The following is a 72,089-nucleotide window of genomic DNA, read 5'->3' on the forward strand; positions in this document are numbered from 1 at the left end:
TTTATTCATAATTTTTTTGAAACCAAAGGTAACCACCCTGTTTCACATCATGTCATTGGCTTACAGTTTATGAGTGTGAAGTCTGTCAACTCATCCAGCTCTCACTGAGAAGTATCTCCATGAGTACCAGAAGGCAACAAAGCATCCAGTCCAACACAATGATTAAAGATACAGAGTTTGGGCAAAATTGTAGTTGAGAGAAATCACAACGTGACTGCCAAAGCTTGTCGAACCAACCACAGCACCAGGGGAGGCATTACGGTGTCTTGGCAGGAAGAAACAATGGAGGGAAATTCAACAGAAAATGAGGCATTTAGTTACTGCCCCTGTTAGCCTAGCTGGAAGAAGTCCAGAAATAAATGCCACCATATTACTCTTTGCTTGCTTCCTGACTCCACTGTCAAGGTCATAGTTGACTTGACCCAAAAATCACCTAGAAGGAAGGGGAGTTTATTGGAGAATTTCATCTAAGACATGGGGAGAGGAGAAACACAGTGGCAGAAAGTTGATCTGAAAAGGTACAAGCAAACATCCCACCTCGTCTCTGTTGTTTGCAAGACCTGTGACCTTCCATGCACATTTCTGTCGCTAATTGGTCACAGTCTGCAGCTGACCTGCTTTGACTTGTAACACAGTTGTATGCTTCTAAAACATTCTCTAGGTTCTTAATCAATAACCCGGAGCTGCACACTTCTTCATGCTCACTTTACAAATGTAATTTTAAAATAAGAAAATTAATTTGTGTGAAAAATATCCAGATTCTTTTACTGAACTGGGGATGGTGGTGCAAGCCTGTAATCCTAGTTCTTGGGAGGCAGAGGCATGAAGATCAAGAATTCAAAGTCAGTCTCATCACACAGTGAATTTGAGACCAGCCTAGCATACAGAGGGCCTTATTTCCTAAAAAATAAAAATGAAAACATCCATCCTTCGGAAGCTTAACATTTTCTGTAAGTTCTTCTGGGCAGCATCATTCCCAAACCCTGGAACGTCCAAGTTCACATCACTGTCTCCGGAGGTATCATGCTGCTACTCTCTCTGTCGTAATACACTTCCTCTGAACTCTGTAAAATGCCTCAAGAACTTTTCTGTCCATTTAACCAAGACCATCTCAACAAAATCCTAAGCCTCCTACCTTCTAGCAAAAAAAAATGTTCTATTTAAAATTAGCTCTTAAACGTTGCATAAAATTTCTACAGTCACAATCAGACGTTGACATCCTAGACCAGCTCACTTCATTTGAAATGAAGTGTTCCATGGCCTGAGAGAGGAAGAAAGTTAAGCCATAAATAAAAGCAGACAGTTTGAGACATAGAACCTATGGTAGCCGCTGTTATGCTAAGAAACTGACACACACACACACACACACACACACACACACACACACACATATTCCAGGAAGGGACATAAATCTGCATCCGCTCTCATAATAAGAAGAATTGATTTGTGTGACCCTCTTAAAGCACTCTGCAGCTTTAAGAATCTTCTAATGAACCTCTCAAATGGAAAAGACGAACTCATTCATCCAGGAAAGAATGAAATTTTCCTGTGCGTAACGCATGGTGACCCAATCAGATATGAAAGGGGAAAGGAATGACTCTTCAAAATATTTTCCCTTTCTTAGGAAAACGAACTTTTCTTCAATGTCTTTTTCAGAGCAACTTTGACATCCTTATTCCTCAAGCTATAGATTAATGGATTGAGCATGGGTACCACTATGGTGTAAAACAAGGAGGACACTTTCCCCTGGTTCATAGGCAAAAGGGAAGAAGGTTTGAGATACATGAATGCTCCTGACCCAAAAAAAAGAGAAACTGCAATGATGTGGGAGCTGCAGGTGCTGAAGGCTTTAGACCTGCCCTCTGTGGAGCTGATGCGGAGGATACTAGAGAGGATGAGGGCATACGAAATGAAGATGGTGATTGTGGGTACCCCAATATCAATGCCCACAACAATGAAAACTACTAGCTCATTCACATAGGTGCTGGTGCAAGAGCGTTCCAGAAGAGGAAGGATGTCACACATGTAGTGGTTGATAAGGCTGTCAGCACAGAAGGTCAGTCTCACCATGAATGCTGTGTGGGCCATGGCTCCAGAAAATCCCATCACATATACACCTAGCAAAAGGAGTAAGCACACTGGGGGAGACATGGTCACGGTGTACATCAGAGGATTACAGATGGCGACATACCTGTCATATGCCATGGCTGACAGGATGAAGGACTCCGAGACAACAAAGAAAAGAAAGAAAAAGAGCTGAGTCATACACCCAGGGTAGGAGATGATGTTTTTCTTCGAGACAAAACTCACCAGCATTTTGGGGGTGATAACAGTGGAATAGCAGAAATCTATGAAAGACAAGTTGAAGAGGAAAAAGTACATCGGGGTGTGTAAATGAGAGTTCAGCCCTATCAGAGTGATCAAGCCCAGGTTCCCCACTACGGTGACCATGTAGAAACCTAGAAACAGGAAGAAGAGGGGCAGGCGGAGTCCTGGCTGATCTGTCAGGCCTGCAAGGATGAACTCTGGCAAGGAGGCATTCTCAGTTGCCATCCTCAAGACCTCCTGCTGAGACAGAAACAAGAGAAAGGGGTCATTGTAGGGGGAGACAGAGAACACTGCTGCCCTCCCTGTCACCTCCTGGGGTCTAGAGAATTACATAAGCACAGATTCTGAACTTCTGCAGAGTCTGGTTTCTGGTCCCTGTGCAGTAGCAGTCCCACACTACGGTGCCTCAAGAAAAACACAAGGGCCGGTGAGGCTAGAAAGGACCCCAGAGTACCGGTACAGGGGACTCTCTGGTCTTTAACTCGGTGGTGCTGTTGTGCCCCCTCTAAGTCCAGCTTCTTCTGTTCAAGTTTAGAAAGGTGTGCCAGTCTCTGGGAAGAGCTCTCAGAGGCTGAAGCCAGCCTTTTTCCGAGGTATCCAGCCAATGGTTCTCCTGGCCAGAGCAGAGGGGCGATGGAGTTTTTCTCAGTTTTAGAAATCATTCAAAGCTTCACTCAGATCCAATCACTCACCCTCCTTCAGCTCCAGTGAAGCTGGACCGTGCCTTTTGCTAGCTAGCTCTTTTCCTCCTGGCTCAGGGAGGCTGCAGGGCTAACTCAAAGACAGGCTAAAAACAGACACCTCCACTTCCTCTGCAAGTGGGCATGCCAGAACTCACTGTTTGGGAACAACATCTGCAAAGAGCTCTTCCCTAAGGTTCTTCTTAGGCTTTCATGGAAGCGGAGCCGTTGTATTCTGGGTTTGGAGACCTGGGACCTGATTAATGCAGGGAGCCTGAGATTCCCTGGGGATTCACAGCACAACACTGGATATTAACTTTTGTGGGGGGGTGGGTTCTGATGGATATTAACTTTTTAAAAAGAAGAACAATTTGCTTATACTTTTGATAATAATTGAATGCACTTTTGGTAACAAAAATATTTGTTGAAGAACTGAGAATTCAACTTAGTTGATAAGTGTTTGCCTCACATACACAAAGCCCTCTGGATTTAATACCCAGTTCAACAAAAACCAGGCTTATTGTGCTTGTCTGTAATCCTACAGCTGGGAAGTATGAGGCAGGATGAAGGGGGGGAGTGGGAAAGGGAATCCAATGTTTTGCCCATCAACCTAGTGAGTTTGAAGCCAGTATGGAAGAAGACCCTTTGTCAAATTATGTGTGTTTGTGTGCGGGGTGCAGGGGAGTGTTCATTTAACATCTATTCATTACTATGTAAAGGACAGAAAAAAGTTCACTACACACTATTTAGAGCATATTAAAAACCCGTTTTAATCAGCATTTTATTCTAACCCATCATGATAGAATCTAATACCATTGGGGGGGGGGTGCGTGCCTGTGTCTGCAAACACGTGTGCACACACACAGTGGTGCATTTTTCTTCACCCTTGAATCATATGAGCTGCATTTATCAACCTGACTTTAGATATAAACTAATTTTCCAGATATTAAGCTATGGGAACCACATTAAACCTAGGTCCACCTTTCTCTAAGTGTAGTGTCAAAATTACTTTTCATATCTCCCAATGGGAAATAATGAACTATACGAAGTAAAATCCTTTATTTCAAAATCTGACATATCTTGGCCATTATGATTTGATATCTGATTAGATATATGATAAGGTTCAGAAAGGGTTAAAATATAGAGCTGTGCTGGTTCAGATGACGGTGTTCAACAGACTGCTTACTTTTCAGTTCCTCAAGGGAGCTGGAGAACACCAAGCCATGGCAGAAGCCAGCTTGCATCTTTCAGAATTGAGCTTGGTATTAGTGAGTATCGCCATTAGTTATTAAGAGTTTTGCCAAAATTGCTTACCTCGCCAGAGAGAGTGCTGTGGCTTGGCTCCCTCCCCTCTGTCAGACATTCACTGTCCTGGCTCTCTTCCTTTGCTCTTTCCCTAATTTCTCTCCTATGACAGAATTTACCTCCTCAGTGCCCAAGGCTCTCTGAGCCTCGTTTGAGTTTAATAGCAGTCCAATCTCACTCTTACGACCTCATCAATTTAAAGCAGCATTTTAAAATATCATTTTACCCTAGCTGCACAATTAGACAATTACATTTTTCATTTAAAATGTGTATCCTGTTCCTCCAGTGCAAACATAATAACTGAGAATCTTCAGGGGTGAGAGTTTGTAATCAACATTTCTCTTCGAATTCTCCACTTGTTGGCTGTTAGTCTGGGCAGTTAGCCAGGGATCCCTAACCGAATTCTATATTTTCAGAAAAAAATTAAAATATGGATCTCTAACCTCTGCAGTTCCATGGACTTAGAAGTCTAAATGACCTTTAAAGTTAGGCACAGAGTTAGGCATCAGACTTGAAATAGCATCCCAGGGTCATGCAGGGGAGATACTTGAATACCACAATAACAATAGAGAAGGTGTGACTCCATGGACCATACTGAGCAATGGAGTGAGCTTGTTAGATTATGCTGAGGGAGATCAGTTAATTTAATTGTGTATTCAATATCCGTGATTTGATGGAAAGCACTTCAGGTGTTTGTAACTTTTAATTCATATATAATTTATTAATTGAGTAACCCAGCAATAAGATAAGAAATTTGGAACTTTTAGAACAAGTTCTTGGTAAGTGAAACAGAATATGTTTCTATACATTTTTTGGAATATTATAATTTTATGATGTTGACCCTGCCTAATAGCTGTGGTCCCTCTACCCTCTACTTTGAACATTGTACCAAGTCCTGGGTTCAGGCCCCATCACACATTGCTCTGCACTGGACCTATGTGTTCCCCCCTCTCCTCTTACTCAACCTATCATTTTTGGTTGAGTGGTTTATAATTGCTATGGCAACAACTATGTCCAGGTATTAACAAAGAACATTGTTTCTTGACTGTACCACTTTCTGCCATGGGTCTCGGTAGCTACAAAATGAAATGTATATAATAACACATCAGTCATTCAGATGTTTATGCAAACATGGCCTTGTAGTTATTGCCAAATACCAAGGAAAGTTAAATGTCCTTCTGTTTTCCTAATGATCCACACATTTTTTAGTATCTCAAAGATTCCCATTAAGGTAACAAAGACCATATATTTGCATTGACTTTCCCTCCTCTCCCCTTTCACTCATTTTACCCCGGATCTTTTCGAAAAAATAAACTACCTACACCATACCTTTCTGTCTCCAGCATATATTTTTGTGGAAACCCCAGCTAAGATGTTCTTACAATGGTATGGAAGCCATTCTCAACAAAGTATTAGATTCCATATCTGAGTTGGAAAACTACTACCTCACCCAGAGCAGTTTGATCCCATGACACAAAATCAAATAGGAGCAGCTGCATTTATCAGAATTTCATATTCTAGAAACTGTATCTTGAGCATAACCTCTCAAACATCAGAGTGCTGCAGGAACTCATCAAATCGTTATCAGTTTGCTAATGGAGACTAACTCAGAAAGTTCTATGCACTTAATCACCAAGCATCCAACCCCTCCGCTCATGATTATTACTGTCGTTGAGTCATTCTGTTCATTGTAATAGCGTATCCCTCCATGAACTGATGGAAGTCAAGTAAACTCGTTAATTTTTACCATTAGGAATAAATGTAAAATATGACTCGCTGGTACAGATGTTCCATAATGATGTAATGACTGATTTTCAATCTCCCCATCTGCAAAATGGGATAAAGGTGATAACTGTAGGTGTTGTGAGAGCCAAATTAGATCAAGAAAATGGAAGAGCTCAGCATAGTGGCTGGTGCATGGATAAATGTTCCTGCTAAATGTTCTAAATATATGCAGAAACAAAAATAAAATGTATATAATTTAGGGGTGGAATGAGAGAGAATAAGTCTTGCTGAAAGTTATGTGGCTTGAAAGAGGTAATCGGGAGCTGAGGAGAAAAAAGGAAAAATGAGGGATATCTGAGGAGCTTTGAAGCAGTGTTTGTTTCTTCAATGCTTTATCCAGTAAATAACCTTCCACTCATTCAAGCAACCATAATTCAACTCAATGGGTCAATACAAGGACATCAAATTAGGATGCGGGTTTCTGGGAAGAAGAAACGTTTCAGCAGAGAAGAGGGATGAGGGAAGGAGTAAAAGCTCAGGATATACTTATGAAATTATCAAAGAATGAAAAAAGGATGAAAAGAAAAAATCTTCAGCTAAACTCATCTCTCCCATATAGCTGAATCCTCAGACAGTATCATGGTCCTTCACTGTTTTATCTTCTCCTTGTTTCCTACCCCACCATCAGGACCATATTTCCCAAAACTCCATGTTCAACCATACCACAAATCCTAAATCATGAAATCAAGTAAGATCTCCCTTCTAGCCTCACGACTTCTTTTTCATGTATCTACTTCTAGGTTCAACAAAAGTTCTTCAAGCCCTCACAGGTTAAGTGTGTGCTCTGCCTTCCACCCTCTGTCCATATCCGTTCTCTAAAAGGTTCTCACAAACCTATCAACACATTCTTACTTGACCTGGACCAGCAGGTCATCCGTCACTGATACGTTCCTGAGAGGGAAACATAGGGAACAAGATTTAAAGAGAAGAATAAGACAGGAAAATTTGAGATCGGGAAGTTTTGTACGAGCTGATGCAGCCACATTTAATAAGAAGTACAGTATCTTATATGCAGTTTGCAGGGGGAAATGTTGCACACAGAGAACACAGGATATCACACATGCACTACCGACCAGGTGCACAACAACCTTAGGACTGATAACCTGCAAAGGGCTAAGGAAAGTCAAGCTCCCATGATCCAAAACCTCAGTTTCCCAAAGGCCCTGGCCTTAGGCCATTACCAGGTTTTCCAAACATGTTTCTAATTTTAGACAGGAAACTAAGTTCTTTCTCCATACATTTAGGCCTCAGAAAAACACCTAGGTCAGCCTGGCTCCCAGTAATCTTAAGGCTTGTTGGAAGTCATTCGCATTCCACACCCTGTTCTAGTCATTTTTGCCTAGTACAGGTGCTTGTACTCCATTTACCAAGCTAGTTGAAACTCTTGTTTCAGTCATGGGTGTTAGGTATGAGTGATGGATGATGTTTGTATGTATATCATTGCTCACTGTGATATACATTCAGGACAGATTGGAGAGATGCTTCAGTGGTTAAGAGTACTGACTGCCCTGACAAAAGCCTGGAGTTCGATTTCCAGCACACACATAATAGCTCACAAGCATATGTCACTATAGTCCCAAGGAATTTAATACTCTCTTCTTATCTCCATCAGCACCAGGCATGTCCATGGTGCACATGCATACATGCAGGAAAAACAAATACTTTTAAATTGTTTCAATGAAATTTCTTTCAGTAAGCTCTTAGTAACAAGAGACCTGGAGTGTAAACCTTACACTTAGAAATATGTCACTGCCCTGGTAATTGCAATAAATCCCAATTCTGCTCTCAGTCTCATTGTTGTTAACTCACAATTAAAGAAAATAAACTATTATTATGAGTCAGAAATGAGCCCCATAGGAAAGGATTCCTTGGAGTACAGACAACCCACTCAGACTTCATTAAAAGTTGACATTTCTTCTGGTACCGCAGAGGATTCTTCTTGGGATGACAGAACCAGCAAGCAAAGTGCTTCTGGATTTATGTCACTTTGAAGTCTGTTGCCATGGGAACTATGTCTCCAAATCCGCTCAACAGGGGACTCACTAAAGTCATATTCCCTAAGGAGCAGATGAAGCCCAAGCAGAAAGCAGTGTAGGAAGAACTATTCTTAACCATCCCTTTTGTTGCAGATCGCTCTTCTTTCAAGAACAGAGATTACTGTACAATGCATCCTTATTTACTTCTATTTTTCTATTACATTCTGTTTTGTCATTATCTATATGATGCATGGAAAGGTAACCCAACATCTCTGAAGCATATGCATTAACTTCTAGTCTAAGGAAGTCACCTCAAGAATATAAATCCCCACACAACAAGGGTGATCACAGAAGGTTTCCTAAGCCACTGAACTTCCCAGAGTGTAAAGATAGCAAGAAGTCTGCTTTGGCTCCAGATAAAAAATTATGAGAAACTGTATGTCAGTTACTGTTGCTTTCCCAGATTCTGTTTACTTTTGTTGTCTTCCACTCCTTAAAGCACCAGTCTATGCATCATAGTTGTGATGCATGTATAAAATAAAAAGATAAAATTATCTGATGGATTCAAGAACACTAACAATAGAATTCATTTATTTTATAAGCTGACTGTGTGTTGGGTGGGAACTATAGTGAGTCCTTTACATATATTACTTCAGAGAGTTTGTTATAATAATATTATGTAGATTCGATTGTTGCCCTGCTCGGCACAAGAACAGGTCTGTGAGCCAAAGATGCCCAGCTTTTTGGTTTAGAATGCCATTTGTTGTGGTGGAGAAGCCATGGTATTTGCTGCAATCACGGTCATGAGAGAAGAATAAAGCTAGAGCAGAAATGTTAACTGTTAGAATTGACTAAATCCTCAATTCCAGAAGCTACAATAAATGCAGTCACAAAGAGAGAGAAAACGGAACTTAGACTCAACTCCCAGGTATTCAAAGTAAATCCATGAGCATATAAAAAAAATCCAATATACACAAAGACCCAACACACAAACGATGGTGTTAGAAAAAATTAAAAGGCCAACCATGTTGATTTGATCATTACCAATCAAATATATAAATTAAGTTATAATATTATAATTATTAATTATATATAATAATAAATATATAATGTTACATTTAATATAACCTCAAAAATTATAAATACCACATATTAAATTTTTAATTTGAACAGTGAAATTTTAAAAGGCTCTTAGTAAAGGCGTTTGGGAGAAAATATTAAGACATATATTAGAAGGGATTACAGAAACCACAGGCTGAACTAAGTGTGGGGAAAAGAAACACACATTACACAGACAGAAACTATGGCTTTAATGGATAGTTCATACTGTGGTCACACAACATCCCTGGTTAAAATCACTGGACCAAAAAACAAAACAAGAAGACATGCACATGGGAAGGGGACAGGTAGGCCGGGGAGAGTTGTCTGCATGGGGAAGAGAAAGGGGTGAGAGAGGAGAGTAATTAGAAGTTTATATACATGTATAAAACTCTCAAAGACTATGGAGTTTTCATGTGAATGGAAGGATCTAGGGAAAAGCATTCTGAATAAGGGAAACCAGACCCTAAATACAAACACCACATGTTCTCTCTCAAATGTGAATCATGCTTTGAATCTTTAGATGTGTGTGATTAACTTGAAGCACTTGTAAAAGTCAGAAAACTAGGAAAGGGCCATGAGGAAATTTTAAGAGAGAAAAGACGGAATAAAAGAAAAAATGGGATAATGGGAGTGCGGTAATGGAAAGGTGTCTAGGAGAACAGAACAGAAAAGGGAGCAGGAAAGGAATAGAAAAAAACAAGGATGTCTGAAAAATTGATGTGGAAACTTACTATTTTAGAAGCTTCCTTAAATAAATGTGTGTGTGTGTGTGTGATGTGTTTAAATGGAGTTACCTCATATAGAGGAACAATGCTTCTCTCTGACATCACATCAGATAAAATGTCCAGTGTAGGATACTAGCCTCCAAGATATCAGAGGGTGTCCCATAGACTACCCCAAAACAAAACAGGCTACTATTGACATTGTTGTTGTTTATCCCCCATAACTTGATGGTTATTTGTTAATACTGAAAATGTCACATACTTGTGTCATAGAGGACATGAAGAAATCAGGCTGGCAGCTTTCTCCCTAGCAGCTAAGTTTTAAAGTGCCAGAAGATGCTGTACAAGCTACTGATAAGTGAAAATCATCAGCAGTCCCACCCACCTCTAAATCCTACATGCTACAAATAATAACCAATCTGAAAAGATACGCCTATTGACGCAATGGGACATGAATGTTACGAGATAACCAAACTCTTTCTGGTTCGGTTTGCAACCTACTACACAGGCTGGAACTCAGTCCTGACAGTATAAACCTGGCCAAGACCCCATACTGGGAAGTTTATTGGCACTAAGGGGGACTCTCCTGCTACCATTTTAATAAAGGGACATAGTATCAAGCTGCCTTCAAACTGGTCAGCTCTATTAGAGCAGTCCTCATATCTCATGAAAGAAACTTCTTTGTACAGTAGATGGTGATTACAGTACATGGTGATTACAGTGACTCATAGCTGGTCAGACTACAGGGAATGTACAAATATAAACTACCCATCCCTAAATGAGACATCTGTACCCTGATGTGAGATATTCCTCTGTATGTTTTGAATATGTTTTATTGCCATTGGCTAATAAAGAAGATGCTTGGGGCCTATGGCTGGGCAGAATAGAGCAAGGCAGGAATTCCAAGCAGTGATAGAGAAGAAAAGAAGGCAGAGTCAGAGAGATACTATGTAGCTTTTCCAGATCCTTACCAGTAAGCCACAGCCTCATGGTGACACATAAGTTAATAGAAATGGATTCATTTAAGATGTAAGAGTTAGTTAATAAGAAAGCTGTGCTAATAAGCTACACAGTGCTGTAATGAATATAGTTTCTTTGTGATTTCCTAAGTGACTTGGGCAGCCAGGAAATGAACAAGCAGTATCCCCTTACAATAACTCTCCCTTTATGGCTCAGAAAACATTGTAGGTAAGGAAGTACAAAGATTGTAAGAGACAAGGATAGGGGAGGATTGCTGCTAAACAATGTTTTCTGGTCGTATTAGGGTTGTTGTATGCATAGACTCTCAGAATTTGTGGCTGTCACAAGAAGGAAGCAATCAACATTCCCCAGAGATGGGAGGAGCTCATGGAGCACCAACCCCCACCCCAGCTAAAGAGCTTTGGTAGTTGAAGGCTGCCAGGGGTAGGGAGAATCCATCCCATTAAGGAATGTGGCTACTGCAAGGTTGCCCACGTTCCAGTGGATAACCCTAATCTTGTGCACATAGAGGCAAGCCTGGCTGGACTCAGTGAGCTACAAACAGAGAACATGAAGTCAGGAGAGGGGTCGGGGAAGGAGTCAGGGAGGAGTTGGAGGGACAATAAGGTTTAATATGATCAAAACACATTATATACATGCATGAAATTCTTAAAGAATGAAGAAATAAACAAATAAGAACTCAATCAGTTTTTTGAAGTAGAGATGTATTGGAGAAGGCAAATGTCAATGGCTATCCTGGAAGGCTTTGCAGCAAATACCCATATTCTAATCACCGCTTTCATTTCCTGGGTAAGTTTTAACTGTTTAGATCACAGTGATGTCATCTGTAAATGGAGAAATAAACACCATAATGGATAGATTTTAGGATTGGATATCAATATTTAGTAAGCAGCTTTGGATTAATACTACATAAGGTCCTTATTCCACTATATATCTTTTGGTCAAATTCTAATTTTCATTTAGCTTTTAAATAAATGTGAGATTTATATTTCTATTGAAGTTTGCAACTCTATGTACTTATAAGACAAAGTGTTGTAATTTGATTAATGTAAACAACCTATGGAGATAAAATCAGGGTAATTAGCATTTCTTTGTTCTTAAATATTTATCTTTCTTTTAACTGGAAATCCAGGGTATCAATTACCATAGCTCCAGCTATGTTACAAGCTTTTGTAAGTCAAAATCATATGTTCAAATACTGTTTACCGTGCATGCACAATATTAACTACAAGGATGGATGAATATATTAATCATCAATATTTACTAAGTTACAAAGAAAATAATATACTCAACAAAAGCCCAGATTCAAAAATGGTGAAGTCAGGGATACATTTTTTTTTTCAAATACTAACAACGTTTCTTTGGGGTTTTCTATAAGTAAAAGACTACAGGATGAGTTGGTTTTTAAAGCTAAATAATTCAGAGTATACACACCTGACTTCACAGTTTCTTTATGATTTGAAACTTGCACATCTCACCCCTGTCCTGACAATTATGCCTTGTGGTGCACCCGTGTTGAAAGTGACTTCCAGTACCAAGGTTTTTATGCATCAGAAAGACCCTTTCGAGATTTCTAAGGATTGGCAAAAGGAAAGTAACAAAAAGAGCTACGAAAAGGCTTCTGAAGTTGCCCAGCACCAGTTTCATCATAGCCCACAGTTTGGAGCTCTTAAAATAGGAATCCATTTTTAAGTGACATTCATCTCAGAAATATATGTGCTATATTTAAAAAAGCAAATTATACTAGCACTGGCAGTATAAAATATGTGCTTTCCAGGTGTGTTAAAAGGAACATCGTGGTCCAAGGTTGTGTTAGAGCAGAATATACAAGGAGATACCATGCCACCATATAAAGACAAATTACTAGAGGAAAGTAACTTTTGGCATTGGTAGAGATATCAAATGGTTCATTTCTTAGTAAATCTAAGCATGAAGACTTGCTAATCAGTAGAAAGCAACAGACTTTCTGTTGAATAGAAATGTCTCAAAAACCCTAATTGCAGGATGGTACAGGCTCTTTACTATTTTTAAACTTCTCTGCTGGACAGAAAGCCACAAAAAACTTTCTGTAAAATTTCCCAGAATTTTTAAAGCTTCTGATAGGGGAGTGTTTTCTTAGGGCCAGTTTTACTCTAGAATTAATGTGCTGTAGTTCAAGGAGCCAGCCTAGACCCAAACACAAAGTTGTATGGCCTGGGAAAGTCCAAATATTTTTAGCCTGAGTTTCCCTCTTCTGTAAATAAAATAAACAAAAGCTGCTTTATCTACCTCATAAAGTTATATATGTTTCATGGTTTTGTCCCTTCCCATCAGTACATAGGGAAGTTCTTCAGTTCTTCAGCCTTATCATTCTCAATTCTTAATCCCATGTGATTACCTAGAATAATTCCATCTTGGTTATGGTATTTTTTTTCACAGCAACAGGAAAGTAAGGCAGCAGGATACAATGAAACAAAGAAATCTACGCTGAAGACCTCAGATGCTATCTGATGACATTCTTAGTCTTCAGAATAATAGAAAGTAGAAGACTGTAAATTCTGAAAATATTTACCCAAAAGGCACAAGCATGCTAGGTTACACGCAATGGTAGGCCATAGTTAGAGTCAAAGATAGTCTTGCCTTCCCACCTATAAGATTTTAACTCTGCATAATCCATCAATTGACTTTCTAGAAAGAATGTTTAACAGGGGTATGGCTTTTTTCTCAGCATCTTGGTTCACAGTAAGAAGACAAATCTGGTGTGAGAAATCCTGTATACTCGTTGCTTTTATTGGGTTAATAAATAAAGAAGCTGCTTTGGCCTTTAATAGGGCAGAATAGAGATAGGCAGGAAAACTAAACTGAATGCTTGGAGAAAGTAGTCTGATTTGGGTAAATGGTACTTATCTAAAAACAAGTCCATTTCTTTTACATTTTCCAACTTTGTGGCATATAAGCTTTTGTAGTAAGACCTAATGATTCTCTGAATTTCCTCAGTGTCTGTTGTTATGTCTCCCTTTTCATTTCTGATCTTGTTAATTTGCATGTTCTCTCTCTGCCTTTTGATTAGTTTGGATAAAGGTTTGTCAATCTTGTTGATCTCTCAAAGAACCAGCTCTTTGTTTCATTGATTCTTTGGACTGTTTTCTGTGTTTCTATTTTGTTGATTTCAGACCTCAGTTTGATTATTCTACTGCATGGACTGGCCTTGTGGGAGACTAATCTGTTTGGATGCTCACCTTCCTAGACCTGGATGGAGAGGGGAGGACCTTAGACTTCCCACAGGGCAGGAAACCCTGACTGCTCTAAGGACTGGTGAGGGAGGGGGAGAGGGAGTGGGAGGAGTGGGAGGGAAATGGGAGGAGGGAAGGAGGTGGAAATTTTTAATTAATTAATTAAAATAAAAAATTACAAAAAAAAAAGAAAGAAAGCTGTCTGAGTCAGTGAGACACGATGTAGCTGCCAGAGAAGAAAGACACAAGATGCCAATTGGAACCTTGCCAGTTGGTCATGAGCCTCATGGCAAAACATAAAATAATAGAAATAGCTTAATTTCAGATATAGGAGCTAACTGACAATATGCTTAAGCAATTGGCCAAACAGTATTACAAATAGTATAGTTTCATGTTTGTGATTGTTTCAGGTTTGGGTAGCCAGGAAATGAACATGCAGACTCCACCAACAGACTGGAGCACCAACATGTGCCAGCTAAATTCACATAAAACCTGAGAGATATTTTTTCCCACGTGGGCTCTGTTTGCTGGTGGTATGCAGGGGTGCCATGGATCCTTCAAGAGAGCTCTTCCTGATTTAGTGGTAGCAGAAAAAAAAGTGTGGCTTCAAAAAGGCAGCTTCCTGGTTGTGCTAGTTGCACAAATAGCTCTGGCCCTTTCAGGAGGCTGAGCACTTTAATGGGGTCTGTGTGTAACATGTTGCAAACTGCTTAATGTTGACACAGACCCACTGCGACATAGAGCTGGGGCAATGTGCATGGCTCTCAGAGGCAGTGAACATGACTCTGCCATGTTGGACTGGACAGAGCCAACAGGCAGAGCTACAGAGTTGGTCCTAGCCATGCCCACTTAGCATTTAAAAGGAAAAAAAGGGGAAGCTGGTCAGAAAATAATTACAGATATGCAATAAAGACAAACTCAGATGAAAAGACCTCTAAATGGGTCATGGTGTTGAATAAATGTACACAGGCTTACGAGAGATGAAAAAAAGATTATAGACAATTAAAAAAGTAGTTTTAAAAAATAAAACAAGTTCTTTAAAGAGACAGAGTATAGACAGTTATATATTAAAAAGTAAAGAAAAATAAGCCATGTAAAGATCTAATATACACAGAGATTCTGTATTATGCATATTATTGTGTTTTCTTTGAATATTTTGAGTTCAGAGAGACATTTGATTCTAGGGACTGCTAAGATATATATGATATCTTGACTTTAAAATTTGGGTCTAAGGATAACTTGCTTAGGAAAAGAGTTTCTGCTTTTGTTTTCACAGAGGATGGGAACCTATAAATTCTTTCCATGATAATGTGGTTTGATGGCTAAAACCACCCAAAAGGTCTCTGTGAACACCCAAAAAGAAAATACTGCACCCAACAAAAAGCAGAAAAAAATTTGGACAAAAAAAAAATGGCCGGGCGATGGTGGCGCACGCCTTTAATCCCAGCACTCCGGAGGAAGAGGTAGGCGGATCTCTGTGAGTTCGAGACCAGCCTGGTCTACAGAGCTAGTTCCAGGACAGGCTCCAAAGCCACAGAGAAACCCTGTCTCGAAAAAACCAAAAAAAAAAAAATTTGGAGAAAACTATACCCAATTTCCCAAATATTGTTGATAAATGTTTGTTTACATTAAAGGGGGATATGATATAGAAATTTGCATTGGTATGGATTTTAGTTTATTTATACAAATTTAAAGTCAATTTTCTTATATATATATATTTCTGTTTTTGATTAAGTTATTGTGCTTTGCAGCTCATTTTAAAATGTAATGTATAGTTTAAAATACAGTTAATAGATAGTCATCTATAATAGTCAAACTTGTAGTCGTGTTAGTTAGGTTTTTCTAGATGTATAGAGATGTATGTCACATGGATAGTTACCCTTCACACCTTTAAAAGGCCAACAGAGTATAGCATTCAATTTAAAAAAAAAAAAACAAACTTAGGACTTTTTGTGACAATAAGACACATCTGCTCCTGGCAGCACCAATATACTTCAAGAAGAAGATGGGTATCAAAGAGGCTCCTTATGGAGTTTGCTAGCCATTTGGGCAAGAAATTGTTCTAGCCTAGAGTGTTTGGTATTATTATGTATAAACTGGACATGCAGGAACCACAGAAAAATGACTGTTGAACATTCCAAAAGACAGGATGGTCCTTCAGCAGTTCCTGCTTCATGAAAGAGTCTGTCAGGAAACACAAGAAAGTGACTGACAAACTGTCGATATAGGTAGAACTGTCTTTGAAATGTCCTGTTTCATGGAAAAGCCTGTTGGATACTATGGGCCTGTAGGCTGAAGACAGGTGCCCCAGTGTTACAGAAGAACTTTGAGTGACTGTTCAGGTAGTGAGATGTCTCTGTCAATTATAGAGTTTTGGAAGTTGCTTACAATGCACTTCCTGTTTACTTAGATAATATTGTATCCTTCTTGAGTCTTTGATGGAGTTGAAGAATAGATCATTATAATTATAGTTTTCCTTAGTTATGCTAAAAGATAAAGTAGATGTAAATATTGTAACTATAATTCTTCCTTGATGCCTGTTTTACTATATTCAATTTTACTATGTTAAAGTTAAAACCTTCCTTTTTATTTGAACAGGGAAAAAGGGAAATGGCGTGGAAAGTCCCTCTGTATATGTGTTCTTTTATTAGTCAATGAATAAAGAATCTGCTTTGGCCTGTGATAGGACAGAATAGAGCTAGGCAAACAAAAAATAAAAAACTGAATGCTGGGAGAAAGTAGTCTGAGTCAGTAAAAGCCCATTTAGTCACCAGAAGAGAAAGATGCAAGCTGCCTGCTGGAACCTTGGCATGAGCCTCGTGGTAAAATATAAAATAATAGAAATAGGTTACTTTAAGATATAAGAGTTGGCTAGTAATACACTTAATCTAGTGGCCAGACAGTATTACAAATCTAGCTTCTCTATGATTATTTTGGGTCTGGGCAGCCGGGCAACGAATGAGCAGACTCCGCCAACACAAGTCTACTAAACTTATAACGAGCTTGCCTTGTGTACACAGTCTACTGTTAAAAATTCCTAAGCTTTGCTGAAATCAGTCACAATTATGTCTACTGTTGCATTGTTATGTAATACAAATGGGTGTTTTTGGTTTTTTGGGTTTTTTTTTTGTTTTTTGTTTTTGCTTTTTTGGCCGTTTTGGCAGCCTCTAGCCCTGGAACAACTCATAGACCCATGTTTACAGATCATATCTTTATTATATGTGTACAGTCCATTGCATTGACCACTGGCCAGGAGATGAACATGAAATAAATCTACAGTGGCTAAAATTATATCAGTTTGTACAACTGACAGCTGGCAATTTCATGTCTAGCTCAGTCATATAATGTCAGCACATCCCGAACATCTCCACTTGACTATCTCACACATGCCTAAAACTCAGCTATGAAAATAATTTACATTGTCCATACAGTTGTCTCCTCCTGTGTTCTCAGTCTAATAAAAACATCAATTTTTAGGCCTCAAGTCTGGGTTCCATCCCATGTTTCTCCTACCTCACCTCGGCTGCCTCTTCACAAAGTCCCGAGAGGGGGATGTTTCTGATGCTAGTTTAACTGTGTGTTATCAGTGCTCACACAATTTGTTCCTCATATTTAACAAAATATTTCACTCAAACATTTGCCTGGAAGCATATAAATCTCAAACTTACTCTTACTAGGATTAAAATCAGCAAAAACTTTTATAACATTTCACTAATCAAGCAATTAGCTCCCCTTCCTACATTTCCGTCATTTTCTTTTTTTCTTTGTTGCAAATTTTCTCACCTTTATTCAACCCTCTATTTAAAATTAACTCTTATTATTGGATATGCTAATTTTAGATTGCAAGATTATCTTTGATATTTTCTCATTATTTTTTTCATTAAATTGAAACCAGTTTTATTTTATTTGAGACAAGTATTCCTGATTTAAGTTCTTTTTTTTTTAAGTTTGTCAACTAGGGAAGTTTTTTTTAATTTATTTATTTATTAAAGATTTCTGTCTCTTCCCCGCCACTGCCTCCCATATCTCTCCCCCTCCTGACTGCTGAGAAGTCAAGAACCATGGCACTGGGTTTTGATCCTACTGCACGTACTGGCTTTGTGGGAGCCTAGGCTGTTTGGATGTTCACCTTACTAGACCTGGAAGGAGGAGGGAGGTCCTTGGACTCCCCACAGGGCAGGGAACCCAGTCTGCTCTTTGGGCTGATGAGAGATGGGGAGTTGATTGGGGGAGGGCTGATTTAAGTTCTTATGTTCAGGAATTACAGATATGTGTGGGCATGCCCAGCTTAAAAATAAAACTCAAATTAAGATTCTTTTAAATATACAAATGCCTCACAACCTCCAGGCTTCCAACTTTTGAACATTCCGAATTGCTGGCTTGGGCATTACCTTCCAGGTGTAGTAGAAGAAATATTTCCCACTCACACACCCTTCTGTACCTACTCTTACTTTATCATCATAACATCTAGTGGAGGAAAACCATTTTACCAGCCATCTAAACCAATCATCCATCTTGTACCGAAATCTGTGACCCTTAGCTCTTTATTATTCAATAAAAGACTCTGTGCACTTGTATCAAGGAATCGTTCAAAAGATAATTCCAGTTGTGTTTTTATATTTTTTATTTATTGATATAAATAACAAGAGAAACAGTATTATCAGAAGTAACACAGACAATAACAATGCATCAAAGTCCAAATTTTAACCTAGACGTAAAATTATATGGGTATGTGTCTGTGCTTATGTGGAAGGGCAACCCCTCCCCCAAGTGCCATGAGGGAAGATGATCATGAGGGAAGAGGAGAGCTCAATGAAAATAAAGGAGTATGTGCAATAATAAAATAAAAGTTAGGACTAATTAGCGGAAGAGAGGGAATCATCTAGAGGAAGCCCATGGAGGAGTATAAAAACTAAGAAAAAACATAATGCCCTATGTACGTGTCAAAATGGAATCCATTATTCTAACTGTTACCTTATAAAATGCACACATTTAAATATGCACATATGAACAAAGTTAATTTTAACCTCTCTCTTTGCTTTGTTTCATTTTTTTGTTCCACCCAGGTGGTCTTGCATCTACTCAAAATGTCTGATAATACTGTGTATTCAGTACTTTATGCATACACTGACTCTAATAATTGGAGCCAGAAAAAATAAACTAACATGGACCCAACAGATTAAAAATAGGGAGAGAGAGAAGCAGTGTGGCTGGGATGATTCAGGAGAATCAGACAGAGTAAAAAGGCCTAAAGCTCCAGCATTAGAGAGCACACAAAGGAAAGGAGCCAGTGCCATGTGTCCCACTCAGTCTTCCAGTAGGAAAGCGTCATACTCCGGTCTTAGTTCTCTTCTGATCCCAGCATCACCTGGGTTTATGTGCCCACCAAAGAAAGAAATGAAGGAAAAGTTTTCTTTGTGTCTTATGTCCCATGCAAAATAAGCTGTAGCCCAAGCTGATTATGTCCATTGTGCACAGTGAAAAATGTCAACTAAAATTAATATGACTTTTTTATTCCTAATATGGCCCCTCCATCCAGACTAAAGCCATAAACATTGATTATATAACCCAAACTTGATTTCCCAGTTCTGATTTTTTTTAAGAAACACATCACTCCCTAAGTTTGTTACCATATACAAAAGAGAACTAGTTATTTGGCATAGATAATCAAAATTCTACATCTCTTTTATATAACCTTTTATTTAACCCTTAATATATGTGTTCTTATATTCATGCACATCTTTGCATATAAAAGTGTGTATGTGATTTATTTTGTGTTTGTGAATGTCTGCATGCAATATACGCCCAAAAATTAAGACCAGCATTGCATATTTTATCAACTGCTGAGTGCACCAGGAGGTCTCAAGCTCCCTGACTGCAAATTCTGCTTCACACGTTGGTGAACTGGTATGTTACTCTAGCTTAGAAACTGGCTTTATGGTAAGTACCAGACAAGAGAACTTATCTCCCAGTATCCTAGAATTTTAGTTTCCTGAGTGCCCTCAGAAAATTTCAAATAAATCAATGGCATTTTAAATGAAGAGGGGAAAGAGGGTACCTCACATTCTTGGTAGTCCAAAATCTGTTTCCCATGGCCTCCAATAGTTTGTCCCATCCTTACTGAAGTCTCTTAGTTGCCATGCGAGGTACAGGGTCCTCCTGTACCTTCAAAAATGAACCTGTGTCAATACACATGACAGGGAACAAATTTTATGTGTCCATGTGTCTGTAATAGCCTCAGGTTCGTGAGGTTACTAACAGTGTCAGGTGTTGGTTTTTATCTCACAGAGCAGGCCTAAAACCAGCCAAAAATTGCTTGATTACTACTCAGCATTTCTGCCACTATTGCATCAGTGGGTACAGATTATAGGCAAGTGACTATTGTAGCTCATAAGAATTGTAGCTGGGTGAGATTGATGATGACTTTTCTCCTCCTGAAGTGTACACAGTATAGTCCAGCTCTAGACTGTAAGGATGATGCTTCTAGTTAAGCACCAATATAAGTATGTGATATGGGGTCTTACCATCAGGTTGTGGAGGGTAACCAGCAGTGTTAGCAATGTTTCAGTGGAGTGGATCTATGAGAACATTTTGGCCAATGACTCAAAAAGATGTAACCAACTCCTAGTACTGGGAGATGTCTGGTTGGGACATTATGTCATTTATTATAATGGTTATTCCATTTAAATTCTCTTTATATATGTATATATTTTAGGAAGTCTTTTTCAGTGGTAAATTTCCATATGGATTTTAAATAGGCCCTCGCTGTTACTTATACCTCTCCTTATTCCCTATATGACATTGTCCATAGATCAGTACATCACTCAACTCTCACTAGAGAAGTTTTCTTCTTGCTGTATATACTAACACAGAGACACATAAGTCAGAGAGTAAGAGACTGTAGAGCCTCAATTCTACATGGAATGTCTCTATCACACTTCTCCCCTCAAGGCTCTGGTATGTAGAAGAGAAGGCATAAAGACTGTAAGACCCAGAGGTGATAGACTACTCTAAGAAAGCAGTATCTTCCAGACACAACTAGGCAGTGCACAGATGAATTCACAGAGATGGTGATAGCATACACATGAGTTTAAGTGAGAGAAGATCCTAGCATAGAAAAGGGCGAGTAAGCACAAAATCTCACCCCTAACCACGAAACTGCTTTCAATTGATAGCTGTTAGGAAAAGTAAAATCAGTTTTCTTCAGTGGAGCAACACTGGATATATCAACCACATTCCAGAGCAGGCCCCACGTTCAGTAGTTAACCAACATAAAAAAGACTCTATGTTTTGGGGAGAGGTTCTTTTGTTGGTGGTTTTAGTGTGTGTGTGTGTGTGTGTGTGTGTGTGTGTGTGTGTGTGTGTGTGTGTTGGTATATATGAGGTTGGTTTTGGTCGGTTTAAAAGAGGATAATGACATGAAGTTGGGTAGAGAGGGAGGTGAAATCTGGGGGAAGTTAGAGGAGTTAGGGGAAGGAGAAGATTGTACGGAATTTTATAAACTAATTAAAAGTGTAAAGACTTTACAATGACTATTTTTGAGACTATGTTGCACACATCAAATATTATAAACATATATGAATCAAGAGAACATTTATATGACCTTGATACCTGACATTTTAGCCAAGCTGGGCTAATCTGTGGTTACATCCTTCCTAAAATGAGGCTCGGGGGTCAACAAGCAACACTTTCACTCCTTTTGTGCTACTTGCTTTGGCTGGAATCTAGCTTCTCCCCAAAATTTACAGGAAAGTCTTTGATGAGACAAAGAAGTTATATTTGGAAATTAAAGATAAACCCAAATGACTGAATAACATTCCACATTGAAAAGACATTAAAAATTGAGCACATTTCCAACCTCATTGTCGTATATTACCTCATTGATGTAACTTCTTTCTTCATTTTATTGATAATGTCTCTGATAAAACTGAGGTTCTGGGGTAGGTCATCTAAACGTGTCTGGATTTAGGTTATGCAGCCTTATTTTCCATGTCTTTTCGTGTTCACATATAATATGATATGGATGGAGGTTCCTTCAACAAGAAAGAGGAATTGATTTCTGAAGTTAACAACATCAGCTAACTCTGAATCTCATAGAATAGACAATGAAGAAAACACTCAGAGCTAAGTCTGAGTTACATCTCTAACCTGACCCCAAACAACAAAATAGGGGCCTTTAAATTAAAATTTGATTTTAATAAAATCAAATTGCATCTCACTTAAACAAGTGACCTGACACCCAAGATATTCCCCCTTCCCACAATAGCCCAAACTTGAATGATTAAAGAGCAGGGAAGCCATAAGACTCCATCCACATCAAAAGCCTAAAAAGGACAGCCTGGCAGCAATCCCAGGTAAAGCCCCAGGCTAGATCCCACACCAACAAGAGCCTACTCAAGGACAAGCCCCCTATAATTACCAGTGCCCCAGTCAACAGATAGGCAAGTTATTCAAAGTATGTCCTGCTTTACCCGCCTCTGCTCCAGGGTCTCTGTCTGAAGCTGCCCACCCTCATCCTGCCTGTCTCATCCTGATAGCCCTGCCTGCCCATGGCTGTAGTAAAATGTTTTAAACAGATATGACTGCAGAGCACATGTTCTAGGGTACCCTGCTGACCTACACAGGGGTCCCACTTCAAGGAGTTGAGCCTCAAAGCGTCCGTGGTTTGGATAATCAAGTTGATAACCACGGGGTTTCCATTTACAGCTGATATCCTTATCAATGACGTGGCCTTCTCCTTAGTTATTTTCCTGTGCTAAGTTGCTGCCATGGTCCACTTCCAAATTGTAATCCACAATTTCAAAAATGTTTTTATGAAGTACCCACTTTATAGAAGGGGGAAAAAAGAAGGGACCAAGTCAAAAGTGGGGGATTTCAGCATTAATTATTCCTTAATTTTTTAATAACATACACAGAAATGAGCTATTTCAACTTCATGTTACTTGTTAATGCCTGGAAACTTCTAAATTTGGGATGATTTGTGCCTTATAAATAATAAGGACACAGTAATCAATTCAGGACCCAGGGCTTCCAAGCCCCTTGACCATAATTGTCTCTTCTCGGAGGCCCCATTCCCCACCTCGGCAGGATCTGGTTAGATAGTATTATTGCCTGCTACTGACTGGCATGGAGAATGCTCTAAACAAAGACTTCACTGTTCTTCACTGTTTCTTTCCGCTTCCTTGTGAACACTATTCAGAACCTTACCATAGATGTTTTTTTGGACTCACAACATTTTCATCCACTACAAAGTCTCTATGAAAGAGAATATGGATGTGCACAGGTTTTTAGGGTGGCAACACTAATCTGTAGTTTATTGCAAGGGTAGATACACAGCATGATAAATTTCTTCAAATCCATAGGCTGCATAATACTCAGATAAAAGAATCTCGGTGTAAACCATGACTCTGTAGGCTTATCTGTGATGAGTACACCAATTTGCTGCTATACAATAGTATAGAGAAGCTTACCTATATGTGGGGGCAAGGAAAGTATGGGGGCAAGGAGAATATGGCAAAATCCAACATCTTTCTTTCCATTTTGTTATGAACCTAAAACACTATTGTGTTAAAATGTTCTTTAGAGGAAAAAGAGAATGGCTGAGAGTTAGACCTGGCCCTCTTCTTCCACGTTATTTGCTTATAAAATTAATCCATGAGGCAACCTCAGGCTCAGATCAGCTATGTGTTAACAAAATTGGTGAAAGCATCATTCTTTCTTGTTTCTTTCTCTAAAATGATAATGCAAAAACCAAGGCCAAAGCTTTCATGTTCTATTTGCATCTTTCCTTCAAGACCACACAAATCCTTCCCACTCCCATCCAGCAAGGCTTCACATCTAGGAAGTAAGCTGGCTAAAATATGGTATCTTTCCTGCCACTCATCTGTCTACTTCCAAAGCCTTGTGAAAAAGAACTACCTCCCCAAATCCCTGTGTCTGTCATTTGAAGGCGTGCTTCTGTGCCCTTTGTGACACGGCAGGGCCCAAACCCTTGGCGCAGGAGGTGGAAGAAAATTCCTATAGAATGCAAATGTTTGTAAATAGGAAAGGGTGATCCCTAGAGAATTGCTGGTCAATTTTGTCCAAGTTCTCATTCTGTATTCCGGCAGAGGAAAGCCCCCAAAGAGTGTGCCTGCGGCAAGGCTTCTCATTGTGGTTTGGTTTCCCAGTAGCTACAAGAATGACCAGGTAACCTCAGCATGATAATTTGTAAGATATAGCTTCTAACTACCCTAAAGTGAGACTGGCCAGTACAATCAAAGGTCTGATGTTGAATAGAAAGCTGGTATGCAACATTTGGTTTCTATGATGTTCCTTTAATTCAAGTTGTATTATTTCTTCAAATATGTCAGGACTCTTGGCATTTTTTAAACTCAAAATATATCTAATAGACCACACCACCCCACAGGCTGGGGTCACTTGTGGACCCCAGAGAACTTCCTTATTCTATACATATGGCTACTTTTTAGAACTGTCAGGAGTCTTCTCCATAGGCTGCTCACTTTAATCTGAAGGAAGAACCCACATTTCTGATTCAAGACCTAAAGAGAATGAAGTTCACAATGACATGTTTTTGCTTGTTGCTGACGTCCAGAACTTCATGCAGCTCCCGTCATTTCAGATCAGTATCTTTCTTGTTGCTATGCCCATAACCAGAGCTCAGGGTTCCTATGGCCCAGACTATCTGTGGAGTAAAGCTTCAGACTTCCACTAAGTGAAGGAAAGGTACGATGAAACTGCACCTGTGAAAAGGAGACAGGATCCAGAAAGGGGGAACAAAAACATGCAATAGGGACTAAAGCTACTTGGAAACAAAACAAAACTATGGTGAGAAGCTTTGGGTCAGCAGCTACTGGGAAAACGAAAACAAAAAGCCACTATGAGGAGACTTGGAGCAGGCACACACTTTGGGAGCATGTGTGGTGCAGTATTAATACACAGAAATTAAAGACAAATCCTTTTAAAGGCACCATTTTTTAAACCTATTAATCTTGTGTATTAATAATTATTTATAAAAGAGAATAAGCTATATTTGAAGTTTCAGTAATGGTGGAATAAGCGCAAGAAGGATTTACTTGTTAAAAAGACACGTGTTCATGGAGTATATCAAGTCAAGATTTTCAGGTGTGCCTCAGAAAATAATTACCTATCAATAATCCCCCAAATTTTTTATGAGATTTATTAGGTCTCATGGTAGAAAGTCATTTAATGATTAATTGTCAGGAGTATAGAAGGCATTAAATCTTAAGTGGTCAGTGTTATAAATATCTATGTTCCATGAATGATGCTTTATAAATAATCTCCATTGAGCTCCCCATTAATCAGTCTATGAAGTAGTTTATTTTGCAGTTTTTAAATTTTCAATTGCAGAATAATTAGTCCTTATTATATTGCTTTTACGACAGGTGATTGGTCATATACTTACTGAGCTCACATTTTCACTAAGATACCATGTACCATTATAGCACTGTTACTATGGAAACATCTTGTTCAGTTGAGTTATGCTGGAAACTAATTGCTGTTGAGTCCTGAATGATAATTATAAGCTGACCCATGGGAAAGAAGGCAAATCATTCCAACCAGAGGAATTAACCACAACAAAGACTGTATTTTCCAAAACACGTACTTCCTTTAGGGGTGGGGTTGGGGCATTAGTGGATAAATCACTAGGGATATTAAAAAGAATATTGTTGAGAGCAGAAAGGTTAGGGGAATAATTCCTCAGTCTTCACTCGCAGTTTGAGGGAGAAACTGATAGAGAAATAAGAACCAGGAACTGGAGAGGAGATGAAAAGACTTAGTTGGTAAAGAGTTTGCCTAGCATGAAGTCCTAGGTTCCAAATGAACTACCTCTTAAAAAGTGAACATAGTATAATCCTTGAACTTGGAAGATGGAGGCAAAGGGATCAGAAGTCTAAGGTCATTGCACAATACATGGCAAATTTGAATCGGAGTTGGACTGCATAAGACCTATCTCAAGAAAAAAATAAATAATCAGGGTGTGGTGGTGCATCCCTTTAATCCCAGCATGGAGAAACAGAGGCAGGTGGATCCCTATGAGTTTAAGGACAACTGGGGCTACATACAAAGTTCCAGGCCGCCCAGAACTGCATAATGAGAATTTGTCTTGAAAACTATATGTATACATATATATATAAATTATATATAGAGAGATAGAGATGAGCTTTTAATTTTTAATGTAGATAAATTTGTGTGGAGGGTGGAACTGAGATCAACATGCAAATTTAAATGTTCTAATTGCTTCTAACTTACATATAAATTTTGTAAGCCAGGCAAAAAGCAAACCTAGAAAGCTTAAGTCTTTCTGTTCAAAACAGAGGTGAGCACATCCCACACTCAGTTAGACTTCAGTTCTAACACTTAGGAGAGTAACACCCCCTCTTAAAGGGGGTGAATAACGAAATGTCAGCAAAAATAGAATGATCTGAGTCTTGGGTCCTAAAGGGACAGGATGGGTGCTCACAGTGGATGTCTGCTCTGCCCAGAGATCAGACCACTCGCAGGAATTGTTTGCAACCATATTTCTTCCTATAATCCAAAGGGAAAATGTATGCAAGCTTTGTTCCTGAGTCCTAGAAATATAACACATTTTATGCTTTAATACTTTTATTATTAAAATAGAATCACACCACTTTCCCCTTTCTGTGTTCTCCATCCATTTCCTCCCAGATACCTTTCCTCTAACTCTTCCCATGGCCCCCACTCTGAAGTGGAGGGCCTCTTTTCCTTTGATTATTACTGTTGCACATATATGTATGCACAGATGTAGAAATACAACCTTCTTAGTCTGCTTCTGTTGCTTGAGAATTTATGGTCACCTAAGTTGATAAGATGAGGGTTTAAAAGATGAACTTTCTGGTTCATCAGCTGAGTCCTCTTGCTCAGCTGATGATGAGGATAAGACTCGTGGTTTATGACTCTGTAGATAGGGTGCTGGAAAGTTAAAGATACAGTGAAGGATTAATTTTAAAAATCACTACTGCCACATGTAGACTGACTATCATGTGTAGGCTGCTATGGACAAAAAAAGCAGGGTGTAGAGGGTTTCTTGCCTTGGGTATGACTAGAGTGGGTGGATTCAGCCTACAGCACTAACCTAGAAACAGACCAAAGTGGTAAATACGCCCCCAACCTGCTTCTCACCCCTGATTGCTCACTAAGCCAGAATGCAAGAGTCAGCTACTTCAGCCTGTATCAGCCAGACATCAGAGAACCTACCAGGGTAAGTCAGAGGGTAGATTGGAGGTCAAATTTACTGTCTGCCATAGGCACAGTGTGAGGCATCCTTACAAACACAGAAAATGAATGGCAAGAAACAGACCACCCAGACAACCCCACAAATAACAGTCTGGGAGACAACACTCATTCCTCCAGGAGGCCTGGGATTGTTGATAACTGTAACTTATTGTCAAAAATAGAATAGAACAAAGGTGAGTGGGAAAGAGTCCATGGTTGCAACTTTAAACTTCTGAAAACAGCAAAGGCAGAGAAAGCCAAGACATCGCTAACAGCAAACAAGCTGGTACCTTCTGTTCTAAGGGTTAGTAACTGACTCAAAACTAGCAAAAAAGGAAAAAAAATCCCTCAACAGATAGAACCTAAAAATATAATGAACACACCAAAAAAAAAAAGAGGAAAAGCTCAAGAAACAAATGGGAGATTCAGATGTGATGGTTTATTTCAGTTTTCTTTGTTTGTGTGTTTGTCACTAATAGCTAAGCAGTGACATGAAAACATTTCTGTAAGCTGAGAGCTGTACCACATGCCATCAGTGCTCTGTGCATACCCCTTTATCAAATTGTCATGCATTCTCGATCCCCTTCCCTCTAACAAGGACGTGAGACTCAAACGGAATTCACAGCTCTTAAGCCCTTTCACATACCTACCTACACACCGTATACATATGCAGCTGCTTCCACATTTGTAATACCTATAATTCAGACTTGGAGCAGATACTCAACAAAGCCTGAAACCCTGTTTAAAGCCTAGAAAACCAAGGGACCTATCATCCTGCAATGATATTAGCAGATGATGTCAGATAATTAAAAGCTGGGAATAAATTCAGATTGATTTATTATAAGTTTTCCCTTCTAAATCACTGACTATGTATCCCTCCTTTCTATACTATCTCTGGTTCCTTCACTAGAAGGAACAGAAATTTTGACCCAGTATGGATTTCTTAGACTGCATTTATATTATGATATGTTCTTCTAACCAAGTGTGGGCATGACCATTCTAAATAAAAAGATCTCCATCCCTGTACAATCAAACCCTGTTTAGCTACATAGAGATGTTTCTTCTTTGATGACCAACTTGACTTTTATCAGAGCTAAAGCTGACAAAATCATTAAAGTGGAATACCAACTTCCCATAAAACATTCCTTTCAGGAAGCTAATGTTTTTAATGTTTTATTATTTTTATTGAAAAAAAAATTTCCGCCTCCTCCCAGCCTCCCACTCCTCTCCCCCTCCCCCCACTCCTCTCCCCCTCCCCCCACTCCTCTCCCCCTCCCCCCACTCCTCTCCCCCTTTCTCTCCAGTATGAAGAGCAGTCAGGGTTCCCTGCCCTGTGGAAAGTCCAAAGTCCTCCCCCCTCCATCCTGGTCTAGAAAGGTGAACATTCAAACTGGCTAGGCTCCCACAAAGCCAGAACATGAAGTAGGATCAAAACCCAGTGCCATTGTCCTTGGCTTCTCAGCAGCCCTCATTGTCTGCCATATTCAGAGTCCGGTTTTATCCCATGCTTTTTCAGTCCCAGTCCAGCTGGCCTTGGTGAGCTCCCAATAGATCGGCCCCACTGTCTCCGTGGGTGGGTGCACCCCTCGTGTTCCTGACTTCTGTGCTCATGTTCTCCCTCCTTCTGCTCCTCATTGGGACATTGGGAGCTCAGTCCGGTGCTCCAGTGTGGGTCTCTGTCTCTATCTCCATCCTTCGCCAGATGAAGGTTCTATGGTGATATGCAAGATATTCATCAGTATGGCTATAGGATAGGGTCATTTCAGGTTCCCTATCCTCAGCTGCCCAAGGAACTAACTGGGTACATCGCCCTGGGCACCTGGGAGCCCCTCTAGGTCCAAGTCTCTTGCCAAACCTAATATGGCTCCCTTAATTAAGATATGTGCTTCCCTGCTCCCCTATCCAACCTTCCTTTATCCCAATCATCCCGTTTCCCTAAGTTCCCCCCATCCTCCCTTTCTCACTTTTCTCTCCCCATCTCCCCTTACCCCCTCCCACCCCACCCCCAAGATCCCAATTTTTTGCCCGGCAATCTTGTCTGCTTCCCATAACCAGGAGGATAGCTATGTTTTTCCTTTGGGTTCACCTTCTTATTTAGCTTCTTTAGGATCACCAATTGTAGACTCCGTGACCCTTATTTATGGCTAGAACCCAATTATGAGTGAGTACATCCCATGTTCAAATCTGAACACACTGAACCTGATAGAAGAGAAAGTGGGAAGTACCCTACAACATATGGGCACAGGCAAGGTTCCTAGGTGTAACCCCAGCAGCACAGACATTAAGGGCAACATTGAAGAAATGGGACCTATTGAAACTGAGAAGCTTCTGTAATGCAAAGGACACTGTCACTAAGACAAAAAGGCAACCCACTGACTGGGAGAAGATCTTCACCAACCCCGCAACAGACAAAGGTCTGATCTCCAAAATATATAAAGAACTCAAGAAACTAGACTTTAAAATGCTAATTAACCCAATTAAAAAATGGGGCACTGATCTGAACAGAGAATTCTCAACAGAAGAAGTTCAAATGGCCAAAAGGAAGCTAATTTTTAACTACATATTCTGCATTTCCATTCTCACCAGAAGATAGGCAATTGTGAGGAACAGATTCAGATGAAAAACTATGAATAGAATGTATTGGCCAAGCTCAGTGGCACACACCTTCAACCCCAGCACTTTGGAGGAAGAGGCAGGCATATCTCTCTGAGTTTGAAGCCAGTCTGATCTATATGCTGAGTATCAGGCCAGCCAGGATATATATAGATAGATATATATTCTATCAGTTTATTCTATCCTTTAGAGAATCCTGACTAACAAACTCTTGTGGAAAATAAAATGGAGGTTCCTAAAAAACTTAACAATAGAATTTATCCATAAGAGTACATTCTTTTTAAAGGTTCTTCATAATTTTTCCTGAGTTACAAGGTGTCTCGGATCAAACCCAGGGTTTCAAGCATGCAAGGTAAGCAATCTACCAATGGAGCTACATCCCAGCCTATCTTTCTGTGTGGTTTCTGAATAGAAATCTAGTAAATCTTTGTTCATACTTCTTTATGGATAAGACCTTATAGAAAATATGGGTATGTTTCCTCTGACTCCTTTTAAAATTTACTCTCCGGCTACTTTTCTGTTAGACAATGAAAGAAGCTCATGTAGACTTCTTGGTATTATACTGTCTTGTACTCACTGAGGCCTTTGGATACATGGATGTAGTCTATGGCTAATTCTCAACAACTCTCCTTACAATTGCTGTTTCCATCTTCTTCTATTCTTTTCTCCTCTTGTCGTCTAGTATTTTCATTAAAAGCTATAATTCATGTGAACTCTGTCGCCCCTTCTTTCATTCCATTTTCTCTTTACATTTCATCTTGGGATATTTCCATGGCATACCTCAAAACCAGTGATTTTTTTTATGGCCAGTCAACTGATGAGCCTATCAGAGGAGTTTTTTTATTTTGTTACATGGGTTTTTGGTATTCCCTTTGGATTTCATCTTATAATTCTCACCTCTCTGTTGACACTACTTTCCACTGATTCCATTAATGCCCTCAGTTTATTAAGTGCAGCTTTCAATGATAATTACAACATGTTCACTGAGTTCAAACCATTGCTTATTTCATCTCTTTAGACTTTAGTCCTTCAGCATGTCTTATTACTTTTTGTTGAAAACAGATGTGGTTTACTGGGTTAGGGGTACTGAGATAAATAGATCCATAATGTGGAATTTTAGTGTGGCTTGACATTCAGTTTTATGTTTATAGACTAAGATTTATGCTGACTCTTCTGTTTGCTCTAGTTGTAAATGCCTAAGGCTTCAATTTCCTCTGGTGTTAATTTTTAACAACTGTTTTCATTTTTTGAAATTATAATCACATTATCCCTTTCCTCCATCTCAATATATTTATGAGACTAAATGTTTTAGATTCACAAATGAGTAGAAAGTAGAAGAAATCATCTATAGAAATATCCTTGTGCATTTCCCTCTACCTATGAAACTAGCACCCTTTTACACCTACAATGTAGTTATACAGAAGTCAGAGCTTATACCTGGTTCCCACTACATCCACACCTAACAAATAAATCTGCCAGACCAAGAACAAGTTGAGGGGGTTCACATCAAAAGGACTGGTTAACTTATCTCATACATAAGTTTGCATATATCATAATATATGTCTCTTTGTCTCTTAGTGCCCTATAAGTTGTAAAATGATCACAAGCATGGGGGAGAGACTTCTTGCAGCCCTGTCATATACCCCGATTTGGCTGAACTGAAAATAAATAAATCCATTTTCTTTCAACAATTTCTGCTTCCTAACTTCTTTAACATACATGGAACCTAAAGTGACAGTAACAATATCTCAGGGCTTTCTGTGTCCAGCCATTTTCCTCAACAGTAATCCCCATACTCCCTCCTTTCCAGACCACTTCTATTAGCAGACACATAATTAAATGATTTTTTTGAAACTTTATTGAATAAATATACAGAGAGGTAAATAGGTACCCGGATAAATAGAGCCATGCTTTTATATGTTAAATGTAAAAGGAGATTCAATGAGGGTTGGTTGGTTCATGAAGGAGCTGACACAGAACTATCCTTCAGGAATGAGGTTAAGTTGAAGAGAAACAGAGACCATGATCTTCCGAGAGAGAGAGATAAGCATTACAAAGCAACTGTGTCAGAAAATCATACCACGGTCTTAAGGGGAAAGATGGACTTCCTTTTAAAACCTGGAGAGGAACTTGCTTTAAAGGGCGGGTTTAAAGGAAGAGTAAGAGAGAGAGCCACCATAACTGGATGGCAGAGGGGTCCAAAGGAATCCCCCAAATGAAGGGACATCTGGCTTTTATGTTTTCAGAGGCAGGAGAAGGTTCCACACCTTCCACACCAACTGATTCAGTTCAACATAGCGTAAGTGACAAAGAGCATGAAGGGGCCCTATACCATTAATCAGGAGCTGTGACCATGCATAGAACAGTTTCCTGACTCTGTCCTAGGAGAAGAACTGGATTAGGGGAAGGCTGATTTCTTCAAGCTATGAAATCTGGTCTCTTACAGTGACCAGTGTCTTAAAGGGACAGGCTTATAATCTGGCAACATATATCTATAAAGGAACTGGAAATAGTTACATGTGGGAGGAAGAACAACATTGAAGAACAGAAGTTTCCTTTTTTAAAAACAAAGAACTCAAATATATTTTATACAAAAAAAAATTGTTTCTGATTTGTTACATCTTCTTCCACGATTCAGATGGTCTCGGGACCATCACCATTATCACACATCTTTATGCACTAACAGAGGAACAAAATTCTAAGTTGTGTTCTTTATTCATAACCTAACAAAGGTTATTTGGCTGTGATCATCGGGGAACTGTCCCTGTCTGTCTCCTCAGAACCAGATCTCCGCTGAACAAGGAGCTTCCTCTAGTATTATATCTTTTATATCATAACACTTACTCCATTGGCTTGGTTTACACATCTCTCTCTGGTAGATTATTTTTACTAAATGGCTTTAACTGTGTTGTTTTTAACATTCTTGTGATATTTTTAAAAATTCCCTGTTAATGAGGAAATTCTTTTTAAATGGAAACTCTTAGTTATTCACTCATAATCCGAACATTGCTTTCTGCAACAATATAGAAAAAGTGGACATCATGCTCCACGGTAGAAACCTAAATTCTTTTACTCTAAAGTCATAACATAAGAAAAGTCATTGTTTTCATTTCTATTCAACATTATACTGGAAGTATCAATACAAAGGAGAAATAGATGTGACTTTTCGGGTACAATCAACCTGTCTTTTTTTGCATATAGAAGCATGAAAAAAAATAAGATTTTCTGTTTATTTTATATATTTTAGTAAATTCTAGAATCAATAAGTGAAATTAACAAAATGTATGCACTTGAATGAATAAAGAGCAATTGTATTTCTACATGCTATTGATAAATTTTTGAAATTTAAATTTCAGATATTTAAAATGAAATAAAAGGTATCAAATACTCTTTTAAAAAGAGGATAATTCCATTTGAAAATGAGACAAGAATGTCTTTTCCTACCATGTCTGTTGAACATTTTGCCACAGGATATAGTACTTTAGCTTCCAGCCTCCTTTTCAACTAGTCCCATAAAATTATTGTCACTTGATCTGCAAATACATCCACATAATCATATCCAAAACAATTGAAAAAAACAGTCCTTTCAATAAGTGATGTTAAAAACAACTTAATGTCTTTAAAAATGTCATTATCTCATTCTATACACAATAGCTAATACAACTATGCTTCTGTACACAGTAATTTGATTTGAAATGGATCAAAGATCTGATTATAATGAAATAACCATAATTCTTTCGAGTGAAAACATGAAGTATCTTTGAGACATGTGATTAGGAAAATTCAATGTAACAAAGCACTCATAGTGAAAAGAAAAATTGATGCACTGACAATTAAAACTAAACCAAAAGATATAAAATAACCATGTAGATGGGCAAGCCACAGACTTAAATAATAACTTCATTATATATTTCTGAAGAAAGTATCCAAACTTCTTTTTAAATCAATTTTTAAGACTAATAATGGGCTGTTGATAATTCAGTTAACAAAATGTTTGCCATGAAAATATGAGAATCAGATCCCGATGCCCATAACCCATGTAAACAAGCTAGGTATGATGGGCTCATGTTTGCAATCCTAATTATAGAGACGCAGAAACAAGCAGCTTCCGGGACTTCCTGGCCAAGCAGCCTAACTGAACAGTGAACTCCAAGCCAAGTAAGAGACCTCCTACCAACAAGCAAGGTGGATGCTCCTGAATAAATGATACCCGATGCTGACCTCTGGCCTCCACACACATGTATGCCCACACTCATGAACCTGAACATGTGAACAGACACACACATAGTCAGAGACTAACAGTGCTTTAAGTATGAAAAAGCATTGCATAGACACTTCACAGAGGACAATAGCCAAATAGCTGATAAACATATTAAAATTTCCAATATCACTGTTTCTCCAAGAATCTTTATAAAAAAAAATGCTTACAGTACTATTGCACTGCCCAGCCAGCAGAGTGCTGAAGAAAGAAATACTAAAAATAACAAAAGTTCATGTAGGAAATAAAGATCCGTACTTAGCAGTTGGTGAAAGCAAAAATAGATTGAATATTTTGTAAGGTACCGTGATGATAGAAATCCTATTATCCAGGAAACTCCCACATGTACTAGAGAAATAAGAGTGCACTCTAGACAAAATACTTTCTTGACAATTTTCATGGAAACTTTATTAGTATTATTTAGATTGTGTAAACAAATATTCAGTAAGACAATAAGGAAATAAAATTGTGTATTTGGACAGCAGAGTACATGCTAAAGAGCAACACCTAAGAAAAATATTGTGATGGCATTGACAATGACAGTAGCCAGCACTCAAAGACAATGTGGGAAACCATAGTTGCTGCTCAACGCCAGAATGCATGCTTAACGTGAGCATGACCCTGGATCCCAGCACTGTAAAAATAAAATAAAGTAAAATGGAAAGTAAATATGATGTTTAACTCTTATTATGAAGTTCAAGACTAAGCAAAATGGATCTGCCAGGGTCAGAGTGAGAAGGGCAGGTTTTTCCAGGAAGAGAATGAATTTACTGGAAGTTTTACTGAGAAACAACAGCCCAGAACAATCTAAAATGACAGAAATTGCCTACTCTGAGTGGTTTATTGTGGGGACAGGACACCTACCAGAAGAAGGGATGAAAAGAGATAGCATGAGGTAGGGCATGATAGAAGTAAACTCTTTATATATATATGAAAGGTCTAAATGAAACCTATTATTTTGTACAAATAGTATATGATAGTATTTTTAAATAAGATGGTAAAAAGGTTGGGCACTTTTTCCACTTACCTACATTATATAAATTTCCCACCATTCCTACCCCTAACCCATAAATGTCCTTAATTCAGTCTTCCACACGACCCATTACTGGAAATATAGTTTCCACTGAGCTTCACCTTCTGTGACCACCTGTACATTATTGAATAGAATCATTCTGAAGGGGGAAAGTAAACAGTTTTCTGAACCCCTTTTCCTAATAAAGAGAACTTGCCTAAGAATATTTTCTAATTCAAAACACCTTCCCAAGGGTTCACAAAGAAATATTTCTATCAGTGATGGATAAAAATTGTTATAAAGATTGTCCTTTAAATCTCTCTATGAAGCTCTATCTCCTTTTACCCAATATAGTAAGCATACATTCAAACCTGTCTGTTATTAAGTTTTCCATACCTTTGAAGTTCCAAAATTCTATCTCCATTTATAAAAAAATAATGAATGGATGAAGCTTCTGTGCAGCATCTCACAGCCTGGGTCTGTAAGGCTCTCTATACTGCTTGAGGGAGCACAGGTACCTGGTTCTCAGATCCATTGTTCCCATTCATTCTCTATTTCAAGCATCTTAAAAACATCTTTCTCAACTGAATTTTTCATGTCTAAAATGCTTGCAAAAATAATGTCCCAAAACTAATCTAGTCAACGTTGAATGGCATCTCTGAAATAAAATCAGATTTGTTTAACTCTAAGCATCAGTGACAACCTTAAAGACGTGAAACTTGCCATGGGAAGGGTGGAACAAGAAAGCGGGGCTAAGAAGAAACAAAATAAATGTTATTGGAATCCAAAGGCCTGTATTTCAGTCACAGTTCAAGTACCAGGAGCATGTGCCTCCCTAGGTACCCTGTAAAACCTTTAGAAATCACCAGTGTATGCACATTATATGATTGGGTGGGATTGGATTATTTCTTAGGCATATTTTATCGTTATAAAAAACTAATTCTGAAAAATAAAGAATGATTGAGGCAGCTGGATAGACCAATTTAAATATTCTTAATAATGAGATTTTAAGTTCTCCTGTTATAATGAAGGAGGAGCTGACTTTTGTTATTGAAACATATTAACTTTTTTTTAAAAAAATTCCTAATAAAGCTTTGCATGTTATTTCCAAAGCACTTTCACGAGAAGATTTTTCTGCTCAAGATCTTCTTCAGAGCAATCTTGACATCCTTATTCCTCAGGCTATAGATCAGTGGGTTGAGCATGGGCACCACAGCAGTATAAAAAACAGAGGACAATTTCCCCTGATCCAGGGGCAAACTAGAAGGTGGCTTAAGGTACATAAAAGTTCCTGACCCAAAAAAGAGAGAGACTACGATAATATGGGAAGTGCAGGTACTGAAGGCTTTGGACCTGCCTTCTTTGGCACTAATGTGGAGAATGCTAGAGAGGATGAATCCATAAGATATAAAAATGGTAACAATGGGCACTACAATGCCAATGGCCACAACAACAAAAACAACCAACAAATTGGTGAAGGAGCTGTTACAGGACAGCTCGAGGAGGGGAACGATGTCACACATATAGTGATTAATGACATTGTCAGCACAGAAGGTTAGAAACTGTAAGTTTCCCATATGGGCCACAGCCCCAAATACCCCCATCCCATAGACACCCGACAGCAAATATGAACACACTTGGGGAGACATGGTGACCCTGTAGAGCAACGGTTTACAGATGGCAACATAGCGGTCATATGCCATTGCTGACAGGATGTAGGACTCAGAAAACACAAAAAAGCAGAAGAAGAAAAATTGAGTCATGCAACCAGCATAGGAAATGATATTCTTTCTCACAATAAACCCCATCAGCATTTTAGGGGTAAGAGCAGTGGAGTAACTAAAATCTATGAAGGACAAGTTGAGGAGGAAGAAGTACATGGGGGTGTGCAGGTGAGAGTTCAGCGCTATCAAGGTGATCAAGCCCAGGTTTCCCACCACAGTAATCACATAGAAACCTAGAAATAGGATGAAGAATGGGATCTGGAGTTCAGACTGCTCTGTTAATCCAACAAGGATGAACTCTGCCACCCAGGAAGTGTTCTCTGCAGCCATTCTCCTCCGGAAGTGTCTGTGAAGGTTAAAAAAAAAATAAGAATCATTAAGAGAAAGAGGGAGGAGTTATACACCATGGAAGTACACAGAACCAAAGGAACAAAACAATTTCTAACACTAACTATGGGCCAGACACTTTCTAAATGCTGGCTGGTCTACAATTATCCCAATTTTCCAAGTGAGGACCCTTTGAAACTAGTATGAAATCACAAGGAATTACAACCACCTGGCTCCTAAGCAGAGCGCTTACCCCCTCCGGTTCATCTCTTTCCGGGTGAGACAATTGGTCTAGGAAACTGTACAGACAGCTCTACTCTTGCTTCTTGGCATTTAGGATCAAAACTTCTAGTTTGTCTTGGTTCTCAGTCAGAATTGGATGGCGAGCTTGCTCTCTCGTTGTCCCTTTGTTGTGAGACTCCTGGACAGTTACTAGGAGAGGGTTAAACATCTTTCCCTAGCACATGAACAACAGAAAACTGAGGCTTTTATTGGAAATCTCAGTGAGCTCCCACAGGACTATTGCCCCAGAGTCTGCCTTCCTAAGGAAATGTTCATTACACCCTTGATAATGTTTCAAGTGGCTTTTAATGAATTGTTTTTTTCTTTAAGTTACATCTTCTTGAACATAGTTAAAAATAAAGCATTGAGGGGGAGCTAATTCTTCCCATCTAGTACAGAGCACTTTCTGTTTACCAAGCACTGTGCCTGGCATCACGACAATGTACAAATAATTCTGACTGGATTATTAGCGATATTATCCTAAAACATAAGTTAACACACGTTTTACCTCGCTGTAGCAAACCATCACACAATGACTACATACTTCAATAAATAACGTTGTACACACTGAATATATATCATTAGTGATTTTAAAAATTCTGTTGATTTGTAAATGAGGAGGCTGACTCCAGAGTTTTGAGTCCACTCTGATCTCGCCAACTCCAATGACAGTCTTAATCATTGCCTACCATGTCCTTGCCAGTGTCACACATTCTCTGAAGCAATGTCCTTAAGGATTTAGAGGCTCTAGGTAGGGTGACAAGTACTAGAAGCAGGAAAAGTCAAGGCAGAGTCTCTCAAACACCAGCAGAGGAAAGTCACCATTTCAGTCATGTGACAGAAACCACTTCACCATATCCAAGCTAAAATATAAAAAAGCTTACTATCTCATCCTATTGTCTGCTCAGGCAAGTTAATCTTGGTAATTAAAAACAAATGCTTGCCAGATACTCATCATCTGTCAATGTATGAAAGGCCAAGCATTGTCCCTAAGTCTAGCAATAGGAATTTGATGACTCTGACCAAGAATGGCATTGTATTTCTTTCTTTTTTTTCTTTTTTTTAATTTATTTATTTATTAAAGATTTCTGTCTCTTCCCCGCCACCACCTCCCATTTCCCTCCCCCTCCCCCAATTAAGTCCCCTCCCCCAGCCCAAAAAGCAATCAGGGTTCCCTGTCCTGTGGGAAGTCCAAGGAACCCCCACCTCCATCCAGGTCTAGTAAGTTGAGCATCCAAACTGCCTAGGCTCCCACAAAGCCAGTGCGTGCAGTAGGATCAGAAACCCATTGCCATTGTTCTTGAGTTCTCATTAGTCCTCATTGTCCGCTATGTTCAGAGAGTCCGGTTTTATCCCAGGCTTTTCCAGACCCAGGCCAGCTGGTCTTGGTGAGTTCCCAGTAGAACATCCCCATTGTCTCAGTGTGTGGATGCACCCCTCGCGGTCCTGAGTTCCTTGCTCGTGCTCTCTCTCCTTCTGCTCCTGATTTGGACCTTGAGATTCTGTCACAGAAATTCTTCTGAACCATTTATTCTCCCCTAGGTGAGATTAATAAATTGTTTATTATTATCATTATTATTATTATTAGCCCACATGGAAAATAGTAAGTTATTTATACTTATAGGGCATTATCCAAGTGTAAGAAGACAGAAAATATTTATCTATGAAATGTGGAAAAAAAGCATGAACAGGAAAAATTCTGTGAAGGAAAGGTAAACCACTCATAGAAATAGAAAGGGGGCAAACATTCCGGTTTTAACTAGTTATCTGACATCCAAATACAAGATTTGAGAAGTGTTGTTTGGGAAATCAGTTACTCAACTACCACACTAGCATCCACTGCTTGCTTGACTCAAAACCATCCCCCAAGGAATCCCATTTTTGCCCTAAACTTAAATGTATTAACTCAGAACAGTGAGTGACTCTACGGGAGAAATTTCTGGATGTAGTAACAGGACAGAGGTGTGGGATACCTTACTGGGGATTTAGACAATCATGAGTCAACTCTATAGGTCACTGACTGAGTCTAGTGGGGCTCTGTGTACATCCCTTACCAGAGACTAAAAATTGTGAATTTCATAGCCAAGAAATAACTTCTATTTGAGGAAAATCTAGCTTTGGTTCTCAAAGTGTTTATAATTATTTTAGCAGAGTTCAGTCTAGAGACTTCCTGGAATGGTTTCAGAATTTTAGCTCCAGAGTCCATCTCCCTCCAGCCAAGCCCAGCCTCCACCATACACATAGCCACATGCATACATTTTGTCATGAGCACACATACATCAATGAGGATTTACTAACTCTCAGCTCGGTCTCAGCCATAATGCTGGTCTCATTAGCCAACTAATACTTAGAACTGTATCTCAGACTGAGACTAATGACTGCTGCCTTCTATTCTCAAGCCCACTACACATACTTGAGAAATACATAGTATCAAACCACTATGAAAAATCATAATGTCCTTCAAAGCAAGCTTTCTCTGAGACTGTGCGGGTGTGGGGAGACCTTAGGGGTTCAGTAAATGTTTGCTTGTCTTTAGGAGCTTTAGAGAGCTCTATATGCTTGATATAACACAAGGGAAAGTTCTTTTGAGGTTAACAGTTCACAAATGGTTTCCATGGGAACTTCATTTCACTGCATCAGTGTTTTATTTCAAGTGAACCGGAGGCTTCTTTATCCTTCTACTGTTGACTTGCTGCAATATAATGAGAGTGAAGCAATGAAATATGTCCGTGAGTAAGTTACCTGATACAAAACTGTCCGTTTTCCCCAAACTTGAAACTCTGTATAATATCTTCCTTGTCTGATTTACTATTAATAGAAAATCATATGTGAGACAAGAATTATATCAAGCTGATCGGGGCAAACATATGCACTACACAGGACTTTGAAACATATGGTGTATGCATTAGCCTCTAAGAGTCTGACATGCCATCAAATAGTTTGTGGTTGTGCTGAAGATGACTCTGTCCACTCTACACAAGAGAAATCCAAGAACAACTAAAATTCCAACACACCAGACAGCCTGGCTGCAGAAAGATGGCAGCTGAATTGTTCCCACCCAAAATCAGTTCAGATGGACCCAAAGGATGTGCATAGATTAATGTCATCTACAAGACATCTTACTATAACATTAATTTTAATATGTGCATTTATGTCAAATGCTAAGTAGAAAGAATGCAAAGAAATGGCTTCTTTCCCAAAGGTTTGTAATATGACAGAGGAATCGTCCATCTGTTCCTCCTCCTTTGACTAATCTTTTCCATTCCAGAACTCGCAGGCTTTGCTTCTTGGTGGTCCTGTGACTCTTTCTCTCTACATGCTTGATAATCTCATTGCCGAGCTTTAAAGATAGTCTTCACCACACCAGCCAGGAAGCAGGTAAGCTAACTGCAGATCTTCACCTAATCCTCATCTTCTCTAAATCCCCATGCCCCACCCACTCACATTTCAACCCTGGTTTAGCAGCATGCCATCTGCTGAGGCCACCCTCCCCCAGCAGCCCCCATCTCCAGTGGAGCTCACAAATCTTGCCCACCTAACTTCCCTCCCACAACTCACTGCTTTACGCCAGGCCAGGACTCCACCAGGCACTTCCTCAGAACCCACAGGAAACTCTGGCCAGGGAAAGAGGTAAGCTAACTGCAGATCTTCAGCTCTCCCTCTGTTGCTCCAAGTCCAATCTCCCATTCTTATCACCAGCTCCTTAGCAAACCACCTGCTGCAGCATCCCATTCCTCCTTCCCCACTCCAGTAGATCACACAGCTCTACCCTTCTCTGAACTCATTGCATTATCCCAGCCCCCCCAAACTACTAGGCATTCTCTGGTAATCCCCACTCTCTGCTCTGATTACAGAGAACTAAGCAGATCCTGGTAGAACACCCTTATTTCTTCCTTCCTGTGGACTCAGTCACCAACCTTCTCCTAGCCTATCTCCTGCCTAAGTGTCACCTCCCAAACCTAGAGATACATTATACTTGGAAACATCAGTGACAGCTTCTATTAGTATCCCAGACTAACTTTCTACAGGCAACATACTCTCCTAAGAAGCACAGAGCTCATCAGAAATCAAGAAACAAAACACTCACCCAACAAAGACGAGACCAGTTATCAGCACATAAAATTGTGGTCTTCCAAATCCCATATCCCTAAAAACATAATCACTAATAGCCAAGACAGTATGTCTTTATTAGAGAACAGCAACCCTACCATAACAGGCCCTGAGTATTGCAGGATGGTTAAAGCCCCCCCCCAAAATATAGCCTTTATAAATATAACCTAACAGAGGTCCTTAGAGAGAAAATTTAAAAATCCATTAAAGAAAACTATGAAAATACAAACAAATAGTAGAAGGAAATGAAAAAAAAAAACACACACACAAGAGGAAAAAAAGTGATCAGGACCTGAAAGTGGAAATAGAATCAATAAAGAAAACCCAAACTTGAGAGAATCTGGAAATAAAAATTTAGAAACTGGAACAGGAACCACAGAGGTAAACTTTACAAATGCAAGAGATGGAAGAGAGAATCTCAGGCATTGAAGACATGATAAAATAAATGAATACCTCAGTCAAAGAAAATGATAGACCTCTAAAAATATCCTGACACAAAAATACCCAGGAAATCAGACATACTAAAAAAAACAACAAATCTAAGAATACTAGGAATAGAAGAGGGAAAAGAAACCCAGGTCAAAGACCTAGAAAATATTTTCAACAAAATCATAGAAGAAAAATTTCCTAGCCTAACGAAGGTAAAAGAAGAATACACCAAACAGACTGGACCAGAAAAGAAAACCCCAATGTCAAAACACTAAATGTACAGAAGAAAGAAAGACTATTAATGGATGCAAAGGAAAAAGACCAAGTAACATATTAAGGCAGACATTATAGAATAACACTGTATTTCTCAATGGAGACATTAAAAGCCAAAAAATCTTGAGCAAGTGTTCTAAGAAACTACTGGTGACAGCCCAGACTACAATACCCAAAAAAATTTCAATATGTGGAGAAAATAAGACATTGCATGATAAAACCAAATTTAAGTAATTTATATCTACAAAGTCAGCCCTACAGACTTTAGAAGGAAAACTCCAACCTAAAAATGTTAAGCGCATCTGAGAAAACACAAGGAATAAATAATCCTAGACTATCAAATCAAAAAATAGGGATAAGAGAGGGGGAGACAAGAAGGGATTGGGAAGAGATGAGGGAGGGGAAACTGTAGTCAAAATGTAAAAAATAAATAAATAAATAAATACAAAAAGAGAGAAGAAACACACACACCGTAATAACCAAAGAAGAAAGATATACAAATATCATTCATTGATATCTTTCAACATAAAAGGCCTCAATTCCTCAATAAAAAGACACAGACTAACAGATTAGATATGAAAACAGGATTCATTATTCTACTGCATCTAAAAATCATGCTTTGGCATCAAGGATTGACATCATTTCAGGGTAAAGGGATGGGAAAACATATTCCAAGCAAATGGAACTAAACAGCAAGCTCTGTAACCATTTTACTATCTGCCAAAACAGACTTCAAACCAAAACTAATAAAAAGAAATGGGAAAGGACACTACATACTCATCAAAGGAAGAATCCACTCTAAGAGGACATTATAATTCTGAACATCTATTCAACAAATGCAAGGGCACCCAAATTCATAAAAGAAAAACTGCTGTAACTTAAAACACATATTGACTCTCACACATTGATAGTGGGAGACTTCAGTATCTGACTCTCACCAGACTAAAACTAAACAGAGATATTTTGGAGCTAAGTGACATTATAAACCAAATAGAACTAACAGATATTTGAACATTTAACCCAAACACAAAATAATATGTCTTCTTCTTTGCACCCCATGCAACTTTCTTCAAATTTGACAACATACTTAAACACAAAGCAAGTCTAAACAAATACAAAAAAAATTAAATAACATCCCCCATCCTATCAAGCCATCACAGAATAACAAATACAAAGATTAACATGTAACATGTTTTGTTTGTCTCAAAAAAAAAAACTTCTAGGCAATTTCCATTTCTCTTTTTTCATTTGTTTTGTTTTTTAATTTTGTTTATTTACTTTATTTTTTGAGATAATATAATTACATCATTTCATCCTTTCCACTTTCTCCTTTCAAACCCTTCCATCTAATGTCTTATTGGAGAAGTAGAAGGGAAGTGTTGATAGCTTTTCAAAGCCCTGACTTATCTGTCTTGGTCTCATTTTATATTTACTGTGTCAGAAGAAAAATTATTAGCAACAATCCCATTCACTGTGAAATATATCCCAGATAACCAATAATCACATAATCACATAATGTGTTGAACAAGATTTTCAAATCAACCTTCCCGTTTCTGCCTATTATTTACCAGTTGAAGAGCTTGGTAACTTTGTTCATTCACTCCTAAGCTTCAAATAACGAACATGTGTATGTGTGTCCTGTCCCTCTGTCTGTGTGTATCTCCCCTGTCTCTCTTTATTTCTGTGTCTCTTTCTCTCCATCTCTCTATCTCTGTCTCTGTCACTCTGTTTCTGTGTCACTCTGACTCTGTGTCTCCTTCAGTCTCTGTCTCTCTGTGTCTTTCTTTCCCTCTCAATCTCTTTATCTCTATCTCTCCATCTCTATCTCTGTCTCTCTCTCTCTCTCTCTCTCTCTCTCTCTCTCTCTCTCTCTCTCTGTGAGTGTGTGTGTGTGTGTGTGTGTGTGTGTGTGTGTGTGTGTGTGTACCAAGTTGGTTAAACTCCATATAGCTGAGGATAAACTTGAACTTCTGATCTCCTGCTCCAACATTCTGAATATGGGGATTCCAGATCTGCTTCCTATCACCTGGTTTATGTGGTAGTGGTAGTCAAACGCAGAGCCTCATACACAAAAGGCAAGCATTCTACAAACTAAGCTACCTCCTTAGCCCCAGATTACTAATCTTAAAATAAGAGGATCACAAATGGAGTATTTTTCCATTTGAAATATGCATCACAGAAAATATTTTAATATAGTATTTTATTAATTCTTTCAGAATTACACACATACAATGTATTTTGATTATACTCAACCTCCACTCATCCCCATAACTCCTCCCAAATCCACCCCTGCTCCCTCCAAACTTCATGTCTTTTTCTTATAACCCACCAAGTCTAATTTGGGTTGCCCATGTACTCATGGGTTTGGGTCCATCCACTGCACCGGTGCATGGTTGACCTACCAGTTTTACCCTTAAATAAAACTGACTTTTCTTCCCACAGTATCTCTCAACTATCATAGATTCTTACTTAGCTAATGATGGGAGCTAGTGAAAACTTCCACACTCTCTGCTGCGATATTAACTGCCTGGAAACTGTGTAGATCTTGAGCAAGCAATTACTGCTGCTGGGAATTCATGACTATAGCAGTCCCGTCGTGTCCAGAAGTCACTGTTCCATTCTGCTCCTCTTGGTCCTCCAGCTCTTGTCATCTCCCCACCTCTTCTTCTGCAATGGAGGAGAAACTGACAAAGGTGTCCCATTTGTGGATCAACATTTTACTGACACTTATTCTGTGCACTTTGACAATTGAGAGTTTCTACATTTTTTTATGTATTTTTTTTTATTGATAAAAGGAGAATAAAGAAAAGAAAGAAAAAAAAACAAATTTCCACCTCCTCCCAGCCTCCCATTTCCCTCCCCCTCCTCCCAATCTTCTCCCCCTCCTCCCACCCGTCTCCCCTTCCCCCCACTTTTCTCCCCCTCCCTCTCCAGTCCAAAGAGCAGTCAGGGTTCCCTGCCCTGTGGTAAGTCCTAGGTCCTCCCCCCTCCGTCCATATCTAGGAAGGTGAACATCCAAACTGGCTAGGCTCCCACCAAGCCAGCACATTGCGTTGGATCAAAACCGCGTGCCATTGTCCTTGGCGTCTCATCAGCCCTCATTGTTCGTCATGTTCAGAGAGTCCAGTTTTATCCCATGCTTTTTTTTTTGGTAACAGTCCACCTGGCCTTGGTGAGCTCCCAGTAGATCAGCTCCACTGTCTCAGTGGGTGGGTGCACCCCTCGTGGTCCCGACTTCTTTGCTCATGTTCTCCCTCCTTCTGCTCCTCCTTGGGACCTTGGGAGCTCTATCCAGTGTTCCAGTGTGGGTCTCTGTCTCTATCTCCATCCGTCGCCAGATGAAAGTTCTAGGATGATATGCATGATATTCGTCAGTATTGCTCTAGGATAGGGTCATTTCAGGTTCCCTATCCTCAGCTGCCCAAGGAACTAACTGGGGGCCTCAGCTTGGGCACCTGGGATCCCCTCTAGGGTCAAGTCTCCTGCCCATCCTAAAGTGGGTCCTTTAACTAAGAAATGGGGTTCCGTGCTCCCCTATCCAACCTTCCTTTATCCCGATCCTCCTGTTTCCCCAAGTCCCCCCTCCTTTCCTTCTACCTTTTCTCTCCCCATCTCCCCTTACCCCCTTCCCACCCCACCCCCAACATCCCACTTTTCTCCCCGGCAATTTTGTATACTTCCCTTATCCAAGAGGATAACCATATGTTTTTCCTTGGGTTCACCTTCTTACTTAGCTTCTTTAGATTCGCCTATTGTAGACTCCGTGGTCCCTATTTATGGCTAGAAACCAATTATGAGTGAGTACATCCCATGTTCATCTTTTTGGGTCTGGGATACCTCACTCAGGATAGTGTTTTCTATTTCCATCCATTTGCATGCAAAATTCGAGAAGTCATTGTTTTTTACCGCAGCGTAGTACTCTAATGTGTATATATTTCATACTTTCTTCATCCATTCTTCCATTGAAGGGCATCTAGGTTGTTTCCAGGTTCTGGCTATTACAAATAATACTGCTATGAACATAGTTGAACAAATGCTTTTGACATATGATAGAGCATCTCTTGGGTAAATTCCCAAGAGTGGTATTGCTGGGTCGAGGGGTAGGTTGATCCCGAATTTCCTGAGAAACCGAAACACTGACTTCCACAGTGGTTGCACAAGATTGCATTCCCACCAGCAATGGATGAGTGTACCCCTTCCTCCACAGCCTCTCCAGCAAAGGCTATCCTTGGTGTTTTTGACTTTAGCCATTCTGACAGGTGTAAGATGATATCTCAAAGTTGTTTTGATTTGCATTTCCCTGATCGCTAAGGAGGTTGAACATGACCTTAAGTGTCTTTTGGCCATTTGTTGAGAATTCTCTGTTCAGTTCAGTGCCCCATTTTTTAATTGGGTTAATTAGCCTTTTAAAGTCTAGTTTCTTGAGTTCTCTATATATTTTGGAGATCAGACCTTTGTCTGTTGTGGGGTTGGTGAAGATCTTCTCCCAGTCAGTAGGTTGCCTTTGTGTCTTAGTGACAGTGTCCTTTGCTTTACAGAAGCTTCTCAGTTTTATTAGGTCCCATTTATTCAATGTTGCCCTTAATGTCTGTGCTTCTGGGGTTATACCTAAGAAGCGATCACCTGTGCCCATCTGTTGTAGGGTATTTCCCACTTTCTCTTCTATCAGGTTCAGTGTTATCGGGCTGATATTGAGGTCTTTAATCCATTTGGACTTGAGTTTTGTGCACGGTGATAGATATGGGTCTATTTTCATTCTTCTACAGGTTGACATCCAGTTGTGCCAGCACCATTTGTTGAAGATGCTTTCTTTCTTCCATTGTATACTTTTAGCTCCTTTATCGAATATGAGGTGTTCATAGGTTTGTGGGATTAAATCCGGGTCTTCTATACGATTCCATTGGTCGACTTCTCTGTTTTTATGCCAGTACCACCCTGTTTTCATTACTGTAGCTCTGTAATAGAGTTTGAAGTCAGGGATGGTAATGCCTCCAGACAATCCTTTATTGTATAGGATTGTTTTGGCTTTCCTGGGTTTTTTGTTTTTCCATATAAAGTTGATTATTGTCCTCTCCATATCTGTGAAGAATTTTGATGGGATCTTGATGGGGATTGCATTGAATCTATAAATTGCCTTTGGTAGAATTGCCATTTTTACTATGTTGATCCTCCCAATCCAAGAGCAAGGGATGTCCATCCATTTTTTGGTATCCTCCTCAATTTCTTTCTTCAATGCCTTAAAGTTCTTATCAAATAGATCTTTCACTTCCTTGGTTAGATTTACCCCAAGATATTTTATGCTGTTTGTGGCTATCGTGAATGGAGAAGCTTCTCTGATTTCCCTCTCTGCTTCCATATCCTTTGTGTATAAGAGGGCGACTGATTTTTTGGAGTTGATCTTGTATCCTGCCACATTACTAAAGCTGTTTATCAGCCGTAAAAGTTCTTTGGTGGAGTTTTGGGGGTCGCTTATGTACACTATCATATCATCTGCGAATAACGAAAGTTTAACTTCTTCCTTTCCAATTCGAATCCCCTTGATCCCATTATGTTGTCTTATTGCTATTGCTAGAACTTCCAGCACTATATTGAAGAGGTATGGTGAAAGTGGACAGCCTTGTCGTGTTCCTGAGTTAAGCGGGATGGCTTTGAGTTTCTCTCCGTTTAATTTGATGTTAGCTGTCGGTTTGCTGTATATAGCTTTTATTATATTTAGGTATGACCCTTGTATCCCTACTCTCTCCAAGACTTTTAACATAAATGGATGTTGAATTTTGTCAAATGCTTTTTCAGCATCTAATGAAATGATCATATGGTTTTTTTCTTTCAGTTTATTTATATGCTGGATTACATTGATAGATTTTCGTATGTTGAACCAGCCCTGCATCTCAGGAATGAAGCCTACTTGATCATAATGTATAATTTTTCGGATGTGTTCTTGGATTCGGTTTGCCAGTATTTTGTTGAGGATTTTTGCGTCGATATTCATGAGTGAGATCGGCCTGTAATTCTCTTTCCTGGTTGAGTCTTTGTGTGGTTTTGGTATCAGAGTAACTGTAGCTTCATAAAAGGAATTTGGTAGTGACCCTTCTGTTTCTATATTGTGGAATACATTGAGGAGAATAGGAATTAGGTCTTCTTGGAAGTTCTGGTAGAATTCCTCATTGAACCCATCTGGCCCTGGGCTTTTTTTGGTAGGGAGGTTTTTGATAACAGCTTCTAATTCTTCACGACTTACAGGTCTGTTTAGATTGTTCACCTGGTCCTGGTTTAATTTTGGTAAGTGGTATTTATCTAAAAAAGTGTCCATTTCTTTTACATTTTCCAGTTTAGTGGCATACAGGCTTTTGTAGTAAGATCTAATGACTCTCTGAATTTCCTCTGTGTTTGTGGTTATGTCCCCCTTTTCATTCCTGATCTTATTAATTTGCGTGTTCTCTCTCTGCCGTTTGATTAGTTTGGATAGGGGTTTATCAATCTTGTTGATTTTCTCCAGGAACCAGCTTTTTGTTTCATTGATTCTTTGGACTGTTTTCTGTGTTTCTATTTTGTTGATTTCAGCCCTCAGTTTGATTATTTCCAATCTTCTACTCCTCCTAGGTGAGTCTGCTTCTTTTTTTTCTAGAGCTTTCAGGTGGGCTGTTAAGTCTTCAATATGTGCTTTCTCTGTTTTCTTTAAGTGGGCACTTAGTGCTATGAACTTTCCTCTTAGCACTGCTTTCATAGTGTCCCATAAGTTTGAGTATGTTGTTTCTTTATTTTCATTGAATTCAAGGAAACCATGAAAGCCAGAAGGTCCTGGATAGATGTACTGCAAAAACTAAGAGATCATGGATGCAAGCCCAGACTACTATATCCAGCCAAGCTTTCGTTCACTATAAATGGAGAAAACAAAATTTTCCAGGATAAAAACAAATTTAAACAATACGTAGCCACAAATCCAGCCTTACAGAAAATTATAGAAGGAAAATCACTAACCAAGGAGTCCAACAATGCCCACAATAACTCAGTCATCTAGAGACCTTTCACCAGCGCATCTCAAAGAAGGGAAACACACAAACCCTACTACTAAAAAAGTGACCGGAGTTAACAACCACTGGTCATTAATATCACTTAATGTCAATGGGCTCAACTCACCTATAAAAAGGCACAGACTAAGGGATTGGATTCGAAAACAGGATCCAACATTCTGCTGTCTACAAGAAACACACCTCAACCACAAAGACAGGCACCTACTCAGAGTAAAGGGCTGGGAAAAGGCCTATCAAGCAAACGGACCTAAGAAACAAGCAGGTGTGGCCATACTAATTTCTAACAAAGTGGACTTCAAACTTAAATCAATCAGAAGAGATGGAGAGGGACATTTTATACTCATAACAGGAACAATTCATCAGGATGAAGTCTCAATTCTGAATATCTATGCCCCTAATATAAAAGCACCCACGTATGTAAAAGAAACATTACTAAAACTCAAGGCAGCCATCAAACCACACACACTAATAGTAGGAGACTTCAACACTCCTCTCTCACCAATGGACAGGTCAATCAAACAGAAACCTAACAGAGAAATTAGAGAATTAATGGAGGTAATGAAGCAAATGGACTTAACAGACATCTATAGATTATTCCACCCGAACAGGAAAGAATATACCTTCTTCTCTGCAGCTCATGGAACCTTCTCGAAAATTGACCACATACTCGGTAGCAAAGCTAACTTACACAGTTACAAAAAAATATTAGTAACCACCTGCGTCTTATCAGATCACCATGGATTAAAGTTAGAATTCAACAACAATGCTACCCCCAGAAAGCCTACAAACTCATGGAAACTGAACAGTCAACTACTGAACCATACCTGGATTAAGGAAGAAATAAAGAAAGAGAGTTTCTACATTAACAGTCATCCAGTGCACAAAGAAACTTCGCTGACATGGCCCAAGAGCTGCATTAATCAATGGGTATAGGTATTTGCATTTAAAAGCACTTTGATACTCTCTCCATTTAGCAAAAATAATACTAACAAGCTTATCCTAGAGCTGAGGAGCTCCCAAATCATGGATTTATGACTAGATTTACAGTACCAAGAAAAAAAGAACCATTTTGAAAAATTGCATTGTCACTTTCATTACTCAGATCTGTAGCTATAAATAGAACATATTTAGGCTACAATAATATTTGGCATGCCTAAACAGGGAGAAGCTGAGGCAAGAACATCCATGAGTGGGGTAGGAGCTCCTTCTGTTTGTGTGTTGCTTTCATTAGTTAATGAATAAAGAAACTACCTTCACCTAGTTGAGAGGGTGGAACTTAGTAGGCAGAGAAGACAGAACTGAATTCTGGGAGGAAGAAAGCAGAATCAAAGAGACAACATGGAGCCACCGAATCTTTCCCAGTAGGCCACAGCCACGTGGCGATACACAGATTGATAGAAATGGGTTAGATCAAGATGTGAGACTTAGCCAATAAGAGGCTAGAACTAATGGGCCAAGCAGTGATTTGATTAATAGAATCTCTGTGTGGTTATTTCGGGGATAAGCTAGCCGTGCAGCCGGGAAGAACAAGGGGGCCCTCTCCCCCTACAACACATGAGGTTTCACCAGCAGTAGAGATGGCAAATGAACCCAGTGTTAAAAGATGACATTGAAGGACAGAAAGGAAAGAAGCACAAATTGGAGTCTGATTAAAATATTGAGCCGAGAGAAAAATGGGCATGTGACAGTGTGAATAAGTGATTAGGAAGGGCAATGAACTGGATTTAAGGATAGATGATCAAATGCTGTCCAAAACCTGCAATGGAAATAAGAATTAAAGATACAGCCTTGGAGAAGCAGAGCTGGAAGAAGACAAGGTCAAAATACAAATGAGAGAATCAGCTACAGAAGTAGGTGAAGAATGAGGAACTTTGCTCTGAGAGGAAATATTTAAACAGAAGGACTGAGGATTAAGGATGAAACTTTTTAAAAAGTACTCACAAAACGAGAAAAGAAAATTTTGCTGAGAAAAATCTTTTAATTAAAAAGCTGAGAATAACAACTGACAGACAGATTTGATGTTGAACTGGCCTGGAATCAAATTCCAACTTAGTAATTCCTTAGCTATGTGAACTTGGGGAAGTTGTCCTAATGTCATTGATATATGATGGCCCCATATAAACTTACGGGAAGTAATGCCACTCTTGCAGATGTGTATAAGGTACAAAGTCTGACTTTAGTAAATACTTGTTAGATTCAAAACTGGAAGAACTCTCCACTCCTCAACACACACACAAAAAAACAAAGGAATTTCAAATGGGAGAAATAAATTATAGTCTCAGACTGCAACTTTCTCCACATCACATAGCGTTATCTTAGTGAAAAATTTTTGTAAGAATTCAACATGAAGCCATCTTACTTAAGACATAGGAAAATTTTTAAGAATAAATTTATTTAATTTGTTTAACATACTAAAGGCTATTTTGAGTTTCTCTTTCTTTTTGTGAATTTTACTGATTTTCATCTTTCAAATGAATTTCCAGCATTTTTAAATTGTTCATTTATTAGTATGGTTATTCACAACATTCAGTTACTTTTAATATCCAATATTCATAATGATTGACTCTCTTTATTATTGATATTATTAGTTTTTTTATATTTTTTTCTTGATTGGTCTAACAAGAATTTTATTGATCTCTTAAAATAACTATATTGTGCTTTTACTGATTTTTTATTAATCATTGATCATCTATTTTATTAAGTTATACTTCATCTCAATTTTCCCCCATTTACATTGACTTTTTCTTCTGTTTACATGTTTTGGGCTATGAATTATTGATTCTTGATTTTTATCTTTTTCTTCTATAGTACAGCTACTTACAACTACAAAAACAATCTTAGTTAACTCATACAATGTTCAACTTTTTCCATTTTTGTTTAGCTCTAATGTCCCTTGAGAGTTTTTCATTCAGCAATTATGTTGTTTAGAAGTATGTGGTTAGTTTAATTTCCATATGTGCTGAGATCTGTTCTTAGTTTCTAATTTAATTCCACAGTAGGAAGAGAACATATTTTGTATGTTTTTGGTACTCTTAAATTTATTGAAATTTGTTTAATGTCTTGGCATATGGTCTGTCTTCATGATTTTTTCCATGTACACTTGAAAACTATGTGTTTTAATGTTGTTGTGTGAAATGTTATATAAATGTCATTCTCTTCATATAAGCTGATAGTGCCATTCAGGTCTTCTGTGTCTATAATTACTTTTTGTCTCCATGTTCTGTCAGTCATTGTCAATAGCCCAATGAATTTTTCTATATCTTTTTTCAGCTTTTCCAATGTTTGTTTAATGTTTTTGCGGTTATAAGTTAACTTCAGTTATTCATTATCCCTCTCCCCACCTCCTTTAATCCCCCTTTCACACCCAACCTCCTGTTTCAGGATTGAACCCAGAGGATATGTGAACCAAACACTCTACAACTGACAAAATTTATTATGTAATATCTCTAACAATTTCTGTTAGTATATTCCATGACCTCCTGTCTATTGTGTCAAAACTTAACATAACTACTCCAAAATTTGTATGACTGGGTCTTACACAGTGTATATTTCTCCATGTTTACTTTTTTAAATTCTTTTTTTAATTAATTAAGTTATTAATTTATTTATTTATTAAAATTTCTGCCTCCTCCCTGCCACCGCCTCCCATTTCCCTCCCCCTCCCCCAATCAAGTCCCCCTCCCTCATCAGCCCGAAGAGCAATCAGGGTTCCCTGCCCAGTGGGAAGTCCAAGGACCACCCACCTCCTTCCAGGTGTAGTTAGGTGAGCATCCAAACTGCCTAGGCTCCCACAAAGCCAGTACATGCAGTAGGATCAAAACCCAGTGCCATTGTTCCTGAGTTCTCAGTAGTCCTCATTGTCTGCTATGTTCAGCAAGTCCGGTTTTATCCCATGCTTTTTCAGACCCAGGCCAGCTGGCCTTGGTGAGTTCCCGATAGAACATCCTCATTGTCTCAGTGTGTGGGGGCACCCCTCGCAGTTGCGAGTTCCTTGCTCGTGCTCTTTCTTCTGCTGCTCCTGATTTGGACGTTGGGATTTCAGTCCGATGCTCCAAAGTGAGTCTCTGTCTCTGTCTCCTTTCATCGCCTGATGAAGGGTAATATCAAGGAGGATGACTATATGTTTTTCTTTGGGTTCACCTTCTTATTTAGCTTCTCGAGGTTCACGAATTATAGGCTCAATCCTTTATTTATGACTAGAAACCAATTATGAGTGAGTACATCCCATGTTCATCTTTTTAGGTCTGGCTTACCTCACTCAGGATAGTGTTTTCTATTTCCATCCATTTGCATGCAAAATTCAAGAAGTCATTGTTTTTTACTGCTGAATAGTACTCTAATATGTATATATTTCATACTTTCTTCATCCATTCTTCCATTGAAGGGCATCTAGGTTGTTTCCAGGTTCTGGCTATTACAAGCAATGCTGCTATGAGCATAGTTGAGCATATACTTTTGTTATATGATAGGGTAACTCTTGGGTATATTCCCAAGAGTGGTATTGCTGGGTCCGGGGGTAGGTTGATCCTGAATCTCCTGAGAAACTGCCACACTGCTTTCCAAAATGGTTGCACAAGATTGCATTCCCACCAGCAATGGATGAGTGTACCCCTTACTCCACAACCTCTCCAGCAAAGGCTATCCTTGGTGTTTCTGATTTTAGCCATTCTGACAGGTGTAAGATGGTATCTTAAAGTTGTCTTGATTTGCATTTCCCTGATCACTAAGGAAGTTGAGCATGACCTTAAGTGTCTTTTGGCCATTTGAAGTTCTTCTGTTGAGAATTCTCTGTTCAATTCAGTGCCCCATTTTATAATTGGGTTGATTAGTATTTTACAGTCTAGTTTCTTGAGTTCTTCATATATTTTGGAGATCAGACCTTTGTCAGTTGTGGTGTTGGTGAAGATCTTCTCCCAGTCAGTGGGTTGCCTTTTTATCTTAATGACAGTGTCCTTTGCTTACAGAAGCTTCTCAGTTTCAGGAGGTCCTATTTATTCAATGTTGTCCTTAATGTCTGTGCAGCTGGGGTTATACGTAGGAAGTGGTCTCCTGTGCCCATGTGTTGTAGAGTACTTCCCACTTTCTCTTCTATCAGGTTCAGTGTGTTCGGACTGATATTGAGGTCTTTAATCCATTTGGACTTGGGTTTTGTGCATGGGGATAGATATGGATCTATTTTCATTCTTCTACAGATTGACATCCAGTTTTGCCAGCACAATTTGTTGAAGATGCTCTCTTTTTTCCATTGTATACTATTAGCTCCTTTATCAAAAATCAGGTGTTCATAGGTTTGTGGGTTAAAGTCCGGGTCTTCTATTCAATTCCATTGGTCGACTTCTCTGTTTTTATGCCAATACCAAGCTGTTTTCAATACTGTAGCTCTGTAATACTGTTTGAAGTCAGGGATGGTAATGCCTCCTGACAATCCTTTATTGTATAAGATTGTTTTGGCTATCCTGGGTTTTTTGTTTTTCCATATAAAGTTGATTATTATCTCCTCCAGGTCTGTAAAGAATTTTGATGGGGATTGCATTGAATCTATAGATTGCTTTTGGTAGAATTGCCATTTTTACTATGTTGATCCTCCCAATCCAAGAGCAAGGGAGTTCCTGCCATTTTCTGGTGTCCTCTTCAATTTCTTTCTTCAAAGACTTAAAGTTCTTGTCAAATAGATCTTTCACTTCCTTCGTCAGAGTTACCCCAAGATATTTTATGCTATTTGTGGCTATTGTGAAAGGTGATGCTTCTCTGATTTCCCTCTCTGCTTCGTCATCTTTAGTGTATAGGAAGACAACTGATTTTTTTGGAGTTGTATCCTGCCACATTACTACAGGTGTTTATCAGCTGTATGAGTTCTTTGGTAGAATTTTTGGGGTCGCTTATGTACATTATCATATCATCTACAAATAAAGAAAGCTTAACTTCTTCCTTTCCAATACGAATCTCCTTGATCCCCTTATGTTGTCTTATTGCTATTGCTAGAACTTCAAGCACTATATTGAAGAGGTATGGAGAGAGTGGACAGCCTTGTCATGTTCCTGATTTTAGTGGGATAGCTTTGAGTTTTTCTCCGTTTAATTTAATGTTAGCCTTCGGTTTGCTGTAGATAGCTTTTATTATATTTAGGTGTAGTAGTAGGAGTGGTGGGGCTGCGTCCCTAGCACCCAGGCCACCTGCTAGCTTATGCTCTGAAATAATTACACGAACACTGTATTCTTTTAAACACTGCTTGGCCCATTATATCTAGCCTCTTCTTGGCTAACTCTCACACCTGGACTAGCCCATTTCTAATAAAGTGTGTAGCACCGAGGTGTGCTTACTGGGAAGATTCTAGCCTACGTCCATCCTGGGCTGGAGCTTGATCATGTCTGCCTCCGAGAGCAGAGCTATCGAGTCTGCCCAGGAGAGGGGAGCATGGTGTCTCTGCTCTAGAGAGCAGAGCTGTCGAGTCTGCCTGGGAGAGGGGAGCATGGAGTCTCTGAGCTCACTTCCTCTTCCTCCCAGCATTCTGTTCTGTTTACTCCACCCACCTATGTTCTAACCAATAAAATGTGCCAAGGCAGTTTCTTTATTAGCCAATGACCTTACTCCATCATTTAGGTATGACCCTTGTATCCCTAATCTCTCCAAGACCTTTATCATAAAGGGATGTTGAATTTTGTCAAATGCTTTTTCATCATCTAATGAAATGATTATATGTTTTTTTCTTTCAGTTTATTTATATGGTGGATTACATTGATAGATTTTCGTATGTTGAACCAGCCCTGCATCCCTGGGATGAAGCCTACTTTATCATAAAGGATAATTTTTCTAATGTGTTCTCGGATTTGGTTTGCCAGTATTTTATTGAGAATTTTTGTGTCAATGATCATGAGTGAGATAGGCCTGTAATTCTCTTTCTTGGTTGGGTCTTTGTGTGCTTTTGGTATCAGAGTGACTGTAGCTTCATAAAATGAATTTGGCAATGAATCTTCTGTTTCTATACTGTAAAATACATTAAGGAGTATAGGTATTAGCTCTTCTTGGAAGTTCTGGTAGAATTCTCCATTGAAACCATCTGGTCCTGGGCTTTTTTTGGAAGGGAGATTTTTGATAACTGTTTCTAATTCTTCATGACTAACAGGTCTATTTAGATCGTTCACCTGGTCTTGGTTTAGCTTTGGTATATGGTACTTATCTAAAAATGTCCATTTAACATTTTCCATTTTTGGGGCATATAGGCTTTTGTAGTAAGATCTAATGAGTCTCTGAATTTCCTCTGTGTCTGTGGTTATGTCCCCCTTTTCATTTCTGATCTTATTTATTTGCGTGTTCTCTCTCTGTTGTTTAATTAGTTTGGATAGGGATTTGTCGATTTTGTTGATTTTCTCCAAGAACCAACTTTTTGTTTTACTGATTCCTTGGACTGTTTTCTTTGTTTCTATTTTGTTGATTTCAGCCCTCAGTTTGATTATTTCCAGTCTTCTACTCCTCCTGGGTGCGTCTGCTTCTTTTTTTTTTTTTTTTTTTTTGGTTTTTCGAGACAGAGTTTCTCTGTAGCTTTGGAGCCTGTCCTGGAACTCCCTTTGTAGACTAGGCTGGCCTCGAACTCACAGAGATCCGCCTGCCTCTGCCTCCTGAGTGCTGGGATTAAAGGCGTGCGCCACCACCGCCCGGCTCTCTGCTTCTGTTTTTCTAGAGCCTTCAGGTGTGCTGTTAAGTCTCCAATGTATGCTTTCTCCATTTTCTTTAAGTGGGCACTTAGTGCTATGAACTTTCCTCTTAGCACTAAATTTCATTGTGTCCCATAGGTTTGAGTATGTTGTCCTTTATTTTCATTAAATTCAAGGAAGACTTTAATTTCTTTCTTAATTTCTTCCCTGACCCAGGTGTGGTTCAGTAGTTGACTGTTCAGTTTCTGTGAGTTTACGGCTTTCTGGGGGTAGCATTGTTATTGCCTTCTAGCTTTAATCCGTGATGATCTGATAAGACACAGGTGGACACTGATTTTTTTTTTATCTGTCGAGGTTTCCTTTGTTACCAAGTATGTGGTCAATTTTCGAGAAGGTTCCATGAGCTGCAGAGAAGAAGGTATCTTCTTTCCTATTTGGGTAGAGTGTTCTCTAGATGTCTGTTAAGTCCATTTGATTCATTACCTCCAATAATTCTCTTAATTCTCTATTAGGTTTCTGTCTAATTGACCTGTCCATTGGTGAGAGGGGTGTGTTGAGGTCTCCTACTACTAGTGTTTGTGGTTTGATGTCTGCCTTGAGTTCTAGTAATATTTCTTTTACATAAGTGGGTGCTTTTATATTAGCGGCATAGGTATTCAGGATTGAGACTTCATCCTGATGAATTGTTCCTGTTATGAGTATAAAGTGTCCATCTCGATCTCTTCTGATTGATTTTAGTTTGAAGTCAGTTCTGTTAGAAATTAGTATGGCCACACCTGCTTTTTTCTTATGACTATTTGCTTGAAAGACCTTTTCCCAACCCTTTACTCTGAGTAGATGCCTGTCTTTGTGGTTGAGATGTGTTTCTTGTAAACAGCAGAATGTTGGATCCTGTTTTCATTTCCAATCTCTTAGCCTGTGCCTTTTTATAGGTGAATTGAGTCCATTAATATTAAGTGATATTAATGACCAGTGTTTGTTTACTCCGGTTATTCTTATTGTTTTTGGTAGTAGAGTTTGTGTGTCTCCCTTTTTTGAGTTGTGCTGGTGAAGGGTCACTAGATGCCTGAGTTATTGTAGGCAGTGTTGGCAATGTTGGATTCCTTGGGTTGTGATTTTCCTTCTATTACTTTCTGTAAGGCTGGATTTGTGGCTATGTATTGTTTAAATTTGTTCTTATCCTGGAATATTTTGTTTTCTCCATTGATAGTGAATGATAGCTTGGCTGGGTATAGTAGTTTGGGCTTGCATCCATGGTTTCTTAGTTTCTAAAGTACCTCTATCCAGGACCTTCTGGCTTTCATGGTTTCCATAGAGAAGTCAGGTGTAAGTCTGATCGGTTTACCTTTATAAGTTACTTGGCCTTTTTCCTTTGCAGCTCTTAATATTCTTTCTTTAATCTGTATATTTTGTTTTGATTATTATATGGCGAGGGGATGTTTTTTATTGATCCAGTCTATTTGGTGTACTGTATGCATCTTGAATATTCAAAGGAATATCTTTCTTTATGTTGGGAAAGTTTTCTTCCATAATTTTGTTAAAAATATTTTTCTGGGCCTTTGAGCTGTGACTCTTCTCCTTCTTCTATCCCTATTATTCTTAGATTTGGTCTTTTTATTGTGTCCCATATTTCCTGAATGTTTTGTGATTAGATTTTGTTGGCTTTGCTGTTTTCTTGGATCAGTTCATTTATTTTCTCTATGGTCTCCTCAGAATCTAAGATTCTTTCTTCTATCTCTTGTATTCTATTGATTATGCTTGTTTCTGTAGTCTCTGCTCATTGACCTAGATTTTCCATATCCAGCTGGTCCTCAGTTTGTGTTTTCTTCCTTGCTTCCATTTCAGTTTTCAATTCTTGAACTGTTTCCATTACCTGTTTGATTGCTTTTTCTTGGTTTCCCAGGGTATCATTTATGTATTTACTCATTTCTTCAAACTTTTTGTTGTACTTCTCATCCATTTCTATAAGGGCATTATTTACATGTTGTTTAAGGGACTCTATTGTTTTCATAAAGTCAATTTTTTTCCACTTCTTCTGTGTTAGGGTGTTCAAGTCCTTCTGTTGTAAGATCATTAGGTTCTGGTGTTTTCATGTTGTTTTTCAGATTGTTGGAAGAATTCTTGCCTTGGCACCTGCCCATCTCCTCCTACCGATGCTATCTAATGGGTCTTCTAAATCAGGATCAGGTTTCCCTGCTGGCCAGGGCCCCTGCTTACAAAATGCCCCTGCTTTGTTTCTTGGCTCCCACCACAGGCCAAGATCCCTCTCACCACTCAGAAGGGTCTTCAGGAACAGGAACAGGCTCCCCGTTCGCCAGGGATCTCGCCAACAAAAGGCCTACCACTCTGCAAGCCAGCCACCAAAACAAAGAAATCCCCGCTGCCCTCTGCCCCAAGCACCATATCCAGTGCCCAAATAGGCTGAACTGGGTGATCCCATGGCCCCAAGGAAGGGATGGAGAAGGAAGGAAGCCCCTGGGTGCAAGCTGGGATGGGCCAGGGATAGAGAGGTTGCAGCAGAGGAGGAACAGCCCTAGCAGAGGGGAGAAGCCCTCGCAGACTGACCGGGGAGTCATGTTTACTTTTTTGACTTATAATACTTATATGTATTTGTGGAAAATCTTATGATAATATGATACATGTATGCAAGATGTAGTAACCAGATCAAGGTGCTTGCTAGAATTTCCATGGTTGACATTTCTGTGTTCTGGGAATGCTAACATTCCTAGTTACTGTAAAATCTGTCACATACTGCTATAGATAACAGTTACCCTATTAAGTTCTAGTAGACCAGCACTAACCCTTCTACCTATGTACTGTGGTTCTTATGTAATATCCTTCCACCCCAGATCTCTTTGGTACCTCCTAGACTCTTGTGACCACTATTTTATTCTGTTCTTTTATAAGATTAATTTTTCAATGTCAATGAGTAATAACATTTGGAATTTGTCTTCTTTTGCATGAATTAGTTTATTTAACATAATGACCTCCAGTTTTACCCACATTGCCCTAACTACAGGATTAGATCACTGTGTGTCCTAATGGTATTCTACTGCTACATTTTTTTTCTTATTCACTCGTGCTATGATGGAGACACTGGCTATTAAGTGATCATTGTGAATGGTACTATAGTAAGAATACAGATATCTCTTTGATATAATAATTTCATTCTTTGAATTCTTACAAGTATAAAAGCAATTTTAGCTAACTCATACAATGTTCAACTTTTTCCATTTTTCCAGTAGTCAAATGCTGAGTTATATGGTGACTTTATTTTTAGTTTTTAAAGAAATTTCCATAATGTTTCACATACTTTTTGAGAAATAAAAACTGTTTCACATTTAATGTTATGATTCATTTTTAAATGTACATATTTGGATATTTCAACATGCAGTTTAGTGTCTCTGTCTTTTAATTGGCATGTTTAGACTATTTATATTTAGTTTAATTACTGAGTGAAAGCTAACAGTCTATTTGTTTGCTGTTCATCCCAACTGGTCTGATCTTTGCTACTTTTCTTGCTTTTTTTTCTGCCTTTTTAAAGATTTTTTTCAGTACTTTGTTTTATATTTTCAACTATCACCTCATCTTATTGCTACTAATAGTTTAAGGGATATACAACTTTTTCTTGACAAACTTTATTTTAAAATAATTTGTTCAGAATGTGCATTATGTGACATTACTTTCATTTTCCCATCTGTCCTTTGTGCTATTGCTCTTAACTGTTTTAATCCATCAAATTATAAACATTGTTGAGGGGCTCTAACACTTGTCTTTAAACTGAATTTTCTCATTTAGAATGTTCTAAGTGAGTCAGGCAGTAGTGGCACACACCTTTAATTCCAGAATTCAGGAGGAGAGGCAGGCAGATCTCTGTAAGTTCAAGGTCAGCCTGATATTCAAAAGCTAGTTTCAGGACAGACTCCAAAGCTACAGAGAAACCTTCTTTCAAAAAACCAAAAAACAAATAAACTGAATGTTCTGAATGAAATAAACATTAACATTTTATGTTTAAGTTCTTTAAAGTAATTATAAAAATGCACCACACAAGATACTTCAAGTGTGGATGAGGTCACCCCCACAACTTCCTTCTTTAAGGAGACTTGGAGATCAGCCACATTTACACTCTAACTCCTCCTCCAGAGAGACTGACAGAAACATGACTGGGATATTAAAGATGTGAGACTGTGTTGTTTAAAACTCCTCTGACAACTGTATCATCAGATTTCCAGTCAGATGGTTCTTCAAGCTTCTTTAATTCCATTATTTCCTCTGAAAGATGGCATAACCTGTCTTGTCTTGGTACATGCTTATTGGAGAAACTGGGACAGAGAAAACAGAATCATCTGTGGCCCAACCCAAAACAGTAAGGCAAGGACTGGAGACTGAGCCATTCTCAGTTTGTTGAAAAGACCCCAACACAAGCTGATAAACTGGCCAGTGACAGTGCCTGGCACCCTTGAAACATACTCAATAAAGATTTGGTTGGTGACAAGAAAGAATTATGTCCCTGTAGAGACAAATATTGTTGAGGGTCCTGTGGATCATGCCTCTGAAAACAGTACCTTATATACAAAGGAACTGACTGACTTGTGCTGGCTGCCTACTAAACATTGGAAGATGATTCGTGATTACTATGAGCCATCAGGAAAACCTCTAGAGTGTGAGGTTTCTCTGATTACTGACAAAGAGGTCTTTACCTCCAGCTTGAGCAATAGGTTGAAGATTAATAATTATAGTCAAGACCAGATAGTGGTGGTGCATGCCTCTAATCCCAGCACTCAGGAAGAAGAGACAGGTGAATCTCTGTGAGTTTGAGGCCAGCCTGATCTACAAAGTAGATGCCAGAACAGCCAGAACTATTTAACAAAGAAACACTGTCTTGAAAAAATACACTAAAAATAATAATAATAAAATTATTATTATTATTATTATTAATAGTTCAAAATTCCAAAGGTGTTTTATCTTCCCATTTTTCAAATAATAATGTCAGAATGCACATAATTATATTCAGATACTGTAGCAAGTATTAGCATATTAATGCCTCATATAGAGATCTTTAACTTCCAGCATTAGAGTCCACCATTCTATTGCTATGACTTATGAATTTATGATCCTTTCTAGAGGATTTTGGGCCATCAAGGAGACTTGTAATAGTGTGATTGGAACAGTTTTTAAAGATTTGGGCTTAAAGGTTTGGGTAGATCTCTGTTAGCAAAGTTCTTGCCATATAAGCATGAAATTTCCTTGTTGACATGTGTGGACAAGTATAGGAAGAGACTGCTCTTTCCTTTCCTGACCACTCAGATCCAAACAGAAACTGTATTAATTACAACACTGTTTGGCCAATGACTTTAGTGTATTCCTTGCTAGCTCTTACATCTTAAATTAAGCTATTTCTATTATTTTGTGTATCACCCCAAGGCTGTGGCTTACTGAGTAAAGTTCCAGCATGTTCTTCTTCTTCAGCAGCTACATGGTGACTCCTGACTCTTCCTACTATCTATCTATCTATCTATCTATCTATCTATCTATCTATCTATCTATCTATATCTCTGTTCTGATTTCTCACCTAGCTTTGCTCTGCTAAGTCTTTAGCCCAAAACAGTTTTATTCATTAACCAATGGTAATAAAACATATTCACAGAAAACAGAAGGGAATTCCACATCATCTCCACTTTTCTGTCTAATTAAAAGGGAAGGTTTTAACTTTAACATAGTAAAATTGCATATAACAAAATAAATATCAAGCAAGAATTACAGTTACAATATTTAGTCTATTTGTATCTGGCAAAATTAAAGAAAATATACTATTATCTATTTTATCTTTGTGAGCCTAAAGTTTCATATCTTATTTATCTTTTACTATAACTAAGGAAAACTATAACTGTCTTCAACTCTTCAAAGACCTCAGAAGGATATACTATTACCTAAGTAAACAGGAAGTGCATTGAAAGCAACTTCCAAAACTTTAGAATTGATATAGACAACTTGCTGCCTGGACAGTCACCCAAAGTTCTTCTGTAATGTTGGGGGATCCATCTTCAGCCTACAGGCCCATTGTATCTGGCAGACTTTTCCATGAAGCATGAAATTTGAAAGGCTCTATTACCTATCTTGGCAGTTTGTCAGTCACTTTCTTCTGCATCCTGCAGAATGTCTGACAGTTTCTTCTGTGAATCAAGAACCCTGAAGGACCATCTCATCTTTTGAGATGTTCAGCAATCACTTTTTTGTGGTTCCTACATATCCAGTTCATACAGCATAACATCAAGCAGTACAGGCAAGAGCAATTTCTTGTCCAAATGGCTAACAAACTCCATAAGAAGCCTCTTTGCTGCTCATCATCTTCTTGGAGTAGATTGGTGCTGACAGGAGCAGATGTGTCTCATTGTCCTGAAAAGTCCTTAGTTCTTAAAACATTTTTAATGCCATATTCTTTAGTTTTTGAAAGGTTTAAAGAATACCTATCCATCTGAAAATATATCTCTGTACATCTAGAAAACCTAAAAATATGACTACAAGTTTATGTATTATAGATGACTATCAATTAACCTGTATCACTTAGCTGTATATTACATTTTATTTATTTATTTTTATTAAAAATTTCCGCCTCCTCCCCACCTCCCTTTCCCCCCTCCCCCCACTCCCCACTCCCCACACCCCTCCCCCTCCCTCTCCAGCCCAAAGAGCAGTCAGAGTTCCCTGCCCTGTGGGCAGTCTAAGGTCCTCTCCCCTCCATCCAGGTCTTAGAAGGTGAGCATTCTAACAGGCTAGGCTCCCACAAAGCCAGTACATGCAGTAGGATCAAAACTCAGTACCATTGTCCTTGGTTTCTCAGCAGCCTTCATTGTCCATCATATTCAGAGAGTCCGATTTTATCCCATGCTTTTTCAGTTTTTAATTAAGTGCACAAACACAATACCTTAATCAAGCCAAAATATACGTATAACAAAATTGACCTTAAATTTGTATCAGCACACCAAAATCCATACCAATGCAAAGTATTTATCTCTAGAGCATATCCACCTTTAAATGTAAAAAACACTTATAACAATCATTTAGGGAATTGGGCATTGTTCTCTAGATTACTTCCTGATAACTGGGGGCACTTTTAATCAGGTCTTTCATTGGGTATCCTATGTGGGAGATCCATCTCAGTCACTAGTCCTGAAGCTGTCATAGATGTTAGACCATTTGGGTTATTGCTTCAGGGGGTCTTGTTTGATCAAACCATATTAGCTGGTAAGGAATCAACAGCTTTCTATTGTCTGTGGAAACACAAGCAGAAACTCTTTTCCAAAGCAACATATCTTTAGACCCAAATTTTAAAGTCAAGATACCTTTAAAACATATATGTTGGTTTAGCTTAGCAGCCCATACAATGAAATGTCTCTCTGTACTTAGCTCATTCACAGTCAAGAAATTCAAATAGAATACAATAATATACATAATCCAGACTCTCTGTGTATTTTCCATCTTTATGTGGTTTATTTTTCTTTATTCCTTTAATCTATAATTGTCTGTATTCTGTCTCTTTAAAGACTATGTTTTATTTTTAAAACTATTTTTATAACTGTCTATACTTTTCTTTCTTCCCTCTCTCAAGCCTATGTACATTTTTAAACACACTGTGACACATTCAGAGGTTGATTTTTGTCTGAATTTGTCTTTATTGCATATCTGTACTCATTTTCCAACCAGGAGTGCCTTAAAATGGTAAGCAGTGGCCGGGCAGCCCTGGACGCTGGTTCTGCCACTCTCGGCCTTCTAACATGGCATAGGTAGTTCACTGCCAGCTCTAGTACCTCTGGGAGGGAGCCAAGTTTACCACCTCAACTCTGGGAAGCACTTGGCCCATGCTGCCACCAAGTAACTTGCAACATGCTGCCCAAAAACCCCATTCAAGAGCTTGGCCTCCTGAAAGAACCAGCGCTGTCTGTGCAACTAACACAAACCAGGAAGCCTTCTTAAAGGAGCTGCACAATTTTTGCTGCTACTGCTGAGTCAGGAAGGATGAATCCTTCTCTTAAAGGATTCATGCCTCAGTCCAGTGCTCCAGTGTGGGTCTCTGTCTCTATCTCCATCCATCACCAGATGAAGGTTCTATGATGATATGCAAGATATTCGTCAGTATTGCTATAGGATAGGGTCATTTCAGGTTCCCTATCCCCAGCTGCCCAAGGAATTAACTGGGGACCTCGGCTTGGGCACCTGGGAGCCATTCTAGGTTCAAATCTCTTGCCAACCCTAAGGTGGCTCCCTTAACTAAGAATTGTGGTTCCGTGCTCCCCTATCCAACCTTCCTTTATCCCAATCCTCCTTTTTCTCCAAGTTCCCCCCTTCCTCCCCTTCTCCCTTTTCTCTCCCCATCTCCCCTTACCCCCATCCCACCCCACCCCCAAGATCTCAATTTTCTCCCCGGCAACTTTGTCTACTTCCCATAGCCAAGAGGATAACTATATGTTTTTCCTTTGGTTCACCTTCTTACTTAGCTTCTTTAGGATCTGAGCTCTCAAGGTCCCAATGAGGAGCAGAAGGAGGGAGAACAAGAGCAAAGAAGTCGGGACCACGAGGGGTGCACCCACCCACTGAGATAGCGGAGCTGATCTATTGGGAGCTCACCAAGGCCAGCTGGACTGTGACTGAAAAAGCATGGGATAAAACTGGACTCTCTGAACATGGCGAACAATGAGAGCTGATGAGACGCCAAGGACAATGACAAGGGGTTTTGATCCTACTTAATGTGCTGGCTTTGTGGGAGCCTACCCAGTTTGGATGTTCACCTTCCTAGATATGGACGGAGGGGGGAGGACCTAGGACTTACCACAGGGCAGGGAACCCTGACAGCTCTTTGGACTGGAGATGGAGGGGGAAAGGAGTAGGGGGAGGGGGAGAAGGGTGGGAGGAGGGGGAGAAGGGTGGGAGGAGGGGGAGGGAAATGGGAGGCTGGGAGGAGGTGGAAACTTGTTTTTTTTCTCATTTTCTCAATTAAAAAAGAGATTTAAAAAAAAAAGGATTCATGCCTCCACTTGCTTCTAGCAAACAGAGCCTATCTGGAAAAAAAAAATGTGGCAAACAAGAAGCTGTGCTTAACTCTGTTCTTTTGTGTCTAGAATTCCTTCCCAAGTTCTCTCAGTTTTCATGTGGATGTAGTGGACCCATGTTAGCATGCCATTTTGTAGGCAGAGGCTGCTTGTTCATTTCCTGGCTACCTAGACCTGAATAATGAATGACACTAAAACTATATTAATTACAACACTGTGTGGCCAATGACTCTAGCGTATTCCTAGCTATTACATCTTAAATTAAGCCATTTCTATTATTTTGTGTATCGCCACAAGGCTTACCAGGTAAAGTTCCAGCATGCCATTCTCCTTCAGCTATATGCTATATGGCATCTCTCTCTGACACCACCTACTCTATCTATCTATCTATCTATCTATCTATCTATCTATCTATCTATCCAACTATCTCTGTTTTGATTTTCCACCTGGCTTTACTCTAAGCCATTGGGCCAAAACAGCTTTATTTACTAACCAATGATAACAAAACATACAGAGTGGAATCCCACATCAGTCAAGGCACACTCAGGGTTCTGTTGGCTTAAGTCATTCAAAACTAAGGATAAATTAAAACCCATAATCAAATCTTATAATTAAGAATCTAATTGTAAAAACTAGTTTTTGTTTTAACAGAATACCACACACTCTTGTTAAAGGACATGAAATGAAGCTAGAACTGGGTAGAAAACCTCCTCCCTGATTGTTAGTTATCAGAGAGTCAGTGAGTAGTTATGTGGGGTACTGAGGAAGAACAATTATCAACAGTCTTAGTTGTACATTGCCAGAAACTTCCTAGAGTAGAACTTTGGATCTCAACAGCAAGGAGAAACAAGAACTGGACCACATGATGTAAGAGGACTGCCAATTTAGCTACTCTGATGAGGAGCCTATGTGGCAAGGCAGGATGGCACCTGACAGGCAGAATGAGCACCCAAAAGCTGTAGTTCCAGTCTTGAGACTGTCAATGCTGAAAACAGAAGCATAACTTGCCAGGCTTGGGGCCAAGACTTGGCAATTACAGGGGGAAGCTTGGGCTTCAGCTGCCAATGATACCAGAAGCTTTCCTGAACTGGGTGGATCCCTGTGGCTTTGCCTTGCCCTCTCATTAATGAGGCAGAGGGGAGATTGGGTGTGTGAATGCAGACCACCCATTTATCATATGTTCAATTTAGTTTAAATTTGCTTAGATTCACTAAAGTTTTCATTTTGGGATCTGGGGTAGAACTAAAGATATGACTTGGCCAGAGTTACAACCCAAGCACAAAAATCTATCTCCAGGACAGAGTTCACCCTCTTCCTTATTTATTCCCACAAGTTATACTACATTTGGTGTTATTTTTCTTCTCAGCATACACCTTATTTGACAGGGGGATGTTGTATGTGTTTGTGTATACTCATGTGTATATGTTGGCATGTGCCTTTGGATGCCAGAGTTCAACAGCAAATATCTTGCTCAATTGTGCTCCAACTAATTTTTGGAGACAGTGTCTCTCACTGAATGTAGGCCTCATCAATTCAGTAATATTAGATAGCCAGAGACTCTTGGGTTCTGCTTGTCTCTGTATGCCCAGCATTGGGATTACAGTACTCCAGTACAGTGCTCTACTTTTCAGTAACTACTGTAGATTTACCAGTTTCGCCAGAAGGCAATTCCTAAATCTCCTAACTTAAGAAACAAGCCTTCCAATCTTGATGGAAATTTATTAAGATTTCTCTCATAATTTATGTCTATAAATTCTTTATCTCACCAATTTTGACCAACTGACAATTTCACATAGTAAATTATTCCCTTAGCAAAACCTGGTTATACATTTTGTACAGGCTTCCAGTTGAACTTCAATTTTACAAAGGGTCTGAAATATAGACTGAAAATTCTTCTTTTTTCATTATGGATATCTAGTTATTCTGGTATCATTTCTGAAATGCAGAGTCCTTGCAATTGTCAAAGCCAATAAGCATTTATTCATTAATATATTTATTTGTTTGAGACTCTCATACAATGTGATCACCCTTTTAACCCCTCCCTATACTCTCTCATCTACCATTCCCTTCCCACGCATCTTTGCCACACTTCTTATTTTTCTTCTTTCCCCATTACACTCACTTTGTGTTTGCGAGCCTGTTCAGCCTATCAGGGGTCACATTCAATTTTAAACTACTCTTTCCTGTAGATCTAAACGTGTACATTTAATACTTTAATTTCAACTTTCTATTTTCCCAACATGAAAAGACTGTGGTTTTTCTACATGGTAACTTCACCTAATACCAGCTATATTAGTCAGGGTTCTTTAAAGTCACAGAACTTTATATATATATTCATTCTCCCCTTCTCCCCTTCCCATGCACAAAACTACATATACATATATATATATATATATATATATATATATATATATATATATATATATATATATATTACAGCTTCAGTCCAACTAATCCAACAGTGGCTGGCATGAATGGAGTTGCTCAGGCCACTAGGTTGGCTGCCTCAGCTAATCTTCTGTATATTTTGGAATCACAGGTGTGTTCTCCATTTCTGGATTGTAGTTCATTCCAAATACAGTCAAACTAACAACCAAGAATAGCCATCACACCAACTATAAACATGAAACTTAACTTGCTACTATCTGTCTTTCCTCCTCCACGTAAGTATTCATTCCCCCACTAGGCTCTGTCTGTTTCCAATCTCTCTCCAGCACCTCCTGGTAGTCCTTTATACTTTAATTTTGCCTAGATTTAATTTTTTATGGATGGTTGTCATCTGGTAAGGTCTTAATCCATATTTGTTTAAAACATGTATGGATTTCTGTACCCACATTGTAAATAGACATATAAAGGGCAAAGTCTTCAGAGTTCAACACAATCAGTAATCACTATTCCAATCAAAATACAGAACATTTCCAATACTCAAGAGGTTCCCTCATAGCTACTCCTCACAGTAGTACCATCAATCTCCCAATGAGTTATCATAATCAGCATTCTACCTTTACAGGATATAATTTTATCTATTAGTGGATTTTCTGCATTTTATTCTCTGGCTTATTTTGCTCCAAAATGCTGATTCATCCCATATTATGTCTATTTTATTTTCATTTTTCTGTATGTTATTTTGTTGTAATAATAATATGCAACAACTTATTTGTCCATCTCATTTTGTGGCAGTAGCTATTTTTTAAATGTATCAACTACATTCCAGCTTGAGTTTTCTTCAACGTTTCCATCTCCTTCTTGAATTTGGTTTTCAAATTCTGAGTTATTTTCCTCACCTCATTCAGCCTTTGCGTTTGTGTTTTCTTGGGCATCACTTGGGCATTTATTCTCTTTAAGTTTATTGGGCTGTTTCTTTGTGTTTTCCTTAGAGTCTTTGAATTTTTTTTGATAAAATTTATGATTCTTATCTAATTCTGTGTCCTGGCATTCATCTAGGTAATTCTTATTAGAGAACGTTTCTATAGGACTGGTGGATTTTAGGATAGATCCTTTCTTGACCTTTCATATTGTTTGTATTTTTACATTGAGACCTGGACTTGTAGACTGATTTCACTGGTTCTGTGTCTGATATGAAAACAGCAAGACTGGCTGATTAATAGGATGTGCCCTACAGGTTGGACAAAGCACAGGTGACGTTCACTAGTCCAGGCCAGGGCTCTGGTTGTGGATCATATATTTAATTTGTTTTACTTTAATTTCCACTCAGAAATCTTTCCCAAGTATATGCTGCTATTATATTGTTATTAATAAAATCATAATATAATTCTTGTACTATATTCTGACATTATATGTGAGGTTTATGACATACTGGGAACATATTGCTGTGAGTCACGAATAATACATGGATCCAAAACAGTGGGTGGAGGATGGAGGATGGTATTGCAAGCAAAGGAACTAATTTTTTTTTTCAAAAAGGAAAACAAAATCCTCGAAGCCCATTAAAGCCTTGCACACTTAAGTCCAGGGTAAATTGCTGGGTGTGTGGAGGAGTCAGGAAATTGTTCACTGTGCTCCCTCCTCTCATGTTTTACATTCTCAGAAGATAACTATTTGTGAAAAAAGACATGGGGTGCCCAGCAGAGATTAAAAGATCCACTTCATATTGCACAGAGGTACTTGCACATTCATGTTTATATGTCCCATGTTGGCAGGAACCAAGATGTAGAACCTGCTTACATATCCATACATATCCATCACAAGATGAACTGTTACAGAGTGACTAGCTTCAGTAGAAGCATGCCTCCTGGCTCTTGAGTCTTGTCCTCCTCTGTTGACCACAGAGACTGGGATAAGCCAGACGGCATAGCTTGCCCACAGGAAACTGATTTCATCAAAGCTATAAGTAAAGCAATCTTGTGCTCTTAGTCGGCTGGGGCAACCTTTCAGAGTACCAGCTGGACATAATTTGTTTTGGGATGTTTAAGGTTGGTTTTGTTTTGTTTGGGTTGTTGATTGTTTGTTTGAGGTGTGTTTTTCCTTTATTTGTTTTCTTTTCCTTTTTCTTTTCTTTCTTTTTTTTAATTTTCTACTTAAAATAACTTGAACTACATAGGGATAATTACATGAAAATGAAGTAAAATAGGAAGGCTGCTAGAAGGATACCTGAAGAAAATATTGTAATCTATTTATGTGTAGAAAAAACAGGGGTACTTGGACAGCAACATAAAAGCTGCTGGTGTCATTAACCAGCAGAAAATTACAATAATCTGGGACAAGTTAACACCCTCCTTCCCACAGTGTGGTTTAGTCTAACCCAACTGACAGTTAAGACTCTTAGTAAAAGAATTCCAAGATAAAATGACTTTGTCAAGTCCAAGACAGTCCTTCACAAAACATTTACCCAGTGAAGTGAAACTTCCCTGGCCCTTCTGTCAGAACAATTTGGGTTCTGTTGACTGATGGCTTATTTGGGACATGGCAGAAGCCAATGGAAAAGTCTACTGTAGGCACAACACACACCTGCTTTCCAATGGTCATTCCTGGGAGTGAACTGAAGGGTTCTGCAAGTCATTTTAGAACTGCAATGGAAATTCTTCCAAATGTCTGTGGTCTGATTGAAGCTGAGAATCAGGAAGGTGTGCCAGAGTCTAGGTGTCTAGGAGCAGACTTCACTTTGGTGAACTAATGAGCTTCCAAGATGGGAGATATGAAATGGGATGCTTCCAACTTTTGTGACATAAGCTGTAAGTGTGTGCTTCCTGAACATGGTCCTCTCACCAGTGACTTCAGACTCAGCAAAGAAACACTGCAACAGGTTTCACAGATACAGCTGCTACTAACATTTCATATTTGGTATCTGAGACAACCTTAGGATTATTAAGTCCTCAGGAGAAGAAAGTGGATTTCTTCTTCTGGTTTCTGCATGTTCCCAGCATGTTCAGGACTTTATGCCCCATTTTGAGAACCCAGTGCTAGAGGGATTACCCATGGCGGATTCATTAGGTTCAACAATAAATTTCATGTTGCTTTCACTTCATTAAAAGCTGATTGTTTTTCAGGAAAAAGAAACTGATTGAATCGTGAATCTCATATTCAAAAATCATGAAAGACTGTGAATGCCATTACCACAACTGTGGAATTCTACCCAGTTATCTGCAGAGAGATGGAGGCATGACCAGCAACATAATTCTTATAATGCTGCTATAAGAAGACACTCTGAAGGCACCATTAATGACATTCTCCAGGCTTGAAACAGTTGCTTTCTGGAGATGCCATGGTGATGATTATGATTTCAGTATCCAGAAGGTAATGACCCAGGTATCTTTTGCAGTCTGTTCTGGGACATTTTAAAGTAACTAGCATGATAATGTTATGATAATGGCATGATAATTTAATTGAGAACAAAGAACATCTCGGGTATCCCATAAACAATGTCACAACGTGGATTCTTGACATTCAGGCTTTGTACACAGTGACAGATCTGGCCTGACACACTACACCACCCATAGGCACTAGTCTTACTTATAAGCCGCTTG

The 72,089-nt window shown here is 38.9% G+C and overlaps 2 protein-coding genes across 3 annotated transcripts; both read right to left on the reverse strand.

Moving 5' to 3' along the window:
• Positions 1 to 1,620: 1,620 nt before the first annotated feature.
• On the reverse strand, positions 1,621 to 8,310 carry LOC142847203 (olfactory receptor 8B8). Of its 2 annotated transcripts, XM_075967929.1 has the most exons (2): positions 8,296 to 8,310; positions 1,621 to 2,541 (listed from the first exon to the last, which is right to left on the reverse strand). In XM_075967929.1, the coding sequence occupies exons 1-2, from the start codon at positions 8,308 to 8,310 to the stop codon at positions 1,621 to 1,623; spliced, it is 936 nt and encodes a 311-aa protein (XP_075824044.1). The 2 variants fall into 2 exon arrangements, with proteins under 2 accessions (XP_075824044.1, XP_075824045.1); XM_075967930.1 differs by lacking the exon at positions 8,296 to 8,310 and having other exon boundaries at positions 1,621 to 2,571.
• Positions 8,311 to 36,348: 28,038 nt separating this feature from the next.
• Positions 36,349 to 37,284, reverse strand: LOC142847205 (olfactory receptor 8B12-like). The gene has a single exon (XM_075967932.1). It carries the CDS (start codon positions 37,282 to 37,284, stop codon positions 36,349 to 36,351), a length of 936 nt encoding a protein of 311 aa, XP_075824047.1.
• Between the last annotated feature and the right edge of the window lie 34,805 nt (positions 37,285 to 72,089).

The sequence above is a fragment of the Microtus pennsylvanicus genome, chromosome 3, assembly GCF_037038515.1.
Source record: "Microtus pennsylvanicus isolate mMicPen1 chromosome 3, mMicPen1.hap1, whole genome shotgun sequence".
Lineage (NCBI taxonomy): Eukaryota > Metazoa > Chordata > Mammalia > Rodentia > Cricetidae > Microtus > Microtus pennsylvanicus.

What these genes read in the sequence shown, in the direction of transcription:
- LOC142847205 (XM_075967932.1), bottom strand. Translation starts at nt 37,284, where the DNA reads ATGGCTGCAGAGAACACTTCCTGGGTGGCAGAGTTCATCCTTGTTGGA.